This window comes from Camellia sinensis, chromosome 4 (assembly GCF_055761805.1).
Source record: "Camellia sinensis isolate YWXY chromosome 4, ASM5576180v1, whole genome shotgun sequence".
Lineage (NCBI taxonomy): Eukaryota > Viridiplantae > Streptophyta > Magnoliopsida > Ericales > Theaceae > Camellia > Camellia sinensis.
In genome coordinates, this window is record NC_138964.1 from 68,948,914 (window position 1) to 69,021,002 (window position 72,089).

Here is a 72,089-nt window from a genome sequence, read left to right on the forward strand (position 1 = left end):
TGGTTAACCTCCACTCGCACCTTGGCATATTGGCTGAGATGTCACTATCTAGGCCGAGGTGTTTATCACCAAGGCCAAGATGTGTATTATCTAGACCGAGATGTTACCCTTGCACCTAGTGATCCTGTTCCTGGATTGGTATGACCTAGATCGAGGTGTGACACATCTAGGCCGATGTGTGGCACAACTAAGTCAAGTGTTGTCCTTCCTAGCTGAGATCATTGAGACCTTACTTGCCGAAGCCTTGTTCTTAGCCGAGATCACTACCTGCCGGAGTGCCTATGCCATCTTGCTTGTTGAACACACTTTGTCATAGTCTTGTCTTTTCACTCAGTCACCTTTTTGAGTAGAGCCAACCAGCAGATGCCACATGTCCCAGCAGAGGGTTAAGTCAATAAGCTGTTGAGAAACACATCATTTTGTATCATATCCTTTTCTTTAGAGAGAGAGACTCTAGGAAGAAGAGGGAGGAGTTCTTAGAGAGGGAATAGATTTTCCAAGCTTGATCTTCACACCTTGAGCCGTTAGATTCGTGTCTTGAGGTTAGAATCTTGATCTACTCTTGTTGTTCTTATTGTTCATATAGCTGCATTGCATGATCGAGCACGATTTGTAAGCCATGCATTGATTTAAAGTTTGGTTTTAGAAAGAGAAAGTGATATTCATGTGTTCTTGAATAAAAGCCTTGTTTGATCCGAAAGCTTGCATCAAGATTCATGTTTTTGTGTTTGTTTTCATAAAATCTTTGAGTATGGGTACCCAAGTCCATGTTTTTGAATTCATAGCATGAAATCTCAGTTTTTGTAATGATAAGTTATGATCTTTGCATCCATGTTCTTCATGTTCTTCAAGAAAGGGAAACCCAGATTTTCGCGGCTTCATTTCCTTGAATGTGGCCATCGGGGCCACACCTCGGCAAGGAGGTGTGGGACCTCGGCCAAGACCTGGTTGGTGCCCAGCAAGTTTTCCCCGAGATGAGAAACAGTGTTTTGTTTCGGTTCGACTTAGTTTTGAAGGAATGCCAAGATCATTTGCATTCATGTAAAGTTTGTTTGAAAGAGCATTCAATAGACTTTGCCATGTGTTTGTAGGACTTGGACTCTCGCTTGACCCCGACGTTTGAAGAACTATGTGAGTGGTATCTTTAATAAAGCTATGTTATAATGTTTTGATAAGCCTTGCTTTGCTTTGTTTTGAAAAGTATTTAATCAAGCATGAATGATTATCCCCGCTTTGTGTGCCAAGTACAAGTCCTGTATGCCTAGTATAAGTTTTGTTTTGGATGACATTCTCGGAAGTCCGCACGTGCCAGGGGACTTTAAGCATTTATGGCACTAGTTCGTACGTGCTAGGGGACTATAAGCATTTGTAGCACAACCTTTGAAAGTCCGTACATGCTAGGGGACTATAAGCATTTGTAGCACGACCTTTGAAAGTTCGTACGTGCCAGGGGACTTTAAGCATTTGTGGCACTAGTCCGTACGTGCTAGGGGACTATAAGCATTTGTAGCACAACCTTTGAAAGTTCTTACGTGCTAGAGGACTCTAAGCTTTTGTAGCACCTTTGTTAATGTCACCCCTTGAAACTTGAAAGCCTTGAAAGACTTTGATTGATGAAGCTTGAAAGACTTGTTAGATGAACTTGTTTTGTCTATGATTTTGTGCAAGATATAATGTGTATCGCTTTGATAAAGATCTCGGATATTATTCATGCAAACCCTTTATTACTTGTACCATTCACTGAGTATCCAAGCTCACCCTCTCTATATATATATGTAGGTGATGAGCAGGACGGCGGTGACGCCTAGATGTGCTTTGCAACTTGTTTTGGACTCGCATTTTGTAGCATCTTGAAGATCATGCTTCTTAGCTTGTAATTCATTGTGTTTTGTATATGATGGCTTGAGAATCCTTTTGGTCAAGATGTATTTTGTATTTCATTTTATTGTATCCAAGTTGTAAGACCTTGATAAGATGTATGACATTCCATTCGATCTATGCACAGCTCTTATGGACTAATTAGATTTAAATTTATTGCTTCCGCACATGTTAGCCCCATATGTATACTCTGATTGTGTGTGAATCCTTGCAAGTTGGCCTTTGGTAATCTCAGATTACTGGCCATCATGGCACCATTCTACTAGGGGCGGAATGGGGTCGTGACAGATTGGTATCAAAGCACAAGTTTCCTTATAGTACATTTATTCACACACTTTGAGTCCTAAAGAGCATAGGATGTCCCTTAGAATGATGTTAGGATTGCATCATATTGCTTGCTACTTGACAAGGTGTGCATCATCTTGGCATAACTGTTTGTTACTTGCATATATGTTTATTTGCTTATTTTGTTTTAAAGCCATATTTTGCATACTCCTAGCATCATGAGAAGGGGTAGACCTCCAGTTGGCCGAGATCATTCTGAAGACAGATTAGACAGACTAGAAAGGTTGGTCGAAGGTTTGGTCCGCGAGTTGAGACAGCCTAGACCACAGGATGCTAGTACTACCTCTACCCAGGCCGAGCAGACAAACGGCTGACATGCAGTCCCACCTCCACCTCCTCCAGCGCCGCAAGTGCCTCCACAGCAAGCTTTATATGGGGACGACACCATAGCCTTGATCAGAGAGTTCAAAAAGATGAAACCGCCGAGGTTCTAAGGGCGTATAGAGCCGATGAAGGCCGAGGCATGGGTTTTGGAAATGGAGAAGTTATTCGAGATTTTTCCCAGCACCGACGCCCAGAAGGTGTCATTGGCAGCATTTACGTTAGATGACGATGCACGAAGATGGTGGATGATGACTCGAGAAAGCAATCCAGGTTTGACTTGGGTTAGATTTTTGGAGTTGTTCTACAACAAGCATTTTCCCCTTAGTGTTCGAGATCGCAAGACCATAGAGTTCCAGACTTTAACACAAGGCAACAATACAGTGGCAGAATATGACCGTGCTTTTACCGAGTTGGCGAGATATGCGCCTCACATGGTCGATGACGAATATAGAAAAGCTAGGAAGTTTGAAAGTGGACTGCGTGGACCGATACAGGATCGAGTTAACATGCTCAACATGCCGACTTACGCCGGAGTGTTAGACAAGGCCATCCTGGCAGAAGCTAACTTAAACCGATACCAGAGTTCAGGAGAGAGCCAGAGGAAGAGGCCGAATTATGATAATCGCCGAGTCCCGTTCAATGGCAAGAAGAAGCCGAATATGGGCGGTTCCAGCAACTCAAATCAGGGAGGAGATACTAAGCCAATGTGTACAAGTTGTGGGAAACCGCATTCTGGAGTTTGTCGTTGGGCGTCAGGGGCTTGTTTCCAGTGTGGCGAGATGGGTCATCGTGTGAAAGACTGTCCGAAGACAAAGGCTGACGATGGTAAGAAGGATGGGAGCACTTCAGGCTCTGTACAGAGAAATAATGTCGGAAGGGCACATGCGAGACAGGGCAGAGTTTTTGCATTAGTGCCAGGAGACACCCTGAGTGCCGAGACAGTAGTGTCAGGTACCCTTCCAATTTGCTCTCAAGATGCATATATATTGATTGATTCGGGTTCTACGCATTCATTTGTATCTGCTAAATTTGCTGAGAAGTTAAATAGAGAGCTAGAACCCCTTGATTATGTGTTATCTGTATCTACTCCATCTGGGAGAACCATGACTGTTTCATCCGTTTATGAGGCATGTGTTGTTGTGATTGAAGATGTAGAATTATTTATTGATTTAATGCCATTGAACATAACCCACTTTGATGTCATATTGGGAATGGATTGGTTAGTAGGGAATCATGCATCCATTAACTGCGTCTCCAAAAGTGTCACATTGAGACCCCCAAACCAAGCCGGGGTTACGTTTCAGGGTAAGAGAGTAGTATCCCCACCTTACTTGATTTCATCCATGAAGGCCTATAAATTGATTCAAAAAGGGTGTCAAGGTTATTTGTGTAATATACTAAACAATCTGAGTGGAAATGTTGAATTGGCCGGCATCCCAGTTGTTAAGGAATTCCCCGACGTCTTTCCAAATGACTTGCCTGGCTGCTTTGTCGATAAAGAAATAGAGTTTACTGTTGACGTCATGTTAGGAACCCAGCCTATCTCCAAAACACCTTATAGAATGGCCCCAGCTAAGCTTAAGGAGTTGAAGCTACAGTTACAAAAGTTGTTAGATAAGGGCTTCATTAGGCCGAGCACTTTACCTTGGGGAGCAGCAGTCCTATATGTTAAGAAAAAGGATGGTACACTTCGTCTTTGCATCGATTACCAAGAACTGAACAAGGTGACCATTAAGAACAGGTATCTATTGCTGAGGATTGATGATCTGCTCGATTAATTACAAGGAGCGCGAGTCTTTTCAAAAATTGATCTCAGGTCGGGCTACCATCAGCTGAAGGTTAAGACCGAGGACGTTGAGAAAACTGCTTTTCGGACAAGATATGGCCACTACGAATTTTTGGTTATGCCTTTTGGAGTAACTAATGCTCCTGCCGCATTCATGGATCTGATGAATAGGGTCTTCAAGCCGTACCTAGATGAGTTCATGGTTGTTTTCATCGATGATATATTGATCTATTCCAGGAGTGAAGTTGAACATGAGAAGCATCTGAGACTTGCCTTACAGATTTTGAGAGATAGGAAGTTGTATACCAAGCTTAGCAAGTGTGAGTTTTGGCTTTCCAGCATTTCATTTTTGGGGCATGTGATTAATGAAGAGGGCATCTCAGTTGATCCCAGTAAGATTGAAGCTATTGTGAATTGGCCGACACCGACCAATGTGTCTGAGGTTCGTAGCTTTCTAGGTTTGGCAGGATATTACAGAAAGTTTGTGAAGGAATTCTCAAGGATTGTAGTGCCATTGACACAATTGACTCAGAAAGGGGTGGCGTATGAATGGATCGAGGATAGGGAATCAGCCTTCCAAGAGCTAAAGACGAGGTTAGTCACAGCACCAGTTCTTGTATTGCCGACTGGTAATGAGGAGTTTAAGATTTAAAGTGATGCTTCTTATAAGGGTTTGGGATGTGTGTTAATGCAAGGGGGTAAAGTCATGGCATATGCGTCGCGTCAATTGAAACCTCATGAAAAGAATTATCCTACCCATGATTTAGAACTAGCAGCCGTAGTGCTTGCTTTGAAGATTTGGCGTCATTACTTGTATGGAGCTTCTTGCCAAGTTTTTATAGACCACAAGAGTTTGAAGTACTTGTTTATCCAGAAGGAATTAAATATGAGGCAGAGAAGGTGGCTTGAATTATTGAAAGATTACGACATGCAAATTCAGTATCATCCGGGTAAAGCAAACTCAGTGGCCGACGCGTTGAGCAGGAAGTTAGTAGGGAATTCAGCTTATTTGTCAATGATTTCAGTAGAGTTGACCATCATTGAGGAAGTGAAGACCAGACAGATGGAAGACAGATTCCTCAGAAAGGTGATTGATGAGATTGTCACTAAGCCGAGGTCAGGGTATACCATTGAGAATCAGGTACTCAAGTTTGAAGGAAGGTTGTGCGTAGCCGACGTACCAGAGTTGAAAAAGAAGATTTTATAGGAGGCCCATGGTTTCAAGTTTTCCGTTCATCCAGGAAATAGCAAGATGTACCAAGACGTGAAACAAACCTTCTGGTGGCCAAGAATGAAAAGAGAAATAGCCGAGTTCGTATCTTAGTGCCTATATTGTCAACAAGTGAAAGCAGAACATCAGAGACCAGCAGGACTTCTTCAACCTTTGTCAATTCCTGAGTGGAAATGGGAGCACATTTCCATGGATTTTGTAATCGGGTTGCCGAGGATGCAAAAGGGTATGGATTCGATTTGGATTATAGTTGATAGATTAACCAAGTCAGCACACTTTTTGCCTGTTAAGACCGATCGACTTGCCTCATTGTATATGAACGAGATTGTTAGACTTCACGGAGTGCCAATGTCCATTGTTTCAGACCGTGATCTGAAGTTTGTTTCCAGATTTTGGCAGAGTCTACAAGTAGCTTTGGGAACCGAATTGAGGTTTAGCACTGCTTTTCACCCCCAGACCGATGGGCAAACAGAGAGGACAATTCAGACGCCTGAAGATATGCTCAGACTATGTGTGTTGGACTTCAAGGGAAGTTGGGAAGTGCATCTCCCATTTGTAGAATTTGCTTACAACAACAGTTATCAAGCTAGCACTGGCATGGCGCCGTATGAAGCTCTGTATGGAAGGAAGTGCAGATCGCCGATATATTGGACCGAAGTAGGAGACAAAGCTTTAATCGGTCCTGAACTGATTCAAGAGACAACTGAGAATATTAAACTTATCCGACAAAGAATTAGGACTGCTCAGAGTCGACAAAAGAGTTACGCCGACCAGAGGAGAAAATAGTTAGAATTTGAAGTTGGGGATCATTTATTCCTGAAAATTTCGTCAACGAAAGGAGTTTCAAGGTTTGGGAAGAAAGGTAAGTTAGCACCTCGTTATATTGGACCGTTTGAAATCCTTGAAAGAGTTAACTCAGTTGCTTACAGACTTGCCCTGCCGCCTGAACTAAGTCAAGTCCACAATGTGTTTCACATTTCGATGTTGAGGAGATATATACGGGATCCATTGCATGTGATTGATCATTCCGGGATTAGGGTTAATGAAGATTTAGGCTACGAGGAGATACCAATGAGAATTATTGATAGACAAGTGAAGCAGTTGAGGAACAAGTCGACACCGATGGTGAAAATCGAATGGAAGGAGCATTACGGCAAGGATGCTACATGGGAGATGGAAGAAGAGATGAAAGTCCGATATCCAGAATTGTTTTCGGATCAAGGTAACTCAAGTTTGGGGACCAAACTTCTTTAAGGGGGGTAGGATGTAACAACCCTCATTTCATCTTAGTCATGCTCTCATGCATTTATATGATTTTGTGTTGTTAAGCTTGCATTTCAAATCTTGTCTTTGACTTGCTTAAGTGTTACTGCATGCTTTGTTTCTTGCTTGGTGTGAGTTTAGCCGAGGTCATCCTAAGCCTGGGTTACACCCTTGAATCTCTTCTACCTAGGATTATCTTGGAATCTTTTGGTTAACCTCCACTCGCACCTTGGCATATTGGCTGAGATGTTACTATCTAGGCCGAGGTGTTCATCACCAAGGCCGAGATGTGTATTATCTAGACCGAGATGTTACCCTTGCACCTAGTGATCCTGTTCCTGGATTGGTATGACCTAGATCGAGGTGTGGCACATCTAGGCCGAGGTGTGGCACAACTAAGTCAAGTGTTATCCTTCCTAGCTGAGATCATTGAGACCTTACTTGCCGAAGCCTTGTCCTTAGCCGAGATCATTACCTGCCGGAGTGCCTATGCCATCTTGCTTGTTGAACACACTTTGTCATAGTCTTGTCTTTTCACTCAGTCACCTTTTTGAGCAGAGCCAACCAGCAGATGCCACGTGTCCCAGCAGAGGGTTAAGTCACTAAGCTGTTGACAAACACATCATTTTGTATCATATCCTTGTCTTTAGAGAGAGAGACTCTAGGAAGAAGAGGGAGGAGTTCTTAGAGAGGGAATATATTTTCCAAGCTTGATCTTCACACCTTGAACCGTTAGATTCGTGTCTTGAGGTTAGAATCTTGATCTACTCTTGTTCTTCTTATTGTTCATATAGCTGCATTCCATGATCGAGCACGATTTGTAAGTCATGCATTGATTTAAAGTTTGGTTTTAGAAAGAGAAAGTGATATTCATGTGTTCTTGAATAAAAGCCTTGTTTGATCCGAAAGCTTGCATCAAGATTCATGTTTTTGTGTTTGTTTTCATAAAATCTTCGAGTATGGGTACCCAGCTCCATGTTTTTGAATTCATAGCATGAAATCTCAGATTTTGTAATGATAAGTTATGATCTTTGCATCCATGTTCTTCATGTTCTTGAAGAAAGGGAAACCCAGATTTTCCCGACGTCATTTCCTTGAATGTGGCCATCGGGGCCACACCTCGGCAAGGAGGTGTGGGACCTCGGCTAAGACCTGGTTGGTGCCCAGCAAGTTTTCCCCGAGATGAGAAACAGTGTTTTGTTTCGGTTCGACTTAGTTTTGAAGGAATGCCGAGATCATTTGCATTCATGTAAAGCTTGTTTGAAAGAGCATTCAATAGATTTTGCCACGTGTTTGTAGGACTTGGACTCTCGCTTGACCCCGACGTTTGAAGAACTACGTGAGTGGTATCTTTAATAAAGCTATGTTATAATGTTTTGATAAGTCTTGCTTTGTTTTGTTTTGAAAAGTATTTAATCAAGCATGAATGATTATCCCTGCTTCGTGTGCCCAGTATAAGTCTTGTATGCCTAGTATAAGTTTTGTTTTGGATGACATTCTTGGAAGTCCACACGTGCCAGGGGACTTTAAGCATTTGTGGCACTAGTCCGTACGTGCTAGGGGACTATAAGCATTTGTAGTTGTGGACACCCCATTTTTGACTGTCCTCAAGACTTGGACGTCACCGCTTGAACACTCGGTGATCATCCATGTCTGTGTTTGTTTTGAGTTCCCGGAGGTCTTGGCTACACGCCTTGCCTCAGGATCTCTCGACTTGCTTGTTCTGTGCTTGGTTTTACACCAAGGACTTGTTTATTTTTGCACCTGAGGGTAGAGAGTAGCTTGTTAGCTACCCTTGGCACTCACCGGCCCTGGCTTGAGGCCACCAGCCTTGTCTTCTCGCTACCAGCCGTTGGTGAAATATACCATTGGCCGGTCGGCATTTGGTGTGGTCGGCCGACCATCTGTTTGGCCGATGGGCTCCTTTTCTGGCCGATACCACATTTTTACCTTTTTTAGGCATTATGCATGCCAGCTGTGCCAGCTAGAATGCACGGACCCTGCCCCCCATGCACGGGTGTAGCTGTTTTGAACCTTTGCACGCTTTTTGGTCCAAGCTTCCTAGAGAAGATTGCACCCTTTGCTCAAGCTTCTTGAGGAAGCTTGACCCTTTGTCATAGCTTACTCAAGAAGCTTGCCCCCTTAGCTTAGCTTCCCTTGGAAGCCTTGACCCTTTTTGAATAGCTTCCCTTGGAAGCTTAGTCTTTGCATTGTCTATATAAGAGACCCCTCTTCTCCTTTGATGGGGTTCAGCAAAATCAGACCTAGAACATATATATTCTGATACATACATCTTCTCTCTCTATATCTCCCTATCACTCTTCATTTGTGTGTGTTCGAGGGCCTAAAAGGGTGATTTGTTCTTACTTTTGCACTAAAACACACACCATTACACCATACTTCGACTTTGGGAGGTGTTGAGGGTTTATTCTTGAGGTTTTGAGCTGGTTTTGATCAGAAGAAGGTGGCTGAACTTGCTGTTCTTAAGATGTTCTTCAAGGGTAACTCTTTTGCTTTAGATTCCCCAATCTTGCACTAGCTTTTGACCTGCTTTGCATACTGATTTGAGCTTTGTGTATAACTGAAAAAAGTCTTGTATTTGCATGTTTAAGATACTTCATTAAGGTCATTTTGTTGTTTGGGTTCGATCTCCCCCTCTTAGGCCTTGTTTGGCCCTTTTTGTGCTCTCTTCGATAAGCTTTGGGGACTTTTGTGTATTGGCATTCTCGCCACTGAAATCTAGTGGATTTTCAGTGGTGAAGAAGGGGTTTTGAAGTATTGCATAGGGGAGGGACACCCCTCTCCCTTGGTCTCTCTTTTGTTTGCATTTTTGGCCCATAAGGGTAGCATGTATGATTAGTTGTTCTTGGCTTCATTCCGGAGGTTTTTGGGTGTTATTAGGTCATATTATGCCTCTGTTTTTGGTCGGATTGAAGGTCCCTTGCATGCATAATATACTTGCTTTGTATTCCCCCGTTATGTCTAGAAGTGCATCATGCATTTAACCTACTATGCTCTCATGTTTTGGCCTAACTTTGTGAAGTTCTTAGCCATGTCTTACCATGCTTAAGGTCTGTTGGGAGCTTATTTGATCATATTTACCATGTTTGGTATAGCCCCTTTGTATTTTGGCTTGTGAGCCTTGAGGGTGTGAGTCATGAGCATGTTTTAGTTGGGTTGTTTCAATGATTTGGAGTCATTTCATGTGACATGTCAGTCCCTAATCCATGTTCCTATGCTTGCATCCATCACCCTTTTCATGCCTTGAAGAGGTGTCCTTTTGTGCCTTGAAATGAGTATTGTGCATGCTTATGTATTTAAGTCTTTGGGGATGCCATATTAGTGGGTTTTGGGGCATATTTTGATGCATAAAAACTCTGTTTTGGGTTGCTTCGTTTATGCCATGTTTGCTTGGGGTAGGTGTTGAGCAATGCTCTGTTTTGTGGCCTTGAATACCTTCTATTTTGCATCCATTCCCTAGCATATCTTGGTGTCATCTTTCGCATGCTTTTCAGAGTTTAATATGAGTGTTTAATGTCCAAGCATATTGCCTTTAAGTATGCTTAAAGTTGTCCCCTTTCATGCTTAGATGATTGCCTTGGTGTGTGCATGCTTGCATGCATAAGCTGTGCCATTTTTGACCCTTTTGGCCACTGTTTTAGGGTGTGGCTGAGGTCTCCCATGTCAGTCTAAGTCCATTCTCGTACATCGTTGTATGATTGACTTGTTGCCTCTCGTTTCATGCTTGCATTGTACCATGTTTGCATCACATGTTAAATTGCATTGTATTGCCTCTTGCATGATTAGCACATTGCATCCTTGCATAATAGATTGCATTGCATTTGGCATGTTTTGCATCTTAGCTCCATGTTGCATTCTTGAGCCATGTTTGTATACATGCATTGCATTGCTTGGTTTGGGGTGTCAAACCAAGCATGAGGATTGAGAGTGTTCGTACTCCAAGTGACGTAACACGTCTCAACCTTCGGTCGCCGACGCCCTTGATCTCAATATGATAGGGTGTTGGCATTCATCTCTTTTGTTGCATGCATTTTACATTGAATGGCAAACTTGGCCTCTTAGGCCATCATGCATCAAAATGCATAATTGATGGCCCGAGGGTCAAGGGTCATGCTCCCTTGAGTCCATTGCATGATGGGGAGTGTGGTCATGCTCACATTTGCTTGAAAATTTCATGCCATACACTGCTTGCCCTCAGCTGCTGTCAACTGCAGGATTCTGCAGGAAGAAATAGCCGGCCGGCTACTTGGAGTGCCGACCGACCAAATACAATTAGCCGGTGGCTCAACCAATGGTCGGTGACCATTCCCTTCGGCCGGTGGTGTTCCCACTTGGTCGGTGATGCTCCCCAGTGTTCAGAGAAGCCTCCTTGGGACTTGTGCAAATTTTCAGAGGAGCAGGGCAGTGTAAATAGAAGCAACAGTGCTATGGAAGCGAGTTTCTGAGCGGGGCGAGTCAAGCATGCATCATTCACGCATTTCGAGGCAGAGCTGCAGCAGTCTCTTTAGCTTCACATTTAAATTATTTTTGTGATTAATTTGTTAATTAATTAAGAGGTTCTGTAATAATTGATTGGCTAGGATAGTTGATTCATTATTCGGACTGTATTATTCTTTCGGACCCTCCGAACGAGGGCAACTGTGTAATAAGTGTGTGTGAGTGTGTGTATGTTTTCCAACCCCCACTTCTTTCTTCCCTTTTATTTACTAGCTTTCGATGGTTAGTATTAGGACATATTTAAAATTAGCATACCTTATGTTATGCATGCGTGCATTCATACATTTGTCTTGCATGCACCGGGCTCGGCGCATCATACTAACTGCATTCGTGTTTCAATTCCAAATTGAATACGTGTTAGTTGTAGCATTTCGCATGTCATTTTAGAATATTCGAGCCTATTGTATTCGCATTCCTACATGTGTTACATTAGGCATTTCTGTATAGTTAGGATCATGCATGGATTTCTAACAGAGCTTTTGTTTTGGCTTGGAGTACTCGGTAAGCTTTTACACTTTAGCATCCTTGCACGCGTGTGAACGTTGCCATGACAGCATGATTACCATGAGGCTATTTGCTTATGCATTAAAACCGTGAGTTTTAAGCCCACAGGCTATCTGCTTGAATGCCTGTGGACAGAGGTTGAATTACCTGAATTGGAATAATGCATTAAAACCGTGAGTTTTAAGCCCACTTGATAGTGGCAAAAACCATCTTTTCTAAAGCCCACTTGAGGGTGGCAAAACCTGCATTTTAGCCAACTTACGAGTAGCAAACTGCTTTCAAAAAGCAAACACGAAATGTTTTGTTCTAACTCAGGCGATTCAGTCTATACTTGTATGCTGTGCGCATCACATAGTAAATCTAGGCTAATAACCGGAATAAGAACGCATAATGTTTTGAAAACAAGATATCATGATTAGTAGAGACCAATCTTTGGATCGGCGAGAGGGGGTGGTCATAGCTGACCTTCCCCAATTGTACCCAAGTTCCTGAGCCGAGGCAACTCTGGTGATAACGGACACGTGGCCTTAGACAAACGAGTCAGGGTTTCGTAAATTCTCCCAAAATAAAATATTTAGGTGGCGACTCTGTATCTGGCAAAGCAGTCCATGTTTGGCACTTCTTTACAAAAATTTATTTTTCAAAACGATTTGCCGGATTTGGACTCTTTGGTTCAGATTAAGAACCGTGACAATTAGAGTCCAAACTGTAGTGAGCCTAAAGACGAACGGAACGGGACTCATCCTCTCGGGGCGTTTGAGGACGTCTACAGTTTCTGGTGACTCTGCTGGGGAGATTAGAGAACTTGACTCGAACTCATGATATCTTGTTTTGACAACACTTATGTGTTTCTTTGCATTGCATGTGCATTGGTGCGCCTAGGACACCGTGTTGGCCATCTGCTATTTCTGAGCGGTTTGTTGAAGGCTTGACTTTGTCAAAGCATGCCATAAGGCTGACCGGTTGCGGGCTCTGCCAGTATGGGAACACAAATCCCAGTTTTACCAGGGCACCCTTTTCGACCATTCGACCTAGTGCATATTCGGAATCAATAGTGACCATTCCAAACTAGAACAGGTTGCTTACCCGATATAGGTTGTTTGAAACCGCTGCGTGCGTAGTGAAACCCTAGCTCCTGACAAAATAGGACAGGGAAACCCTACCCCAACATAGGGGTGTTTTGGCTCTCACTTATCTGTTATGTGCTTTAGAGTGCATCTCTACAGGAAGGCATATATCAGTTTGCAAGTTTGGGCATCAGGCCTACAGGCACAATGTTTTTCGGGAATCAGTTATCTGCGGGTATCAGATTCAGACTTGGGGGCAATGATTTGGAAACAGTGATCAGTGATTGAGGAACAGTGTATTCAGCTTATCGACAGTGTGTTGTGATACCCAACTGTGTGTTGTGTGTTTATTTTACGCTGTTATGCTGTCTGTTTATCTGGTTGTTTTATTTTCTTATTATCGCTTTATTTATCTTTTTACTAGGTAGTTTAGCGCGATTGCTTCTAACCCAGTAGATATTTCCCAACCATTCTGGACTAGAGGTCGTCGACTCCATCGATCTGAGGATCTGATAGGCGGACAACCAGTGTACTACTCACTACCCCCGGTTACTGGACGAAGGGCAGTTAGGCAGAAGATAGCAGTCTAGCGATCAGTACAGAGGGCTTTGTCTACCCCACCTGAGCACAGTAGGGATCAGGGCTTTCTTTCTCCCGCGGAGAGGGAATATATACCAAAAATTCAATCAGATCAGAACAGTATGGAAAGCTTAGAGGAGATGGTGCGCCAGCTCCAAGAAAGCATGAAAACTATACAGCAAGACGCTGTCCGACAGGCGGAGTTCACCAAGCAACAGGCCATGGTTATGACTGAACAAGAAGAATTAATCGTGAGGCTACAACAGCAAGCCGAAGCATCTACTTCGCATCAAGCTCCTCCCCCGCCAGGAGTTCCAACACTCGGGGAGACAACTAATGTTCAGAATGATACAGACATTCCCACAGGGCCACCTCCGCCCCCGATCCTACCCCAGATCCTACCCCAGTTATCCAAAACGCCCACCAACCTACCGGACTCCCCCTTTGAGTTCGAGACAGATCCCACAGCATTGAAGTTGAGCAAGCTTGAAAAGTTGTTCAAGAGATCCCAGGGGGTCAAGACCATCCCTGACATTGAAGATGGATATACCGACGCAGCTGTGATGCTGCCGGATAGATTCAAGATGCCGTATATCGACCGATTTGATGGATCCGGGGATCCCATGGTGCACCTGAGATTGTTTTCAGATATCTTAAGGCCAATGGGCCTCACCAGACTGCAGAAGCTGTCTCTATTCGGCCGGACCCTGTCGGGTGTGGCAGCCATATGGTATGCCAAATTAGAAGATGACGTCAAGAGAAACTGGGACGAGATGGCTGAGGCCTTCATTGCACAATACTCGTATAACACGCAAATCGAGATTACGCCCCGCGACCTCGAGACGACAAGGCAGGAGCCTAAGGAGAGCTTTTAAGAGTTCGTGACCAGATGGAGGGCCAAGGCCTCGATGATGACCCTAAGGCCCACAGATAAAGATCAGATCAGGATGATTGTGCGCAATCTCCAGCCTAAGCTGATGCAGAAAATGATTGTGCTGCCCTTCCTTACCTTTTCAGATCTGCATGAGATGGGAGTACAGATCGAGGATGCCTTGAAGCAGGGTTTAATTGATAATGACTAGGAGTAACCCAGAAGAACTTTCAATCGCAACAACAATGCAGGCCCGAGCGGCGTTACAACTGCAAGAGCCTCAGAAGTGAGCATGGTCACCACCATTCCCCCTCCCCCTTCAAGACCCATGGCAGCTACGCCATTCTCCGGTGCGTTCGGAAGCCATACACAAATAGCCAAATACCCACCCAAAAACCAAAGAACCTTCGCTCCACTATATATGCCCCTGTCCAAAGTTCTGGGGGTTTTAATCAGAAAAGGGCACTTGAAGCCCCTAGAGCCGCGGCCATTATCGGAAAGACTTCCCCCTACCCACAACCCAGCCAAATATTGCGCATTTCACCAACAGCACGGTCATGACACCGACCAATACTTCTGATTACGTCATGAGGTTCAAGATCTCATCGATAACGGGGTGATTTTGCCTCCTGAGAAACCTAATGTTACAACAAACCCTCTCCCACCACACAACCAAGCTCCACCTCCCAAAAGAATCAATTTTATCCAAACTGGGGTCGTGTCTTACGATCCTAGCATATATATCACTCTTTCCCACCTACCTAAGCTGGAGGTGTTCTTTCCTGAGTGCACTGACTTGTGCATGTTGGACATCTCCAGAACCCAACCTGAACCAACGGTGGTGACTGTCGAAGACAGAACAGGGGAAGTTTCATAGGAGAATGGGATTATTGAGCCAGAATCTGAGGAATCTGGGAGTTCTGCTGAGGAAGCCTACAATCTGAGTGATTATATTCTGTCAGTAGGTCAGGTTCGGCCCGTTGTAGGATTGCTAGAGAGGGCAGAGCTATGTATGATCCGAGGGGATGGATTTGAGCAGGGGACAGATAATTTGACGGCTATGGAAGAGGACCTTGCCAACCTCCAGTTTTTCAATGACCAAGATCCAGGGGACGCAGCAGTCAACTGGTTTGATTATGAGGAATCAGCGGAGGCTACCGGGTGGTTGGATGATCAACCGGATGTTGTGGAAGAGTTCCAACCAGAACGAGGCCTGGCAAGGACGAGAATGTCAGTGACGGCCGGAAGGGCCGAAGAGCAGAGTACATCACCGGAGAGCGCCGGTGTCAAGAATTTTGCTCAGGATCAGAGCATTTTGAATACAAGAGTTATTGAACAGTCAGCGGTACTGACACAGTTGGAACAAGAAAGGTTTGAGGATTCTGAGAGAATCAGGAAAGCTAAAGCCCATGAGGGGACTGAAACTGCTATGTACACAGAAACAGAGAATGCTGTGAGCATATGGATGGAGGGTACTGCGAGTACGAGAGCAGTCATACCAGAGCCGGATAGCTGTCTGTCGGCTGCCGATGGAATGTGGTGGGAAGACGACGATCTATGTCTTGCCCACACAGATGAGGACTGGGGAAGTAACCTGCCAGACGATACCTGGTACATCGGCGAGGTCGATCATATGACAAGGAGTGGACGGTATTTCAAGCCTCCGCATCTAGATCAGCCAGAGGCATCTGGGAATGATAAGGAAGCTGAAAAATAGAAAGAGAAGCAACTCGAAGAAGAAGCTGTACTGAAGCAGCTGAAAAAGATACAAGCAGACATCTCCATCTGGGGACTGCTTATGGCATCGCGGGTGCATCGACAAGTTGTCTTATCGGCCATGGACAAGGCCAAGCTCTTAATAGAAACCACGCCAGAGCAGCTGGTGGGTTTAGTTTTTCTGGGGGGAGCTACCTCGATGCTGACTTTTTCCGACAGGGAATTGCCACCTGAGGGGGCGAACCACAACAAGCCACTCTACGTTTCGGTGGAATGTAGAAACAAATGGATCCCGGTGGTTCTTGTTGATACCGGATCCGCCATCAACGTCTGCCAGGCAAGGACAGTGTATGCAATCGGTTTAAAAACCGCAGACTTTGTACCGACAGCCCAGGTGATTCGGGCATATGACAACACGAGCAAAGAAGTCATGGGGACAGTGAAAATTCAGACCAAGGTTGGGCCGGGACAGCATGAGATAGATTTCCATGTCTTAGAGGTTCCTGCAACTTTCAACCTGCTTTTGGGGCGGCCGTGGCTGCATCAGGTGAAGGCAGTATCATCCACCTTGTATCAGATGGTGAAATACCCCCATGGGAAGGGAGTAGCCATTGTTTTTGGGAATTCGTCGATCTATCCACCACTAGAAGTATCCACGCCAGTTTTGGAAATTGAGCACGGTATGGAGGATGTGTTCATGTCAGGTTTTACCTTAGCTGAGGTTCGGGTTGTGCGGAACATCATGGCGGCTAATGAGGGGGTGTATGTCAGTGCTCAAGCAGTATACCTCATGAACAAGCTCCAACACATCCCCGGGATGGGATTGGGAAAGAGCGGCCGGAAGGGCGTTGCAAAGTTGGCCGAAGTACCACACAACCCACACACCTTTGGCTTGGGTTATCTGCCCACCAAAGAGGATTGGGTAAGGAAAGGTAAGGAGATGGCTGGGAGAGCCAGAGCGAAACAGATGGGGAAACCTTTCGAGTTGATGCACCGGCCCATCCAGGGTACCCTAAACGGACGCTTCATCCGGGAGGGGGAGGACTTTCCATTTTGTGGCTTCCTAGAGCCATGGTTGAACGCGGAGAGGAAGCGCGTGCCGGGGTTTGAGATCTTCTTCGACCTGCAGTTATCCGGGGATGACGTTGCCGAAGAGCAGACGGACCCATTAGTTGAGGCTGAGCAGAGCAGGAAAGTGGAGTCTGAGGACTTTGAAATTGAAATGGGGGTAGCACTGGCTTGTCTACTTTCAGATCCTCCGATCGAACATAAGTGCTTGGGGAATAACTTCTCGGTGTCTATGATCGGGAATGAAACGGCTACGGGCCTACCAGCAAACATTTTGGATGCATCCATCACACCCTCTCTCATTTGGCAGTATGAAGTGGGATTTTTGTCAAGCAGCGCCGAGTCAGGTAGTGAGCCAGAATCTGATTCCACTGAGTCTTGTGAGTCGGAATCAGGTTCCAGCTCAACTGAGTCTGAATCTAGTATTCCTGGGGGTGATAACCCGGATGCCACAGTCCTATCTAGGTCGTCTTTTTCTTTCTCTTTTGAGTCTGTTATAACAGAAGAATCGGACGGTTTGGATGTGCTTAATGAGAATGAAGTGGATGTGGTTTCTAAGTACTTTTCTGTTCCTTTGATTTATTGCTTAAATCAGGACCTTCAAAATTTTGTTAAAAACGATGAGGAAGAAATTCCCCCGGTTTTGCAACGCTTAATTGAACAAGAGCAGGAAAGATTTGTTAAACCTTTAGTTGATGAAATCACTACAGTGAATGTTGGTACTGAGAAGGACCCGCGGCTGGTCCAAATCGGGTCCACGTTGCCTTCGGAGGAACACGAGCGCTTAGTTGCTTTATTAAAAGATTTCAAAGACGTTTTTGCGTGATCCTACAAAGACATGCCTGGAATCGATCCTGAGATTGTAAAGCACCGGATCCCTCTTGACCCCGAGACCCGACCCATCAAACAGAAACTCAGAAGGATCCGCCCCGACTGGGCCATCAAGATTAAGGAAGAGGTCACCAAGCAAATTGACGCAGGTTTCCTACTGGTATCCGAATACCCAACTTGGTTGGCCAACATTGTTCCAGTGCCGAAGAAGGATGGTAGGATCCGGGTATGCGTGGATTTTAGGGACTTGAACAGAGCCAGTCCGAAGGACGACTTTCCCTTGCCCCATATCGATGAGTTGGTGGACTTCACAGCGGGGCATGCTTTGCTTTCGTTCATGGATGGCTTCTTAGGCTACAATCAGATAGTGATGGCACCTGAAGATCGGGAGAAGACTGCTTTCACCACCTCGTGGGGGACTTACTGCTACAGAGTGATGCCGTTTGGGTTGAAGAATGCTGGAGCTACATATCAATGGGCTGCGACCACAATATTGCATGACATGATCCACAAAGAGGTTGAGGTGTACGTGAACGACATGATTGTCAAATCCAAAGAAAGAGGGGCCACTACACCGCCTTGCGAAAGTTCTTTCAAACGATCAGAGAATTTCGGTTGCGGCTGAATCCTTAGAAGTGTACGTTTGGTGTTACAGCGGGAAAGATGCTGGGGTTTCTTATTACACAGAGAGGTATCGAAGTCGACCTTCCAAAATCAAGGCCATCTTAGAAATGCCACCACCAAGGACTGAAAAGGAGGTGCGAGGCTTTCTGGGTAAAGTGCAATTCATAAGACGGTTTATCTCAAAATTAACCTTGAGTTGTGAACCACTTTTTGGTCTCCTGAAGAAAGGAAAGAAGTTCCAGTGGGACGGCCGATGCCAAGCTGCTTTTCAACAGATCAAAGAATACTTACAGAACCCACCCGTGTTGTCACCGCCAGAGCCGGGGAGACCGTTGATATTGTACCTTTCAGTGACTGAGACTACAATGGGCTGCATGCTCGCGCAAGAATCAGAGGACAAGGTGGAGAGAGCCATCTATTACCTGAGCAAGAAGATGCTAGAGTATGAGACCCGTTACACACCGTTGGAAAAGGCTTACTTAGCCTTGGTATGGGCTACCGGGAAGCTGCGGTACTACCTGTTAGCTCACTCCGTAATGTTGGTTTCACGACTGGATCCCATCAAATATCTTTTCAAGAAAGCAGCACTTACGGGTAGGCTGGCTCGTTGGTTGTTGTTGCTTTCCGAATTCGATCTGAAATATGTGACGCGCAAGTCAGTTAAAGGGAGAGCAGTGACAGAATTCTTAACCGATCACCTGGTGGAAGGGGGTGAAGCAGTTGAGTACTTATTCCCAGATGAGGCCATTTTGCATATCGACGATGAAACTTGGACGATGTACTTCGACGGAGCGTCAAACCAGTACGGGTATGGGATAGGGGTGTTGTTGATAGCACCCGACAATTCTCGTATCCCTCTAGCCTTCAAACTCCGATTCAAAGTCTCAAACAACAAAGCAGAAAATGAGGCGTGCATTGCCAATTTAGAAGTAGCCCTGGAACTAGGGGCAAGACGGTTGGATGTCATCGGGGACTCGAACCTTGTTGTGTCTCAAGCAAAATGAGATTGGAAAGTCAAAGAAGAAAAGATGATAATGTACCACCAGACCTTGGACTTGTTAATTCCTCGGTTTGAGAAGTTAAACTTTGCTCATCTAGTAAGAGAGAACAACAGGTTCACAGATTCACTAGCAACTCTATCTTCCATGATAGACATCCCGTTTGGAGTCCGGATGCGTCCAGTCATTATTGACCAGAAATTTGCGCCAGCCTACGAGTCGATTGCTGCTATAGATGAGGTTCAGGACGAGAACCCCTGGTATTACGACATTTGGAACTTCTTGGAGAAGGAGGCGTATCCACCAGGGGCAAATGCCAAAGATAAAAGGGCAATCAGAAGAATGGCCGTTCAATTCATCATCTATGGGGGTAAGCTGTATAAGAGAGGTCATCTGGGAATGCATAAGCTGTGCGTTGAAGCTGAAGAATCGAAGCGCCTGATGGGGGCCATCCATGGAGGGGAATGCGGTGCACATGTGAACGGGGTAATGCTAGCCAGGAAGATCCTCAGACAGGGTTACTACTGGTCCACCATGGAGGAAGATTGTATCGGCTTTGTTCGGCGATGCCACAAATGTCAGATCCATGCAAACCGCATGAACATCCCGCCATCAAAGCTGTACAACATGACTTCGCCATGGCCATTTTCAGTTTGGGGAATCGATGTGATTGGGGCTGTCACTCCGAAGGGGTCAAACGGACATGAGTTCATCCTGGTCGCGATAGATTACTTTACAAAGTGGGTTGAGGCCCAATCCTATGCGGTGTTGAAGGCTTCACATGTTGCGAAGTTCATCAGAAACAACATCATCTGTCGCTATGCGGTCCCAAATGAGATAATTTCAGATAACGGTTCTCACTTCAAGAAGGAAGTGATTGACTTGTTGGAGAAATACAATGCGGCTTTTCACAAGTCATCCACATACTAGCCTCAGACCAATGGAGCGGTCGAGGCCGCCAACAAGAATGTCAAGCGCATTTTATAGAAGATGGTGGAAACCTACCGGGACTGGCCAGATAAGCTGCCGTTCGCTCTGTGGGGCTACCTGACTTCAATTAGAACTTCTACTGGGGTGACTCCATACTCATTGGTTCATGGGATGGAGGCTGTTCTACCTATTGAAATTGAGGTTCCGTCTTTGAGAGTGCTAGCTGAGTGTCAGATAGCCGAGGCAGATTGGCAGCAGAGCAGATTTGAAGAACTCATGCTCTTTGATGAGAGAAAACTGAAAGCACTGTACCATGTTCAAGGTTACTAGCGCAGAATTGCCCGGGCTTTCAACAAGAAAGTTAAGTCCAGGAATCTAAAAGAAGGAGATTTGGTGCTCAAGGACAACCGAGCTCCCATCCATGACCCAAGGGGCAAGTTCAGGCCCAATTGGATTGGTCCTTACATCATTAAGTCGATCTGGTCAGGTGGGCTGTGGTTCTGATGGATCTAGATGGCCTAGAGTTCTCACAACCGATCAACATGGACAAGTTGAAGAAATATTACCCCTGAGAGGCTTGCTAGGCCGAAAACCCTAAAGGGCGACCTAGGCAAAAGTTAGAGCACAAAAAATTGGAAATTGTAAAAACTGAGCTCGCAAGGTTGAAAACCCGCAAAGGGCGGCCTTGGCAAAAGTTAGAGCGCAAAAGGAGAGTGAAAATACCCGAGTGAACCCGAGCCTGAACTACGTAAGGCTTGATTCCCATCTTTGGGATACGTAGGCAACTTCATCCTGAAATTCAGCCATAAACTTTTTCCCGATCAACTTTGTCCATTTGATCACCTCGGCCATCTTTGTCTATTCAGCATTCAAAAGTTCGGTTATGATCTCCGGTGCAGTGCTTTTCAGACTAGGGGCAACTTTACGTTGCCAAGAAGTGCTGCGGTACAATTCAGACTAGGGGCAACTTTCCAGTTGCTAGGATCCGAGGTTGTGCATCTCAGTGATAGATTTCAGGCATGTCCAGTTCTGATCCATATCAAAAATGACTTTGAAAAGTTTTGATAAAAGTTGACTTTGTTCAAATTAATCTTTTTACAACTTAGACCATTTTTGGACCAAAGCGGAAAATTTTCAGTACCCACAACCTTCAATTTCATTGATTTCAATACAGAGTTCTCCTGCTCTTGCATACAAATTGAAGTTGCTTTTTTTTATTACATTCATAAAGAAAACTTGAAAGTTTTAATAAAGCAATAAATTTGGGGCATAGATGAGTCAGGTGCTCCTGCGCCCCCTCCCAGAGCTGGTCGAAGCCTCTGATGCCAAGCTGGGCCTAATCAGTGCCTCTTCATTGAACCAATCTATGCACTCATCAGACAAAGTGCAACTGAAAGTGGGAGCGGGGGCTAGGAGCTCTCTAGTCCTCCATGCTGTAGCATACCGGGCAAGCTGTGCGCCTCGGACCGGGAATGTAGCCGGGTACTCTATCCCCTCTGGTGGACAAGTTTGATCATGACCGAACTGGCGCCGGATTCAGAATGGAAAATAAAAGACACAGTGTGTCATGCCAATCAATTGAATCCCAGGTTGACGGGTCATGCTGTAGCTCATCACCGGTAGGTTGAGCCAAGGGCACCGCCAAGCAATGCTGTCTGTGGACAAGCTGCACATCCAATCAAACCACCATCCCTCCTCAAGGGCATCAACTAGGCGTTACCAAAAGAAGTAGCCGCGAGCTGAGTATGCTGGGCAAGAGTCCACAACCTGCAACTTGTCCATCAACCACACCTGGGAAGGGATGAAAAATGAGAGAATAAAGAATAGAGAGATGTACGATGTGAGAAAAGTGAGAAAAGGGTTTTGTGAGAAAAATCGAGCTTGAGGGCCGAGTGATGTAAGCCATACAAATGTGAGATTCGGTGGGAAACATTACTTGCAGCAGTAGTGGACTCCCCGCAAATCTGGTTGTCTCTCGGCGATAAAAGGCATCCAAGCCCATCAACGTCTCAGCCAGAGTCATGGCAATGCAGCCCTTGCCCTCCTTCAAGCCTTGGACAACCTTAATCAACCGAACGTTAGATCCTCCGAAGCCTGAGGCAAATAAGAAATGGGATAGCATGCACAAACAAAGAGCATGTCGTCAGAAGCCTTGCCAATGATGGTCATCGCGGTCACTGGCGTCAGAAAATCGGCAAATTAAACTCGGAATATCCAACGTCCCGTCACAAATCAAAGAGTGAGCATCGGGTATTGAAAGCCCACACATTTGTCCTAAGGCTTGGGCATGGCCGAAGCGAAGTTGGGGCAAGATTTCCTCATCACGCTCAGACTCCATTAAAGCTTGGAAATCTTCGAAGGTAGGACATACCTCTTGCCCGCTAAAGCTAAAGACATGTGTTACCGGATTGCAAAACCTTGCCGCAGCGCGAAGAAACGGAAAATGCAGCGGAGTGCGACTCAGAGTGAATAGTGCATTTATGTCGAAGCCCTGGAAATTCAGCTTTTCCGAGCCATCCAAGCTGGCAATCCAAGCTGTGAGATTTTGAGCAAGAAACTCTTCCATTTGGAGCAAATCAGTGTGGAATTGAGAAAAACTACGAAGCTGAAGCCCTTTGTAGGGGATAAGGTTGAGTGGAGGACAGATGTCAGCATTCTGCTGGTCTCTGCCATTTATGGCCGGCCGGCCACATATAGTGCCGACCGACCACCATTTTTGGCCGATTTATCAAAGATGCTGGCCAATGGCCATTTCCTGAGGCCGATGGCTTTTCCCTGTGGCCGGTGGTATTCCTTGTTGCTCCCTGAGCTGTTTACATGTTGAACATGCTGAGAATTTGGGGAATGCCACCACTTCCAATGCCCTCCGATGATGATTTTTGCGGCGTCACGCCCATTTGCTTATCGAGTTGTTGTAAATTTGCTTATCGAGTTGTATTTCACATTCCTTAAGTCTTTGTGTTGCTTATCGAGTTGTACTTGCACTTGGCTAGCTTATCGAGTTTCTTTGTTTTGCTTATCGAGTTGTAAGTCGGTTCACTACCTGATTATTACAATGCAAGTGCTCAATTTTCAAACCAATGCCAATTTCATTCACATTGTTATGTGATGCCACGCGATGCAATGCATAGAATGTACAAATGTAACACCCTTTCGAACAAAATGGCTGCTTCATTCCCATCATGTATTTTGCAAAGAGTACATAGTTTTGAAAAAAAGAGAGTAAAAACCTGCCTGAGGCAGTGCAATGTGCTTAAACTACCAGTAAAAAGAAAAGTAAAGCAAAAGGAGAGTAGGGCAGCAAAGTATCGGAATTGATACCGGTAACCTCCCCTTGCGGTCAATGCACCTCCCGCGCCCTTGTTCGGGTCAACCATGTGGTTTGGCACCTTCATTACTCGAGACAGTGCAAGGAAGTGCACTTTTGGAACATTAGTAGACCTTCGAGTTGACCTCAGGCCATGACTTCTATGACCGATGCCCAGTGCGTGCGAGGAGCACCCCTCCCCCTATCCTTTTTGTCTCTTGCGAATTCCGCAAATCGCTTCAATTATACTGTGTTGCAGTGCTTTGCATTTCAACATCATGAATAACATGTCTTTACCATGCTTCAAGTTGAATTTGCCCCTCTTTTCTTTCTATACACATTGCATGCATACGTGCATTGCTTTACTTACATGTGTTCAAGTTCTCTCTATACACATTGCATGCGTTGTCGCGTTATGCTTTCCTTACATGTGTTCAAGTTCCTTTCTATACACATTGCATGCGTTGTCGCGTTATGCTTTACTTACATGTGTTCAAGTTCCTTTCTATACACATTGCATGCGTTGTTGCGTTATGCTTTACTTACATGTGTTCAAGTTCCTTTCTATACACATTGCATGCGTTGTCGCGTTATGCTTTACTTACATGTGTTCAAGTTCTCTCTATACACATTGCATGCGTTGTCGCGTTATGCTTTACTTACATGTGTTCAAGTTCCTTTCTATACACATTGCATGCGTTGCCGCGTTATGCTTTACTTACATGTGTTCAAGTTCCTTTCTATACACATTGCATCCGTTGTCGCGTTATGCTTTACTTACATGTGTTCAAGTTCCTTTCTATACACATTGCATGCGTTGTCGCGTTATGCTTTACTTACATGTGTTCAAGTTCCTTTTTATACAAATTGCATGCGTTGTCGCGTTATGCTTTACTTACATGTGTTCAAGTTCCTTTTTATACATATTGCATGCGTTGTCGCGTTATGCTTTACTTACATGTGTTCAAGTTCCTTTTTATACATATTGCATGCGTTGTCGCGTTATACTTTACTTACATGTGTTCAAGTTCCTTTCCATACACATTGTATACGTTTTGCGTGTACTTTACTTACATGTGTTTAAGTTCCTTTCTATACACATTGCATGCGTTGTCGCGTACGCTTTACTTACATATGTCTATATCTTCACACATTGTGCACGTTGTCACCTGTTCTTTACTTACATGTGTTTAGGCCTTTATAGCATTGTTATGCTTGCATTTAGTCGCATTGTTATGCTTCCCACTCGATTTGCGTTGTCACGCACTTTCAATTGCATTGTCATGCATACTGCTAACGATATTGCACCTGTTAAGTTTCTCTTTTACAGGCACGATACTGTACGTACGGTTCATTTGAGGCTGGTGCAACCAGACGAACCGCACAGGTATTGTATTCTCCGCGTGAAGCGTAGCGAGGATCACATAATTCTCTAACATCGTTTCTGCATTGTAATGTAGTTGGATTTGTGTTTGATTGCTTAAAACGGTTGCATGATACGCTTCGTTACAGCTTTCTTTGCATGATCATAAGTTATGTTCGGCATCTTGCATTTTCAGTTGCATTTTGCCCCTGCCCTCGGGCACATATCTTATCTGTAGCTTGTATGTTTGTCTAAGTCTTTGGCCTTGTCAAAAATGGGTCGTCTCTGGGCTTTGACACTCACTCCCGTCATTGTTATGACTTTCGAGTTATGTCAAAGAGGGGCAACTGTAGACACCCCATTTTTGACCGTCCTCAAGACTTGGACGTCACCGCTTGAACACTCGGTGATCATCCATGTTTGTGTTTGTTTTGAGTTCCCAGAGGTCTTGGCTACGCATCTTGCCTCAGGATCTCTGGACTTGCTTGTTCTGTGCTTGGTTTTACAACAAGGACTTGTTTGTTTTTGCACCTGAGGGTAGAGAGTAGCTTGTTAGCTACCCCTGGCACTCACCGGCCCTGGCTAGAGGCCACCGGCCGTGTCTTCTTGCTACCGGCCATTGGTGAAATATACCATTGGCCGGTCGGCATTTGGTGTGGTCGGCCGACCATCTGTTTGGCCAATGGCCTCCTTTTCTGGCCGATACCACCTTTTTGCCTTTTTTAGGCATAATGCATGCTAGCTGTGCCAGCTGGAATGCACGGACCCTGCCCCCCATGCACGGGTGCGGCTGTTTTGAACCTTTGCACCCTTTTTGGTCCAAGCTTCCTAGAGAAGATTGCACCCTTTGCTCAAGCTTCTTGAGGAAGCTTGACCCTTTGTCATAGCTTCCTCAAGAAGCTTGCCCCCTTAGCTTAGCTTCCCTTGGAAGCCTTGACCCTTTTTGAATAGTTTCCCTTGGAAGCTTAGTCTTTGCATTGTCTATATAAGAGACCCCTCTTTTCCTTTGATGGGGTTCAGCAAAATCAGACCTAGAACATATATATTCTGATACATACATCTTCTTTCTCTATATCTCCCTCTCTCTCTTCATTTGTGTGTGTTCGAGGGCCTAAAAGGGTGATTTGTTCTTACTTTTGCACTAAAACACACACCATTACACCATACTTCAACTTTGGGAGGTGTTGAGGGTTTATTCTTGAGGTTTTGAGCTGGTTTTGATCAGAAGAAGGTGGCTGGACTTGCTGTTCTTGAGATGTTCTTCAAGGGTAACACTTTTGCTTTAGATTCCCCAATCTTGCACTAGCTTTTGACCTGCTTTGCATACTGATTTGAGGTTCGTGTATAACTGAAAAAAGTCTTGTATTTGCATGCTTAAGATACTTCATTAAGGTCATTTTGTTGTTTGGGGTCGATCTCCCTCTCTTAGGCCTTGTTTGGCCCCTTTTGTGCTCTCTTCGATAAGCTTTGGGGACTTTTGTGTATTGGCCTTCTCACCACTGAAATCTAGTGGAGTTTCAGTGGCGAAGAAGGGGTTTTGAAGTATTGCATAGGGGAGGGACACCCCTCTCCCTTGGTCTCTCTTTTGTTTGTATTTTTGGCCCATAAGGGTAGCGTGTATGATTAGTTGTTCTTGGCTTCATTCCGGAGGTTTTTGGGTGTTATTGGGTCATATTATGTCTCTGTTTTTGGTCGGATTGAAGGTCCCTTGCATGCATAATATACTTTCTTTGTATTCCCCCATTATGCCTAGAAGTGCATCATGCATTTAATCTACTATGATCTCATGTTTTGGCCTAACTTTGTGAAGTTCTTAGCCATGTCTTACCATGCTTAAGGTCTGTTGGGTGCTTATTTGATCATATTTACCATGTTTGGTATAGCCCCTTTGTATTTTGGCTTGTGAGCCTTGAGGGTGTGAGTTATGAGCATGTTTTAGTTGGGTTGTTTCAATGATTTGGAGTCATTTCATGTGCCATGTCAGTCCCTAATCCATATTCCTATGCTTGCATCCATCACCCTTTTCATGCCTTGAAGAGGTGTCCTTTTGTGCCTTGAAATGAGTATTGTGCATGCTTATGTATTTAAGTCTTTGGGGCTGCCATATTAGTGGTTTTTGGGGCATATTTTGATGCATAAAAACTCTATTTTGGGTTGCTTAGTTCATGCTATGTTTGCTTGGGGTAGGTGTTGAGCAATGCTCTGTTTTGTGGCCTTGAATACCTTCTATTTTGCATCCATTCCCTAGCATATCTTGTTGTCATCTTTCGCATGCTTTTCAGAGTTTAATATGAGTGTTTAATGTCCAAGCATATTGCCTTTAAGTATGCTTAAAGTTGTCCCCTTTCATGCTTAGATGGTAGGCCTTGGTGTGTGCATGCTTGCATGCATAAGTTGTGCCATTTTTGACCCTTTTGGCCAATGTTTTAGGGTGTGGCTGAGGCCTCCCATGTCAGTCTAAGTCCATTCTCGTACATCGTTGTATGATTGACTTGTTGCCTCTCGTTGCATGCTTGCATTGTACCATGTTTGCATCACATGTTAAATTGTATTGTATTGCCTCTTGCATGATTAGCACATTGCATCCTTGCATAATAGATTGCATTGCATTTGGCATGTTTTGCATCTTAGCATCATGTTGCATTCTTGAGCCATGTTTGTATACATGCATTGCATTGCTTGGTTTGGGGTGTCAAACCAAGCATGAGGATTGAGAGTGTTCGTACTCCAAGTGACGTAACACGTCTCAATCCTCGGTCGTCGACGCCCTTGATCTCAATATGATAGGGTGTTGGCATTTATCTCTTTTGTTGCATGCATTTTACATTGAATGGCAAACTTGGCCTCTTAGGCCATCATGCATCAAAATGCATAATTGATGGCCCGAGGGTCAAGGGTCATGCTCCCTTGAGTCCATTGCATGATGGGGAGTGTGGTCATGCTCACATTTGCTTGAAAATTTCATGCCATACACTGCTTGCCCTCTGCTGCTGTCAACTGCAGGATTTTGCAGGAAGAAATAGCCGGCCGGCTAGTTGGAGTGCCGACCGACCAAATACAATTAGCCGGTGGCTCAACCAATGGTCGGTGACCATTCCCTTCGGCCGGTGGTGTTCCCACTTGGTCGGTGATGCTCCCCAGTGTTCAGAGAAGCCTCTTTGGGACTTGTGCAAATATTCAGATGAGCAGGGCAGTGTAAACAGAAGCAACAATGCTATGGCAGCGAGTTTTCGAGCGGGGTGAGTCAAGCATGCATCATTCGCATATTCTGAGGCAGAGTTGCGGCAGTCTCTTTAGCTTCACATTTAAATTATTTTTGTGATTAATTTGTTAATTAATTAAGAGGGTCTGTAATAATTGATTAGCTAGGATAGTTGATTCATTATTCGGACTGTATTATTCTTTCGGATCCTCCGAGCGAGGGCAACTGTGTAATAAGTGTGTGTGAGTGTGTGTATGTTTTCTAACCCCCACTTCTTTCTTCCTTTTTATTTACTAGCCTTCGATGGTTAGTATTATGACATATTTAAAATTAGCATACCTTATGTTATGCATGCGTGCATTCATACATTTGTCTTGCATGCACCGGGCTTGGCGCATCATACTAACTGCATTCGTGTTTCAATTCCAAATTGAATACGTGTTAGTTGTAGCATTTTGCATGTCATTTTAGAATAGTCGAGCCTATTGTATTCGCATTCCTGCATGTGTTGCATTAGGCATTTCTGTATAGTTAGGATCATGCATGGATTTCTAACATAGCTTTTGTTTTAGCTTGGAGTACTCGGTAAGCTTTTACGCTTTAGCATCCTTGCACGCGTGTGAACGTTGCTATGACAGCATGATTACCATGAGGCTATTTGCTTATGTGATATAACTGCTTGAATGCCTGTGGATGGAGGTTGAATTACCTGAATTGGAATAATGCATTAAAACCGTGAGTTTTAAGCCCACTTGATAGTGGCAAAAACCATCTTTTCTAAAGCCCACTTGAGGGTGGCAAAACCTGCATTTTAGCCAACTTACGAGTAGCAAACTGCTTTCAAAAAGCAAACACGAAATGTTTTGTTCTAACTCAGGCGATTCAGTCTATACTTGTATACTGTGCGCATCACATAGTAAATCTAGGCTAATAACCGGAATAAGAACGCATAATGTTTTGAAAACAAGATATCATGATTAGTAGAGGCCGATCTTCGGATCGGGCGAGAGGGGATGCTCATAGCTGACCTTCCCCATTCGTACCCAAGTTCCCGAGCCGAGGCAACTCTGGTGATGATGGACACGTGGCCTTAGGCAAATGAGTCAGGGTTTCGTAAATTCTCCCAAAATAAAATATTTAGGTGGCGACTCTGTATCTGGCAAAGCAGTCCATGTTTGGCACTTCTTTACAAAAATCTGTTTTTCAAAACGATTTACCGGATTTGGACTCTTTCGTTCAGATTAAGAACCTTGACAATTAGAGTCTGAACTGTAGTGAGCCTAAAGACGAACAGAACGGGACTCATCCTTTCGGGGCGTTCGAGGATGTCTACAGTAGCACAACCTTTGAAAGTCCGTACGTGCTAGGGGACTATAAGCATTTGTAGCACAACCTTTGAAAGTCTGTACGTGCCAGGGGACTTTAAGCATTTGTGGCACTAGTCCATACGTGCTAGGGGACTATAAGCATTTGTAGCACAACCTTTGAAAGTCCTTACGTGCTAGAGGACTCTAAGCTTTTGTAGCACCTTTGTTAATGTTACCCCTTGAAACTTGAAAGCCTTGAAAGACTTTGATTGATGAAGCTTGAAAGACTTGTTAGATGAACTTGTTTTGTCTATGATTTTGTGCAAGATATAATGTGTATCGCTTTGATAAAGATCTCGGATATTATTCATGCATACCCTTTATTACTTGTACCATTCACTGAGTATCCAAACTCACCCTCTTTATACATATGTAGGTGATGAGCAGGACGGCGGTGACGCCGAGATGTTCTTTTCAACTTGTTTTGGACTCGCATTTTGTAGCATCTTGAAGATCATGCTTCTTAGCTTGTAATTCATTGTGTTTTGTATATGATGGCATGAGAAGCCTTTTGGTCAAGATGTATTTTGTATTTCATTTTATTGTATCCAAGTTGTAAGACCTTGATAAGATGTATGACATTCCATTCGATCTATGCACAACTCTTATGGACTAATTAGATTTAAATTTATTGCTTCCGCACATGTTAGCCCCATATGTATACTCTGATTGTGTGTGAATCCTTGCAAGTTGGCCTTCGGTAATCTTAGATTACTGGCCATCATGGCACCATTCTACTAGGGGCGGAATGGGGTCGTGACACTGTGAGTATCTTTCCTAGCTGGATTGCAACCCTTCAAAATTTCACCTACAAAATTATTAAGTTTTAAGAGAAGAATGCTCAACGGAGAATGGGTTGCAATCCAGCTAGAACATCACAACCTTCCACCTTTGCCGGCTCCATAAACGGTGGGGATGTGCACACCCAAAACCATCCGTTTTTCCACATTTGCCGACTCCAGAAACAGTGGGCTCGTGGACATCCCAAAATCTTTTCCCATATTCATTAGGTGATACGCGCAGACAGGGCAATTGGGCACCTTGACTCCCTGCGCGAGTACCGATTACAATACGCAACTCAAATCCAACCCGACTCAGTACCCGGACTTATAAGCTAATTACTACCATTTTTAACTTTCAACCATTGGCACCAAGGTAATACCAAAAGAAATCCACAATGCATGTGTTGCATGAATTTGTAAAGAATGCACAATTTTCCTAAATGATATCAATTCAAAATAGTGCAACTCTTCCCATTTCATAAATCAAGGCATTCCCATCATCATTCATCACCTCATCTCAAGTTCAACATCAAAAGGGAACCTCCAAACTTGCATTTCAAACCCAAAACCAAGTAATTACACTCAATTTCATATTCTAGAAATTAATTGAGTAAAACCCCTTTTGTAAATGAAGTTTGAAAATTGGGGTTTGAGGAAAATGAGAAAAATTGGGGGTTTTCTCTCCATTATGAAATTGAGGCAATCATCAATCATAAACAATGATATTCCATCACAATAAGTGTAATTCCTTCAACAATCACATGATTTCACCCTCATTATTCCAAATCTTTAGTTTATAAGCTCAAATCAATACATATATATATACATATATACACATTTATATGAATAACTAAGGAAATCACCACATAGGCTATTCAAGTTGAAGCTATAAAGAGTTAAAAACACCCCTACCTCAAATTTGTATGCTAGGGTTGCGATACACACTCATACTTCGAACATCAAGCGGAACAATTAGTGAAAGTGACGATCTAGCTCTTCTTCCCACTAATCTTGCGTGAATCTCGAAGCAAGATCGAAGAAATCTATGGTTTTGTGAGCTAGGGTTTTCGAGAAAAAGTGAGTTGGGAAGTGAGAGAAAGGAAGAATGTAAAGAAAAATGCTTGGAGTCACTATTTAAAATCTTTTGTCACTAGCAGGTCGCTCAAGCGCAGGTTTTGTCTCTTGAGCGTAAGACACGAATAGGTGATCTCGCTTGAGCGCAGCTTCCTTCGCTTGAGCGGAAAAGAATATGTCCTAGAAGTTCTGTAGAGCTATAGTGAAACTACGAGCTACAGTGAAACTACGCTCGAGCGACAACTTCTTCGCTCGAGCGGCCTGTCTGCAAAATTGACATTTTCAGGGAGCTAAGGATCTACGCTCGAGTGAGAAAAGCTTCGCTCGAGCGGAGCGAAAAGCTTAGGTGTCATAACCTACCCTCCTTAAAAAATTTTGTCCCCGAAATTTCGGTAATGTCTACCGAAAACAATTGAAATAACTCCCCAGAAGACCAATACCGATACTATAATGCTCCCAATCACCACAACATCTATATAATATACAAAAATGTGATTTTTTGATGATCTAAACTCATATGTCTTACACAATCTCATTATAACACATTCACCAACAACTCATTCGCATGCAATTAGCCACAATGTAAACATTAACATCACATAAACCACGAATATTACATGTCTCTAAACAATTCAAGATATTTTTCTCGAACTTCCACTTCCTTTTCCCAAGTAGCTTCTTCCACTCCATGGTGATGCCAAAGTACCTTAACGAGGGGAATGGTTTTGCCTCTTAGTTCTTGCTCTCGAGTGTCTAAAATCGTTATAGATCTTTCTTCATAAGTAGCATTTTTATCTAGTTCGATGTCGGCCCAATCTAATACATGCGAGGGATCGGGTTCATATTTGCGAAGCATAGAGACATGAAACACATCATGAATTTCGGACATTTGTAGAGGAAGGGCAATACCGTAACCGACTTCTCCCACCCGTTCAACCACGTCAAAAGGGCCAATGTATCAAGGTGCTAGCTTTCCTTTTTGGCCAAATCTCATTAAACCCTTCTTTGGTGATACTTTCAAAAATACATGGTCCCTAACTCCAAAGATTAATGGTCTTCTTCTTCGATCCGCGTAACTCTTTTGCCGACTTTGTGTCGTGATTAGTTTCCTCCGAATAACAGCTACCTTTTTCGTAGTCTCAGGAACTAAGCCCGGACCAAGCATAGGTGAATCTCCTACCTCAATCCAACACACAGGAGACCTACATGGGCGTCCGTATAATGCTTCAAAAGGTGCCATCCCAATGCTAGCTTGAAAACTGTTGTTATAAGCAAATTCGGCTAATGACAGATATTTCTTCCATGTCCTCTTGAAATCTAGTACACAGGCCCTTAATATGTCTTCTAAAATTTGGATGGTATGCTCCAACTGGCCATCGGTTTGAGGGTGATAAGCGGTACTAAAATTCAATTGAGTTCCTATAGCCGTTTGCAAACTTTGCCACAAATCGAGCGATAAAGCAAGGATCTCAATCCTAAACTATACTTATGGGAACTGTAACAACCCGACCCTCGTGCATGTTTTCTGATATATTTTCAGACCCTATTTTGTGTTTCTGAATGCTTAGTGTGAAACCCTATGAGAATTTAAGGCTAAGTGAACTTCATAATTATGGGTGCCTATCTGTCCAACAAGAAACGTATCTGTTGCATTAGAATGTTTGAACAGAAATTGGAACCCTTAGGGGCATAATTATCTAAAATTGAGTTCATATATGTGATCAGCATAATTTTTAGGTAATATTAAGTGTTTCTGTGAAATTTCAATTTCAGATGTTTAAACGATTGATTTTCGTCTTTATTCAATATATATATATATATATATATGTATGCCTGTGAGAAGCCTTAAGACTTAGACACTTCATACAACATATGTCCTGGGAGAAAAGGAAGAAAGGCTAAGATCAAGGGAGAGTAGAGAGAAATTGAAGCCAAGGTAAGTTGGATTTCCCTAACCCAATCCTCTCCCACAATTTTGAAATAGGAAGCTTTTGATGTTGTATAAAATCCAGGATGTGTGTGTGTGTGTGTATGTGTGTGTTGAAGACTTGGCATGATAATTCTACTATATGTGTATTTTGGACCCAATTCAAGTTATCTACCCATGCTTATGCCATGTTTTTGTATATCTATACATGTGTGTGTGAAGTTAAGAGCCTCAAGAATGAAATTATGTTAATGAGCTTCAATTATGCCGTTTTCTTGTCCAAGTCAATTAAGTTGTGTTCATGAGTTTAATATGTTGTGTGTTGTACCTTGATTTACATACTTTTTGAACCACGAATGAACCATGAATCAGCCATAAAAAGCCCAAAGTTAAACCCCTTAAATATGCACCAAGGGTTGAAATATTACAGAATTTCGGATTGGGAAAATGTAGAATTGCCGCACGTGCGGGAGTTTTTGCTATAAAGATATGGCGACACTATTTGTATGGCACTACTTGTGAAGTGTACACCGACCACAAAAGTCTTAAATACCTTTTTACTCAGAAAGAGTTGAATATACGGCAATGAAGGTGGTTAAAACTTATTAAAGATTATGATTTGCAGATCCATTACCATCTTGGCAAAGCCAACACAGTTGCGGATGCGTTGAGTCGGAAAAGTGTGAGGATTTTAGCAAATTTGATTGCAGGGCAAAAGGAATTAGCAAATGAATTGGCCAAAATGGACGTGGATCTCGTATTATATGGACAAGAAGCTTTCGTGATAGCCATAAGAGCCTAACCAGCCTTAATTGTGGAGATTAAATTGCAACAGATGGAAGATGATACTTTAAGGAAGATAAGTGATGAGTTAGGAACCAAGTCAAGGCCGGGGTTTAGTTTGGTGGACACGGTGCTCAAGATTCAAAACCGAATATGTGTTCCCAATGTGTTGAACCTTAAACAAAACCTGATGGAAGAAGCACACACTTTAAGATTTGCAATACAGCTAGGGAGTACCAAAATGTACCGAGATTTGAAACAAAATTTTTGGTGGCCAAGTATGAAGAAAGAGATTGTGGAGTTCGTCTCTAAATGTTTGCAATGTCAGCAAGTGAAAGCGGAGCATCAGAGGCCAGCAGGGTTACTGCAGCCCCTTCCAATCCCAGAATGGAAGTGGGAACATTTGACCATGGATTTCGTCGTAGGGTTACCACGGACTCCTCGAGGCATGAATTCAATATGGGTCATTGTGGACCGATTAACTAAGTCCGCCCATTTCTTACCTGTGAAGACTCAGTATAATGCAGACAAATTGGCAGTAATTTATGTGAACGAAATTGTAAGGCTGCATGGTGTACCGGTCTCAATTGTGTCAGATAGAGATCCGAAGTTTGTTTCCAGATTCTGGCAGAGTTTACAAGAACCATGGGTACCGAGTTAAAGTTTAGCACAACTTTTCATCCTCAGACTGACGGGCAATCTGAGAGAATGATACAGACTCTAGAGGATATGTTCCGAATGTGGGTGTTAGATTTTCAAGAAAGTTGGGAAACCCACCTGCCGTTGGTAGAGTTCGCATACAACAATAGTTACCACTCAAGTATTGAAATGGCACCCTATGATGCTCTTTATGAAAAACCATGTCGTTCTCCCGTATGTTGGGCTGAAGTTGGAGATAAATCCTTACTCGGACCTGAAATTGTTCAGTTGACCATTGAAAAGGTTAAAATTATTCGGGAGAGATTGAAAACTGCTCAAAGTAGACAGAAAAGTTATGCAGACAACCGACAGAGGGACTTAAAATTTAAAGCAGATGATCATGTCTTTATTAAGGCCACTCCGATGAAAGGCCACCCAAGGTTTGGAAAAAGAGGTAAGTTGACACCCCGTTATGTTGGTCCCTTCCAAATTTTGGAAAGAGTAGGTCCAGTAGCTTATCGAGTTGCTCTCCCATCAAATATGAGTCAAGTGCATAACATGTTTCATGTCTCTATGCTTCACGGATATCTTCCAGATCCGTCACATGTTATTGACTACCATCAAATTGAGTTGGATGACAAGCTCATGTATGAGGAAAAACTGATCCGCATTTTGGACCGACAAGTGAAACAACTACGACATCGAGAAATTCCAATGGTAGAAGTGGAGTGGCAAGAACATTACGGAACTGACGCAACTTGGGAAAGAGAGGAGGAAATGCAACATCAGTATCCGCATTTGTTTCTATCCTAAGGTAAAACAAGTTTGAGGGACCAAACTTATTTAAGGGGGGAAGAGTGTAATAACCCGACCCTCGTGCATGTTTTCTGATATATTTTCAGACCCTATTTTGTGTTTCTGAATGCTTAGTATGAAACCCTATGAGAATTTAAGGCTAAGTGAACTTCATAATTATGGGTGCTTATCTGTCCAAAGAGAAACGTATCTGTTGCATTAGAATGTTTGAATAAAAATTTGAAGCCTTAGGGGCTTAATTATCTGAAATTGAGTTCATATATGTGATCAGCATAATTTTTAGGTAATATTAAGCGTTTCTGTGAAATTTCAATTTCAGATGTTTAAACGATTGATTTTTGTCTTTATTCAATATATATATAGATATATATATGTATGCCTGTGAGAAGCCTCAAGACTTAGACACTTCATACAACATATGTCCTGGGAGAAAAGGAAGAAAGGCTAAGATCAAGGGAGAGTAGAGAGAAATTGAAGCCAAGGTAAGTTGGATTTCCCTAACCCAATCCTCTCCCTCAATTTTGAAATAGGAAGCTTTTGATGTTGTATAAAATCCAGGATGTGTGTGTGTGTGTGTATGTGTGTGTTGAAGACTTGGCATGATAATTCTACTATATGTGTATTTTGGACCCAATTCAAGTTATCTACCCATGCTTATGCCATGTTTTTGTATATCTATACATGTGTGTGTGAAGTTAAGAGCCTCAAGAATGAAATTATGTTAATGAGCTTCAATTATGCCGTGTTCTTGTCCAAGTCAATTAAGTTGTGTTCATGAGTTTAATATGTTGTGTGTTGTACCTTGATTTACATACTTTTTGAACCACGAATGAACTATGAATCAGCCATAAAAAGCCCCAAGTTAAACCCCTTAAATATGCACCAAGGGTTGAATTATTGCAGAATTTCGGATTGGGAAAATGCAGAATCGCCGCACGTGCAGGGATCCTAGCCGCACGTGCGGCACATGTTGAAAAGTATGACTTGCTCCGTTTTGCATGTAGGACCCTCTAATATTGTGGAAATGTATATTTGATGCCTTTTCGATATCGATAAATTCCTTCGAAGCAAAGCGGAATAGAAAGTAATTTGATATGGGAAATGAGCTAATATGTAAGTTTTAATATGTGCAGGGCACACTTCGGGAGGAACACGCACGTCGTCACAACACTGTGAGTAGTAGTACCATTATATGCTTCAAATGTAGCTAAAGATTGTCATGAGTATTATGTTCATGCATAAAATGCAACTATGTTATGTTTCAAAATATGTAAAGAAAGAAATGGGAAAGATGAAAAACATTCATTCAGTAAGACTCTGAAACCAAGTTATTCGGTTATTGTAATATGAAACAAAGTGCTACGCGGAACTAAGTGCTACAATGCGAGCCACCTCTATAGTCCGTGTGAGGCACCTCTTGAGTTCATACAAGCATGTTCAAGGGCTAAATGCCAACTCACTCAAGGGCTTAACGCCAACTTATTCAAGGGCCTCGTGCCACTATGTTCAAGGGCTTAACACCACCATGTTTAAGGGCTTTGCGCCATTACGTTTAAGGTCTTATAGCCGTCATGTTTCAAGATATCATGTTGCAAGCTACCATGTTTCAAGACTGAGCCAAGACCGTCATGAAATTAATACAGATTTAGATCAACTATGTGTGCACCTTTTTATGCTCTGATGTATTCTATTTCAAGTCAAGCATTATTTTATTTATGTACTACTATTTACTGAGCTTGGCTCACTCTGTGTTATGTCTGTTTCTGTAGGTAACCAACCAGGTGGTCAGCCCTAGCCCTGACACCCGTTTTCTTTTGTCAACCTTTGTGGGTCCAGGCACTGCACGAAGCCATTTATTTTTGTAAAGTTTGTTAAGATATTGGCTTACCTTTGATTACCCATTTAAGGTTGAATGTATAGAACTTCAATGATTTTCGTATAAGCCCATGATGGGGCTGGGACTGTATGTATGTTTGTATATAACTGATGCTATGAGATATAGTTTGGAACTTTATCTATATTCTATGGTGCTTATGATGCATGTGAGATCCTGGCATGTAGATGTAGCTCAATGGAGATTATATGTATCGTAATTTTCTTATTATATGCTTCCGATAAGACCCCGTATGTTATATACAACAGGTTAAATGTTTGTTTTCGAACGGGTCATGTCCAAACTTGTAGGGGCGGGTTTGAGGATGTGACAAGTGGTATCAGAGCTAGAGTTGCTATCTCACACACGAATCCATTAAGCTTTAGGGTGTCTAGAAAAGATTTAGGCATCATGCATGACACCTTGTAAGTAAATGAAAGGTTGATGGCAACGTTATATAAACTCTGATGATGCTAACAATTTAAAATTATGTCTATTGTATATAATTGATTATCATGTAGGCTATGGTGAGGACAAGGACAGAAGATGCGGAGGATGCTACCTCTGCACGGTTGGATAGGATGGAGAGAATGATTATGGAAATGGCGTAAACCCTACGACAACAACAACAACAGCCTCGACAACAACCGCCACCACCACCGGTACCTCCACCTGTAGTGCAAGACTTTCATGCTGAAGACCGGACCATTACCCTCACTAAGGAGTTTAAAAAGATGAAGCCGTCATCCTTCATAGGAGGAATAGAGCCAATGAAGGTAGAGGCATGGGTGTTGGGAATAGAGAAGTTATTTGAAGTTTTTCCTTGCACCGAAGCTCAAAAGGTGCAACTGGCTGCCTTTACTCTTGAAGACAAGGCGCGGAGGTGGTGGATGCTTGCGAGAACTATGCATCAAGGGTTGACATGGGAGAGGTTCTTGGAATTGTTTTACGATAAGTATTTCCCTCAAAGTATAAGAGATAAGAAGGTAACTGAATTTGAGACTCTCCGATAAGGGAATAAGACCGTTGCTGAGTATGAAGCCCAATTTGCAGAACTAGCCCGGTTCGCGCCTCATATGGTAGACACAAACTATAAGAAGGCACGAAAGTTTGAAGGGGGACTACAGGGTGCTATTCTGGACAAGGTTAATATGCTGAAACTACCTACTTATGTCGATGTACTAGAGAGGGCGGTCATAGCAGAAGGAAACCTCGCTAATCAGAACCGAATCTCTGAATGGAAAGGAAAGAGACAGAATACCCAGTGGTCGAAGGGGTCAATTACTCCAGCAAACAAGAAACAAAATTCAGGGACTTCAACTACTTCTACCCCCAGTCAGGGTTCAATTCCTGTATGTTCAGAGTGTGGAAAGAGGCATTGTGGATTGTGCTATCGGGGGTCTGGAGCCTGCTTTCTCTGTGGAAAAACAGGTCATGTGATCAAGGATTGCCCTCAGAGGAAGCAGCAACAAAATGGCAATAGAACTGCTACCAGTTCAGCGGGGTCGACACCAACCACCAACACCAAGGCACCGATCAAATCTACTAACAACAAAGATATGGCAAGACAGGGCATGGTGTTTGCTTTGGTTCTGGGAGATGTGCAAAATGTGGCAACGGTGGTGTTAGGTACATTTATGGTTCATGGTCACTCTGCTTGTATATTATTTGATTCTAGCTCTACGCATTCTTTCGTGTCAAAACTATTTGCTCCTCATCTAGATAAACCTGAAGAAGTCATATCTTATATACTACCTGTGTCCTCACCTTTGGGGAATTCTATAATTTGTACTTCCATATATGTCGCTTGCGAGCTCCACTTTGGAGATATTCGGGCATACGCTAACCTGTTACCACTTGACATGACGTATTTCGACATTATTCTGGGAATGGATTGGTTGAGTGAAAATGGCGCAACTATAGACTGTGTGACGAAGCAAATTAGTTTTAACCTTCCGGGACAGACCGAGTCCGTTTTTCAAGGACAGGAAGTAACTTCTCCACCGTATTTGATCTCTGCAGCAAAAGTTTGTAAATTAATTCAGAAAGGGTGTCGGGGGTACTTATGCAGCGTTCTGGAGGAACAAGTGGTGAACGGGAATACCAACATGATCCCAGTCGTTTGTGAATTTCCGGATGTCTTTCCAGAGGAGTTACCTGGGCAGTTAATAGACCGTGAGATTGAGTTTACAATCGACGTAACCCCGGGAACTCAACCCATATCTAAGACTCCCTGTAGAATGTCACCAGCTGAGATGAAGGAATTAAAAATCCAATTGCAAGATTTATTGGACAAGGGATTCATCCGTCCAAGTGTGTCTCCGTGGGGTGCACTAGTTTTGTTTGTAAAAAAGAAGGATGGGACACTCCGGCTTTGTATCGATTACAGGGAACTTAATAAAGTAACAATCAAGAATAAATACCCGTTGCCAAGGATTGATGACTTATTTGATCAACTACAAGGGGCTCAAGTCTTTTCGAAGATTGATTTACGGTCTGGATACCATCAATTAAAGGTTAAAGCTGATAATGTTGAGAAGACAGCTTTTCAAACCCGGTACGGTCATTATGAGTTTCTGGTTATGCCCTTTGGAGTTACGAACACCCCAGCAGCCTTTATGGATTTGATGAACCGCGTCTTTAAGCCCTATTTGGATGAATTTGTAGTAGTCTTTATTGATGATATTCTCATTTATTCGAAGAATGCAGAAGCTCACGAGAATCATCTTCGGTTGATCCTTCAAACCCTCCGGGAAAAGAAATTGTATGCAAAGCTGAAGAAATGTGAATTTTGGCTATGAGAAGTGGCATTTCTGGGGCATGTTATCACAAAAGAAGGAGTTTCTGTTGATCCACATAAGATTGAGGCGATCGTGAATTGGCCAACTCCCACTAATGTGACAGAAGTGCGTAGCTTTATGGGGTTAGCCGGTTATTACAGACGGTTTGTTCAAGATTTTTCCAAAATTGTTGTGCCGCTTACACAACTGACTCGAAAGGGGGTTGCATTTGAATGGTCAGAAGAGCGGGAATCTGCTTTCCAAGAATTAAAGACGAAGTTAACCACAGCTCCAGTTCTGGCTTTACCGTCTGGTACCGAATGGTTTGTAATTTACAGTGATGCATCCCATAAAGGATTAGGGTGTGTGCTTATGCAAGGTGGAAGGGATATCGCCTATGCTTCGCGACAACTTAAACCACATGAAAAGAATTATCCCACGCATGATCTTGAGCTTGCGGCGGTAGTTTTTGCTTTAAAGATATGGCTGCACTATTTGTATGGCACTACTTGTGAAGTGTACACCGACCACAAAAGTCTCAAATACCTTTTTACTCAGAAAGAGTTGAATATGCGGCAACGAAGGTGGTTAGAACTTATTAAAGATTATGATTTGCAGATCCATTACCATCTTGGCAAAGCCAACACAGTTGCGGATGCGTTGAGTCGGAAAAGTGTGGGGATTTTAGCAAATTTGGTTGCAGGGCAACAGGAATTAGCAAATGAATTGGCCAAAACGGACATGGATCTCGTATTACATGGACAAGAAGCTTTAGTGATAGCCATAAGAGCCCAACCAGCCTTAATTGAGGAGATTAAATTGCAACAGAAGGAAGATGATACTTTAAGGAAGATAAATGATGAGTTAGGAACCAAGTCAAGGCCGGGGTTTAGTTTGGTGGACACGGTGCTCAAGTTTCAAAACCGAATATGTGTTCCCAATGTGTTGAACCTTAAACAAAAACTTATGGAAGAAGCACACACTTCAAGATTTGCAATACATCGAGGGAGTACCAAAATGTACCGAGATTTGAAACAAAAATTTTGGTGGCCAAGTATGAAGAAAGAGATCGCAGAGTTCGTCTCTAAATGTTTGCAATGTCAGCAAGTGAAAGCGGAGCATCAGAGGCCAGCAGGGTTACTACAGCCCCTTCCAATCCCAGAATGGAAGTGGGAACATTTGACCATGGATTTTGTCGTGGGGTTACCACGGACTCCTCGAGGAATGAATTCAATATGGGTCATTGTGGACCGATTAACTAAGTCCGCCCATTTCTTACCTGTGAAGACTCAGTATAATGCAGACAAATTGGCAGTAATTTATGTGAACGAAATTGTAAGGCTGCATGGTGTACCGGTCTCAATTGTGTCAGATAGAGATCCGAAGTTTGTTTCCAGATTTGGGCAGAGTTTACAAGAAGCCATGGGTACCGAGTTAAAGTTCAGCACAACTTTTCATCCTCAGACTGACGGGCAATCGGAGAGAATGATACAGACTCTAGAGGATATGCTCCGAATGTGTGTGTTAGATTTTCAAGAAAGTTGGGAAACCCACCTACCGTTGGTAGAGTTCGCATACAACAATAGTTACCACTCAAGTATTGAAATGGCACCCTATGATGCTCTGTATGGAAGACCATGTTGTTCTCCCGTATGTTGGGCTGAAGTTGGAGATAAATCCTTACTCGGACCTGAAATTGTTCAATTGACCATTGAAAAGGTTAAAATTATTCGGGAGAGATTGAAAACTGCTCAAAGTAGACAGAAAAGTTATGCAGACAACCGACGGAGGGACTTAAAATTTAAAGCAGATGATCAGGTCTTTATTAAGGCCACTCCGATGAAAGGCCACCCAAGGTTTGGAAAAAGAGGTAAGTTGACACCCCGTTATGTTGGCAGTAATTTATGTGAACGAAATTGTAAGGCTGCATGGTGTACCGGTCTCAATTGTGTCAGATAGAGATCCGAAGTTTGTTTCCAGATTTGGGCAGAGTTTACAAGAAGCCATGGGTACCGAGTTAAAGTTCAGCACAACTTTTCATCCTCAGACTGACGGGCAATCGGAGAGAATGATACAGACTCTAGAGGATATGCTCCGAATGTGTGTGTTAGATTTTCAAGAAAGTTGGGAAACCCACCTACCGTTGGTAGAGTTCGCATACAACAATAGTTACCACTCAAGTATTGAAATGGCACCCTATGATGCTCTGTATGGAAGACCATGTTGTTCTCCCGTATGTTGGGCTGAAGTTGGAGATAAATCCTTACTCGGACCTGAAATTGTTCAATTGACCATTGAAAAGGTTAAAATTATTCGGGAGAGATTGAAAACTGCTCAAAGTAGACAGAAAAGTTATGCAGACAACCGACGGAGGGACTTAAAATTTAAAGCAGATGATCATGTCTTTATTAAGGCCACTCCGATGAAAGGCCACCCAAGGTTTGGAAAAAGAGGTAAGTTGACACCCCGTTATGTTGGTCCCTTCCAAATTCTGGGAAGAGTAGGTCCAGTAGCTTTCCGAGTTGCTCTCCCATCAAATATGAGTCAAGTGCATAACATGTTTCATGTCTCTATGCTTCGCGGATATCTTCCAGATCCGTCACATGTTATTGACTACCATCAAATTGAGTTGGATGACAAGCTCATGTATGAGGAAAAACTGATCCGCATTTTGGATCGACAAGTGAAACAACTACGACATCGAGAAATTCCAATGGTAGAAGTGGAGTGGCAAGAACATTACGGAACTGACGCAACTTGGGAAAGAGAGGAGGAAATGCAACATCAGTATCCGCATTTGTTTCTATCCTAAGGTAAAACAAGTTTGAGGGACCAAACTTATTTAAGGGGGGAAGAGTGTAATAACCCGACCCTCGTGCATGTTTTCTGATATATTTTCAGACCCTATTTTGTGTTTCTGGATGCTTAGTGTGAAACCCTATGAGAATTTAAGGCTAAGTGAACTTCATAATTATGGGTGCTTATCTGTCCAAAGAGAAACGTATCTGTTGCATTAGAATGTTTGAATAAAAATTTGAAGCCTTAGGGGCTTAATTATCTGAAATTAAGTTCATATATGTGATCAGCATAATTTTTAGGTAATATTAAGCGTTTCTGTGAAATTTCAATTTCAGATGTTTAAACGATTGATTTTTGTCTTTATTCAATATATATATATATATATATGTATGCCTGTGAGAAGCCTCAAGACTTAGACACTTCATACAACATATGTCCTGGGAGAAAAAAGGAAGAAAGGCTAAGATCAAGGGAGAGTAGAGAGAAATTGAAGCCAAGGTAAGTTGGATTTCCCTAACCCAATCCTCTCCCTCAATTTTGAAATAGAAGCTTTTGATGTTGTATAAAATCCAGGATGTGTGTGTGTGTGTGTGTGTGTATGTGTGTGTTGAAGACTTGGAATGATAATTCTACTATATGTGTATTTTGGACCCAATTCAAGTTATCTACCCATGCTTATGCCATGTTTTTGTATATCTATACATGTGTGTGTGAAGTTAAGAGCCTCAAGAATGAAATTATGTTAATGAGCTTCAATTATGCCGTGTTCTTGTCCAAGTCAATTAAGTTGTGTTCATGAGTTTAATATGTTGTGTGTTGTACCTTGATTTACATACTTTTTGAACCACGAATGAACCATGAATCAGCCATAAAAAACCCCAAGTTAAACCCCTTAAATATGCACCAAGGGTTGAAATATTGCAGAATTTCGGATTGGGAAAATGCAGAATCGCCGCACGTGCGGGAGTCACTGCCGCACGTGCGGGAGCCAATCGCCGCACGTGCGGGGATTGTGGCCACACGTGCGGGACCAGCCGCCGCACGTGCAGGGATCCTAGCCGCACGTGCGGCACATGTTGAAAAGTATGACTTGCACCGTTTTGCATGTAGGACCCTCTAATATTGTGGAAATGTATATTTGATGCCTTTTCGATATCGATAAATTCCTTCGAAGCAAAGCGAAATAGAAAGTAATTTGATATGGGAAATGAGCTAATATGTAAGTTTTAATATGTGCAGGGCACACTTCGGGAGGAACAGGCACGTCGTCACAACACTGTGAGTAGTAGTACCATTATATGCTTCAAATGTAGCTAAAGATTGTCATGAGTATTATGTTCATGCATAAAATGCAACTATGTTATGTTTCAAAATATGTAAAGAAAGAAATGGGAAAGATGAAAAACATTCATTCAGTAAGACTCTGAAACCAAGTTATTCGGTTATTGTAATATGAAACAAAGTGCTACACAGAACTAAGTGCTACGATGCGAGCCACCTCTATAGTCCGTGTGAGGCACCTCTTGAGTTCATACAAGCATGTTCAAGGGCTTAATGCCAACTCACTCAAGGGCTTAACGCCAACTTATTCAAGGGCCTCGTGCCACTATGTTCAAGGGCTTAACACCACCATGTTTAAGGGCTTTGCGCCATTACGTTTAAGGTCTTATAGCCGTCATGTTTCAAGATATCATGTTGCAAGCTACCATGTTTCAAGACTGAGCCAAGACCGTCATGAAATTAATACAGATTTAGATCAACTATGTGTGCACCTTTTTATGCTCTGATGTATTCTATTTCAAGTCAAGAATTATTTTATTTATGTACTACTATTTACTGAGCTTGGCTCACTCTGTGTTATGTCTGTTTCTGTAGGTAACCAACCAGGTGGTCAGCCCTAGCCCTGACACCCGTTTTCTTTTGTCAACCTTTGTGGGTCCAGGCACTGCACGAAGCCATTTATTTTTGTAAAGTTTGTTAAGATATTGGCTTACCTTTGATTACCCATTTAAGGTTGAATGTATAGAACTTCAATGATTTTCGTATAAGCCCATGATGGGGCTGGGACTGTATGTATGTTTGTATATAACTGATGCTATGAGATATAGTTTGGAACTTTATCTATATTCTATGGTGCTTATGATGCATGTGAGATCCTGGCATGTAGATGTAGCTCAATGGAGATTATATGTATCGTAATTTTCTTATTATATGCTTCCGATAAGACCCCGTATGTTATATACAACAGGTTAAATGTTTGTTTTCGAACGGGTCATGTCCAAACTTGTAGGGGCGGGTTTGAGGATGTGACAGGAACCCCATGAAGTCGAACAATCTCTTTAACATACAACCCTACTAAGTAGTCAACAGAGTCACTCATACACATCTCAAGAAAATGTGCCGATTTAGTTAGTCGGTCCACTATAACCCAAATAGCATCACTACCCCTTTGAGTTCTAGGAAGACCGGATACAAAATCCATAGTGATGTGCTCCCACTTCCATTCAGCTACCAACAAGGGTTGTAACAACCCGGCTGGTTTTTGATGTTCCCCTTTGACTTGTTGACATGTCAAGCACTTAGACACAAATAGAGTTGCATCCCTCTTCATACCCTTCCATCAAAATTGATGACACAAGTCATGATAAATTTTTGTGCCTCTAAGATGAACGGCCACGTGAGAGTGGTGGAAATTGAACTATTCCCAAAATGTATCACGCCCAGAAAAGTTCGTCTCATGCAATCACATTACCAAATATTATCAATACATAAGATCCAGGCAAATAGAACAGTAAAACACGCTACACATAACTTTCTTTTCTTTTGAACTATTCCCAAAACGAAGTTTACATAAGTGTTCCATAACACTACCTAAAACATAGATAAAAAGAAAACAGTTCAAAAGAAAAGAGGTAGAAGTTAACACTAGAGATTCATAAGGACATCTTCCTTATCACCATGCTCCACCATACGTTAAGTTTATAAACATCAATTTCCAAAAAAAAAAAAAAAAATACAATGTTCAACACCACGTCCCCAAGAAAACTTCAACAAAAACATGCTAGCTCTACAAGCATCATCGCTTGAGAGGTATCTCGTCCTCATTTCCTGAAAAATTGTTAACTTTTGGGGTGAGCATAAGCTCAGTAGGTGATGCATTTAACCAATTGTATAATCATTTGAAAAGGTTATGCTCATACAATGCATTTCATGGAAACATACAATAGGACTATAAAACAATGCTAGAGTATGCCATTGTTAGGATGCAAATGCATTGAACCTATCGCATGTTTTCCACATTCTCATCGGACATCCACAGATAAGAGTCCAAAATCAAACATACGCAGATAATTACAGTCACATATAGAAAATAGTCCCACATTTGCCGACTCCAGAAAAGGCGGGGCGATAGGCACTTAGAATATCACAACCTTCCACATTTGCTAGCTCCATAAACGGCGGGGACTTGGACACCCAAAACCATCTATTTTTCCACATTTGCCGACTCCAGAAACAGCAGGCTCGTGGACACCCCAAAATCTTTTCCCACATTCGTCCGGCGATATGCGTAGACAGGGCAATTAGGCACCTTGACTCCCTGTGCGGGTACTGATTACAATATGCAACTCAAATCCAACCCGACTCACTACCCGGACTCATAAGCTAATTACTACCATTTTTAACTTTCAAACGTTGGCACCAAGGTAATACCAAAAGAAATGCACAATGCATGTGATGCATGAATTTGTAAAGAATGTACAATTTTCCTAAGATGATATCAATTCAAAATAGTGCAACTCTTCCCATTTCATAAATCAAGGCATTCCCATCATCATTCATCACCACTTCTCAAGTTCAACATCAAAAGGGAACCTCCAAACTTGGATTTCAAACCCAAAACCAAGTAATTACACTCAATTTCATATTCTAGAAATTAATTGAGTAAAACCCCTTTTTATAAATTTAATTTGAAAATTAGGGTTTGAGAAAAATGAGAAAAATTGTGGTTTTTCTCTCCATTATGAAATTGAGGCAATCATCAATCATAAACAATGATATTCCGGCACAATAAGTGTAATTCCTTCAACAATCACATGATTTCACCCTCATTATTCCAAATCTTTAGTTCATAAGCTCAAATCAATACATATATACACACACACACACACACATATATACACATTTATATGAAAAATTAAGGAAATCACCACATAGGCTATTCAAGTTAAAGATATAAGGAGTTAAAAACACCCCTACCTCAAATTTGTATGCTAGGGTTACGATACACACTCGTACTTCAAAGATCAAGTGGAATAATCGGTGAAAGTGACGATCTAGCTCTTCTTTCCACTAATCTTGGAGAATCTGGGGTGAATCTTGAAGCAAGATCGAAGAAATATATGGTTTTGTGAGCTAGGGTTTTTGAGAAAAAGTGAGTGGGAAAGTGAGAGAAAGGAAGAATGTAAAGAAAAATGCTTGGAGTCGCTATTTAAAATCTGCTATCTTCGATAGGTTGCTCGAGCACAGGTTTTGTTGCTTGAGTGTAAGACACGAATAAGTGATCTCGCTCGAGCGTAGCTTCCTTCGCTCGAGCGGAAAAGAATATGTCCCAGAAGTTCTGCTGAGCTATAGTGAAACTACTGGGAGCATGCAATCTACGCTCGAGCGACAACTCCTTCGCTCGAGTGGCCCGCCTGCAAAATTGACATTTGCTGGGAGCTAAGGATCTACGCTTGAGCGAGAAAAGCTTCGCTTGAGCGGAGTGAAAAACTCAAGTGTCACTGTGGACATGTCTCATTTTTGATCTATTGAAGCAAGATGGTACAGAACCAGACAAGTTGTTATCAAAAAGGTCTAAGAACTCAAGGCTATCAAGTTCACATAACTCTATTGGAATAGGTCCTTCCAAATTTTTTGAGAACATGTTAATTCCAAGCAACTGGGACATGTTCCCCATCCATCTCGGAAGCTCTCTAGACATGTGGTTGTTGCTAATACCAATTGCCTATAAAAAAGGGAGAAAACATATGCTATTTGGAAATTTACCCACAAAATGATTATTGTCCAAATATAAATAACTCAACAAGGTTAAATTCACAAATGAAAGAGGCATTAGGCCATACAAATTATTGTTTGATAGTTTCAAGAACATTAAGGAGGAGCAACCACTTACCAAATACTTTGTTATCTGTCCTGACAAATTATTGCTAGACAAGTCTAAAACTTCTAAGAAGTGCATGTCTCGTAAAGAAGTAGGAATGTATCCCTCAAATAGATTTGTAGACATGTTTAAATTCCTTAAATTGGGAAAGATCATGCCTATGTTTCTTGGAATTTGGTCCTCAAGAAGATTGTTAGAAATATCAATTAAAGAAACAAAGGGACTGGGAGAAGATGGCAATAGAAAAGGCCTTATGAGGTGTCTTTTTCTCAGAGTAATAACTTCTAATCGTGTATTGTTTTTTAACAACCAAACTGGGAACATTCTAACCAAGATACTGTTTGATAGATTAATTTTTTTTCAAGTCATATTGGTAAAAGATAAATTGTGGAAGTTTCTTACCATGCTTGTTTGATCCACAATTTGATAAACTAAAAGCCCTAGGAGTCCATGTCTAACACTCAGTTTGGTCACTCAATCTGTTGTTGTCACCTAAAAGTACCTTAAGCTTTGAATGGTTAAAAAATGAAACAAATAAGAGCGGGATCTCGAAATTATTATAAGAAAGGAAAAGGAATTCAAGTGTTGTGAGATTAGTAAGTGGAGACAGGGCAATATTTCCAGTGAACAGGTTTGAGGAGAGGTCTAATAATCGGATTGATGTTAAGTCTTCAAAACATGAAGGAAGTGTTTCATTAAAACCATTCTCACTGAGATCTAACTTTTGGAGGTTAGAAAGTTCACACCAAACTATGAAATAAAAGAAGTGATGCTTAGCTTAGACGTTTTATCTGCGTGGAAGCACATTCAAATCATAACACAATTAATCTAAGGAATATGATCAAATTGTGAATACCTTGGTTAGGTAGGCTTCCATTAAAGTTAATATTCAGCAATGTTAGCACCCTAGAAAGGACATTATTCCAACATTATGAAGAAAGATCTTGTTAATGGATGAATAATCCAAATACAACTCCTGTAAGTGTTTCAATCCATCCAACCCTGAAAGATGTAGATAAAGAATTATTCACTAAAAATTATGTTCCATGAAAATGTTATATTTTGTGGTGTACAAAAACGTTATATTTTGTGATGAGAAAAATTATATCATTTTATAATTTATATTATAAAATTTGGAGGTATTATTACAAAAAATTATATTTTTGGGGAATCAAATTTTTTTTGGGAAGCCAAACCCACGTGGGGTTGTTCCCCTGCACGCCTCTCTCCCTTCCCTTCTTCTTTTGCTTTTGTTTTTGGTTGAGCAGACAGCCCAACTTTCTCTCCCTCACAACATCTCTTTTCCTTACAGCATCTCTCTCTCTCTCTCTCTCTCTCTCTCTCTCTCTCTCTCTATATTGTTGCTCAATCTTTGAGCTTCAAATGGGAGTCTTTAGAGTGAGAATTTGCAAAAGTTCTGTAAATAAAAGTTGGAGAGCTCATTGTGATCTTCGCAATGGTGGTCTTGGATCCATGATCGGGCGATGCTTGCATTTTCGGATTTGCTTTTTTTCATATTTGAGGTAGGGACTTTCTTCACATTATTACATTAAAGCTATGTTAGGGTTCTTTTGAGAAAATATGTCATTATAAGAAGTATTGCATATATATATATATATATATATATATATCTTTTAGATTTTTCTTTTGTAATTTTTTGCAAGAAAAATTATGTTGAAGTGTTAAGGACATTGATATTTTGAACTTGATTTGGGAAAATCATCTTGTGTTGATAATTTTGTTTAAAATTTGAAAATAAAATTTATAGTTGTATGGGTTGCATCTACCTCATATTATGGTTAGATAATTTATTTTGAGAAAATAATGTTGAAATATTTATCTCATCCTTGAGTTTCGGAATTTATTTTTGAGAAAAATAAATTGATATTGAGGAATATTGTGTAAATTTTGTTTTGGGATTAAAAATTGTAAAAGTGTTATATTCATGATATTTTATGAAAGATGTTATGTTGATGATTTAGTTGTGTTCATTTTTGTGAAAATAAAAATATGAAATGTGGACTTTCGAACTCATAACCTTGAAAATGTTACTCTTGGGCATATTTCATATTTTCTATGTAAATATCATGTTGGTTAGGTAATTTTAGAAAAAGTTGTGAAATTGTTATTAGTAGAGAATTTGGGAAAAAAATTAACTTTTTAAGTATCTTGGCATGAAATATGGTTATGTGTGAGAGATGAGGCATGTGAAGTTATGTTTGGTATTACTAATTTGAATTTTGTTTTGAATATAATGAACTTACTAATTTAATGGATCAAATTAGTTTGGTTAAAAGTTTATATCCTTTATGGTTAAAAGTGTGTAATTGAGATTATACCATAACTTTTGATATAGTAGGATGGAAATAGTAATATTCAATAAGTATGGGATTTGGAGAAAATCATATTGGTTATCTTGGTTGAGGTGGAACAAAATTGATTGAAAGTTTTGTGTGAATCAAGATAATTGAGAAATTGATTTTTAGTTTTAATAGTTGGAGTATGCTAATATGTTGTTTTTGAATTGTAAATTGAGAGTTTGGTTAAATTGGGAGTTGATTACTTATAATCTTGCTATTTAATGCATTTTTGTGTATAAAATTACATGTGGATATTTGAAAGTGAGAAAGTCCCAATTTGTGGAAAATCCAAAATGGTAATGTTTTGGGAGTTGTTGGATTATTGGCATAGGATTTTGTTTGGTTTCAAAATTGAGGATTTGATTTAGAAAACACTTATGAAACTTTTGGATTATCGAGTATTAGTTACTCCTTTAAAATGTTGAGTTTAATGGAAAGTTATATAGGTCTTGAAAATTTGTCTTTAAAATGTGGAACATAGATTGTTTCTAAATGTTAGGAATCATGGGAGATTCCAAGTTATGGTTATATGTTGGATTGTACGTCCATATTGTTATCTTTTAATTAATACATTGGAGGTAACTTATTTTGGCTACCGGTGGAAATTTATCATGTTGCATTTAATGAGGGATTTCTTGGAAGGATGAGAAATGTTGGAACTTTGGAAGTTTGATATATAGTATGTTATAGAATTGTCTTGAAATGACTAAATTGGAAATGTTGATTAACTTGTGGAGACTATATGAATGTGGATATCGTTGGATTATCTCTTGGAATTGTATTATGATATTACATTGATATAGATATGGAATTTGATCACAATGGAGCATTTTGCGGTGGAATTGAAATTGGAACTATTCTAATGCATTGTTACATGTTTCATTTCCATTCCATTTCATTGTTATTATGGGTTTCGTATTACACTTGAAAACTATTGTTTTGAGAAAGGAATTGCTTTTGGTGAAACAAAATCATTTTGATTTGTTTTGGGTCAATGCATTGGTAAATCCGAATAGGGGGTGTAGTTTGATGTTGGTTAAGTTGGCCTGAGTGTCTAGGGTGAAAGACCGAAAACACGCGCGGAGGAGGTACCACTGCCCTTCCGGTGAGAGATCGGTAAAGTGGGGATTTGGTAGTGCTCGATATGCCTACTTGCAGACACTATCCTAGGGATTACCTGAGTCATATTTACCACCTTGAAATTTCATTGAAATTGAAATTGTTGGATTAATGTGTTTTCAAATTGACATTGTACATAAGATTTTCAAAAGATGAGAAAAATATTTTGAGCATGGCATGACATATGCACTCATCTCATAAGACTGTATAAAATGTATTTGATGCTTTGTTATATGTCATTATGAATTGTTTAATTATTTGATTCAATTGATAATGAGATAATTGAATGAATTGAAAATGATGTCACATTGTTATTGAAGCATTTTTATTTACTTAAGTTAACTGGTTGTGGTTAATTAAATAAATTGGATTTAAGAGATTATGTAATAGAATATATGGTTTGACATGATATGATTTCACGTATATGTATGAGTACCTTTGTACCCGCATATCTTCTAATGTTTTAATATGAGATTATTTGGTGAGCTAGTGGTTGCTCACCCTTGCGTGTACATGTGTACAGGGAATGCTTTTCGGATTTGAAGATCAAACAGTGGGTTTTACCATTTCATAAGTGTAATGTAATGATGGATTGTACTACTTCATTTGTTTGTTTGGCTGAGTGCTATTTTTTTTTTTTTTTTGGTAAAGAGTAGCTCTTTCAAATTATTTATCAATTAATAGTGAGTCAAGTACTAGAAGCAAAAGATTGATTAAGGAAGCTCAGGCATCAGTCCAGATGAGGTAGTCACTTGGCATAAATTTCAAAGGGAAAGAAGTTGAAGCCATAGAAAGAATTGTTCAGATAGAAAGCAAGGATTTGGAAAGGATTGAAGGTAGGGGAATGGCTGTTGATGACTAAATTGATGATGCAGGGGTGCAGGTGTAACATATGATTCCTTATGAGGATAATGACATGGAATGTTAGAGGTCTCAGGAGACAAGAAAAAAGGAGGAAGATAAAGGTAATGATAAAAGAGGGTGGAGTGAACATAATCTTATTACAAGAAACCAATAGTGGTAGCATGGAGGAAGAGTTCATTAAGTTGACGTGGCCGTTTGAGAAGATAGAGTTCATGTGAGTAGATGCTGATGGTACTGCAGGTGGTTTGCTATGCATTTGGAATCCGGATATATTCAGGCTTAAGGAGTGTTGCAGCTCAAGAAGTTTTGTCCTACTTTCTGGAACTGTTGGTGTGGGTTTTGAATGCACTATAGTAAATATTTATGCCCCAAATGATGGAGTTAAAATGAGGCTTTTATGGGATTCACTGGGTAGATTAAAAACCCATTATTCTAATCCTTGGTGTTTGGGTGGAGACTTTAATGAAATTGGGTATATTAGTGAAAGAAAGGGATGCTCAAGAAGGGAGAGAGGTATGCATGATTTCAATGGGTTAATTGATCAGTTAAACCTAGTGGACCTACCTATGTTGGGTAGAAGTTTTACTTGGTGCAATGCTCAAGATGGGGATAGATGGAGTAGGATAGATAGGTTCCTCTTGGATAATAGGTGGTTAAAGGAATATTCATTTAAGCAATGGGGTCTTCCCAGAAGTATTTCTGATCATTGCCCAATACTGTTAAAGGAAGATGATAGAAATTGGGGTCCAAAACCTTTTAGATTTATTAATGCTTGGTTCCTTCATCCTAAGTTCAAAGTTGAGGTGAAGAAGTCTTAGGATGAAGCTGCTGATAGAGAATGGGCTGGCTTCAGATTAATGAGGAAGCAAGCTAATTTAAGGGCCAATCTCAAAAGATGGAATTCTGAGGTTTATGGAAATGTGGATGTTCAGTTAAAGAAGGCAGAGGAGGAGCATCATGAACTTGATTTGGTAGTTGAGTCAAGGAACCTATCAGAATCAGAAATGATAAGGAGGAGGGAAGTTAGAAGTATAGTGTGGAATTTGAGTAGGAGAAAAGAGAGCTTATGGCACCAAAAATCTAGAATGGTGTGGGCTAAATGTGGGGATAAGAATACAAGGTTTTTTCATCTGATGGAAAGTTCTAGACAAAGGAAAAATATGCTGGATTCGGTTATGGAGGATGGGGTAAGGTTGGTGGAACCAGTTAGAATTAAACATGCAGTCCTTAAACATTTTAAAAGAGGTTTTACGGAGGAGTGGTGTTCAAGGCCTAAACTTTCTGGCTTATTCTCATCTATAGACCCTATGTAGAATGATAATCTAGTAGCAGCATTCATAGAGCAAGAGATTTGGGCTGCTGTTAAAGATTGTGATGGTAATAAAGCTCCTGGGCCAGATGGGTTTAATATGGCCTGCATTCAAAAGTGCTAGAAGATAATGAAGAACGAGTTTCTCCAATTCATGAATGAATTTCATGAGAATAGGAAGTTGGTCTCAGGTTTGAATAGTTCCTTTATCACTTTGATAACAGAGAAAGAGAACCCAAGTGGTCTAGGTGATTATAGACCAATTAGCTTAGTTAACTCAGCTTATAAAATTTTAGCTAAAGTTTTGTCTTCAAGATTAAAGAAAGTTCTTCCATCTGTTATTAGTGAAGCCCAGTCAGCATTTTTGGGGGGAAGGTTTATTCAAGATGGAGTATTAATCGCTAATGAAGTGGTGGATTTGTGGAAATCATCTAAAAAGAAAGGAATTATTTTGAAATTAGATTTTGAAAAGGCCTTTGATTCAGTAAATTGGGAGTTTCTTCTTTCAATGATGAAGAATTTTGGTTTTGGGGAACAATGGGTGAGGTGGATCAAAACATGCATTTCTTTAACTAGGATTTATGTACTGGTTAGTGGTTCTCCGTCTGCAGAATTTGCTCCTCAAAAAGGGCTTAGGCAGGGCAACCCGTTATCATCTTTCTTGTTCAACATTGTTGCTGAAGGTTTGAATTTGCTGATTGAAAGGGCTAGGGAGTTGGGTTATTTAAAAGGGGCAACTATAAGGCCTAATGAGTTGAAGGCCTCCCGTTTGCAATTTGCAGATGATACTGTCATTTTTTCTGAGGCTGATAGGGTGGAATTGGTCAATATAAAGAGAATCCTAAGGTGTTTTGAGTTAATGTCTGGGTTAAAAATCAATTTCCACAAGAGTGTGGTGTGTGGGGTTGGTGTTAATGATGAGGCCATTAATGATTTTATCTCAATCATGCACTGCCACAGTCAAAAGCTTCCTATTACTTATTTGGGCATATCTCTTGGAGCAAATCCAAGCAGAAAGAGTACTTGGAAACCAGTGATTGAGAAAGTAAAGAAGAAATTGGCTTCATGGAAAAGGAAAATGCTATCCTTTGTTGGCAGACTAACACTGATTAAAGCAGTTATATCCAGTTTACCATCCTATTTCCTATCAATTTTCAAACTACCTGTGGGTATGGCTAAGCAGCTAGTGAGGATTCAGGCAGCTTTTCTGTGGGGTGATTCTGCTACAAAGAAGAAACTTCACATGGTCAATTGGAGGGTGATATCAGCAAGCATTGACCAAGGGGGTCTAGGGGTTAGAAATCTTGGAGAAGTCAATGACTGTCTTTTGCTCAAATGGTGTGGAGGTTTGGGGTAGAGGACAAAGCTTTGTGGAAATAGATCGTGTGTGGTCAGTATGGTGTGGTTGGGGGCAATTGGGTTCTACTTAATATTACTAATGTTTCAATGTCCAGGGTGTGGAGTGATATCCTTCAATTGTTGAAAAAAAACCTGCTTTTGTTGAATTTTATCTTTCAAACCTCCAACTATCAGTAGGAAATGGGGGTAGAATTCATTTTTGGGAGGATAAGTGGTTCAAGAATGTATGCCTGAAGGAGGAGTTTCCTCGATTGTATAGCTTATCAAAGGAGAAAGATAGCACTGTTCAGCAGATTTACCAGAGGAGGGGACAATCTTTTGAGTGGAATTTAATTTTTAGAAGACCATTGCTAGCATGGGAAGAAGAGGAGGTATTAAGATTGTATGGCTTACTCAGGGAAGCACCCACTCTGTCTTTGGAGGCTGAGGACTCATGTAAGTGGGTGGCCAATCCAGAAGGATCATTCAAAGTAGCAGTAGTGTGGAATTGGTTAATGCACTCAAAAGGTCCAACACTTAGTGTTACTAAGGTACAGTGGAAAAATCATGCTCCACCCAAGGTAAAATTTTTTGGATGGTTGGCTTGGAGAGGTAGACTTAAAGCTGCAGCTATTTTAAAAAATCTGGGAGTGTTAAATGAGGAATCAGATGCATTATGCCTGTTTTGTAAATCTAAGGAGGAGTCAGTCTATTATCTCTTGTTGTTTTGCACTTTTGCTTGGAAAGTTTGGACTGATATGATGCAATGGTGGGGTCTAGTGTGGGTTTTACCTGGCATAGTTGAGGACTTATTGCTTTGGTGGTCAGGAATCAAATTCAACCAGATTGTCCTTAAAATGTGGAGAGTGGTACCTTTAACAGTTATGTGGTCTTTATGGAAAGCTAGGAATGAATGTCTTTTTAGTGGCAAACCAGTTGAGTGGAATGAACTAACAGAATTGGTGAAGGTAAGGGTAGCACTTTGGAGTAAAATGAATACAGAGGGGATACTATACTTAGTGTAGCAGATGGTCACTAATTTGCATCAGATCAAGGATTGTGTTGGAGGAGAAGGTTGCTCCTGGGTTGATGTAAGTTGGTTGTGATAGTTAATAGATGGGAGCCTTGCTAAACTCTGCAATGCAAATGAAGCAGCCCCAGATTGGGTTGGGCCCTGGTTCTTGGTTTTGCTTAGAATCTGTTGGGTGAAGTAGTGTGTCAGAATTGGAGGTTGAATGCTATGGTTTAAGTCTGGTGCCTTGCAACAGATTTGTTGTTTTGTTTGGACACCTCCTTGCTGCAGAGGGATTGATTCCCTGGGGGGTTTTCTGATTTGTTCTGATCTGGTTGAGCTGATCTGACCTGTTCTGATCTGATTTGTTTTATTCAAACTGGTTTATTTCTATCTGTTGTCCAAGTGCTCTGCTGCCTGACTTCTTGTTTGTCCAATTGGCTATTGGCTACTGCTGCTGGGGTTGATGTTTTGTTCAATTTGGTTTACTTCTGTGACTAATTGGAGTTGTTCTTCTGGCGGGTTTACTTTTGCTCTTGAATGGTGGCATATGGATTGATCTGAATCGTTTGTCATCATCAGTGGGCCTGCATCAGACGCTTGTGTAGGTGCATTGTTTATAACCATCAGCTACATCTCTTGTTTGTGATTTGGTCTCAGGTCTGGTGGTTGTGTTTCTGGTTTTGCACTAATGTTTGGGGGGGAAGAATCTGCACTATGCTCTGTTGGTGTGTATGATTTGTTATGGTTGTTCTATCTGTTATATCTGTCCTGGCTCTGGGTTTGTCTCTGTGAGCTGAACCAGTTGTTGCTTGATCTGGTGTGCTGGTCTCAGGTCTGGTGGTTGTGTGTATAAGCGGGGTGAATTGATGTTCTGGTTTTGCAGCTTTTGTGAATGATCTGGTTATGCAGCAACATTTGAATTGTTGCAATGGGTATAGTTTTGGACTGGGCATTTGGACTGAGGTCTTGTTTGTGGCTGTTTGGTGGCTGTTTTTCAATGTGGAATGATATTGTTTAAGTTTGCACTGCTGCACTAATGTTTGGGAGGGGGGGTGAATCTACTCTATTTTGTGTTGGTGATCTGGTGTAGTTGGTGGCTATTTTTGTTTTTTTCTATTTTCTTGGTTGGTTGCTCACCAACTCTGGGGGTGCTAGAAAATGAGAGGATAGGCTTTTTTGTGCCAACCTAGTTGGGATGATTCAGCCCATTGTGATGCTTCTGCACTTGCCTTTCTTTATTAATGTATTTTATCTTGTACTTTGTACTATATTTTACATCAATGAAGCTCTTTGTTTTGCTGATCAAAAAAAAAAAAAAAAAAAAAAAAGAGTAGTGTCCTCTCTTTTATTGTAAGCCTTAGGGCATTTCGTTTATTTGTATGAAAATGTCACTGTTGTATAACGAGAGGGAACATGTATATTTAATTATTCATCATTTCATCAAAGGATGAATTGTCATTTGTAAAGTGGACTTAATTAATAAATTTTGGTAATGTTATCCGAGTAATAAAATACGGGGCGTGATAGATTTGATCTATAAGTAACATATATAAATATTAGACAACTAGAATATTTCCCCGAAAAATGATTTTTTGGGTCTCTTTTTCTTGGCATTTTGTTGACGTGTATTTACGATTTTCATGTTTTGCCCTTCGGTCAAATAAAAAAAGACAGAATTAGGTTAGCTAACTAAATTAAATCACTTTTTATACTTTGGAAATTAAATATATATAATTTAAATATTAGGTCACAAAATGACACAAATTTCTTACTTTAGGGACTAAAAGATCCAATTTTAATTAAATTTCTACATTTACCCTTAACTTTAATGGTATCTAGTCTACAAATGAAATTTAGTTGGGGGACCAAACCAAAATAATTTTTATACATTGAGAACTAAATACATACAATTTAAATAGATAAACAAAATGACTTTAGGGTTTTCTTGATTGTAGGGTTGAGCAGGGAAATCAAAAAACTCACAAACTGAATCGGTCTAGACCAATCCGGTAGATTTGGTTTAGTTTTTTTAATTTGTGCTTCAGTCCAAGTTTGGAAAATTAGGGAATTGGTCTCCGCGGATTGATTCTGGATTTAGGTTCATGATTCTAGATTTGAACCGAATCGAACTGCATAACTTAAACCATATATAATTATTTGCTAGATATTATGTTTGTTTAAGTTAATGGTGGAATAATGTACATGTTATGTTTTGAAAAATAATGACAGATTAATGTTGAACAATGTTTGCTTAATGTTATGTTTTTGTTTGTTGGTGAATTTTATGAGAGTAGTTTGTTTGATGGATATGTTATTATTATTTTTAAGCTTTATGATAGGTTGATTTTTTTTGAAAATGTTATATGATTTTTCTTGTAAATAGATTATGTGAAACCGTGGTTCCAAACCGAACCAAATCATGTTTAAGTAGTTTTGTTCGAATTGGTTCCATGATTTTAATGGTTTGGTTTGATTCCAATTTTTATGGAACTATATACAATGGATTGGTCTTGGTTTCATCCCAAACTAATCTAAACTGGACCATGCTCACTTCTACTTGATTGGGCAAATTATAGCATAAGATTGAGATTATTAGTCCGTCGGACTCAAATTCCATTATTTGGATTATATTTCAATGGTCATTAAATATAACAAAGTTGATGAATTTTTTTAAGCCTACAACTAATAACGCGAAACATACATATAATTAAGATTATATATATATTTCCATATTAATTACAAAATAAACATAGATAAGAGAGAATTCTGTATCTCACTAATCCAACTAGATAACTAATACTAATCTCATAAATTATTAATTCTCTCACTATTAATCCTATTAATCAAACACGCCCTCAGAGACTAAAAAGTAACTAACCATTATTTATAATTTTGGCAAACTATATTATGTAATAGTAACCATCTCAACCTGGTTGTTGTCGAGTCCGACTATCATAAAACTGGATAATTAATAATTAATTAATAGTTTCAAAATATTATTGTGACATTGTTTATGTGATAATTTATGGGATTATCTACCACTCCTAACATGCAGAACATACAGGCTTTGTTTGATTAGAAGAATTAATAGTTAAGAGATTAACAATTTACGGGATTAAAAAGCATCAAAGCAAACTAATCAATCCCCTTTATTGATATATGTCACTTGCCTTGTAATCTGATTATCATCAACAAAGTTTTCTTTTGCTGATAAAAAAATAAAATAAAAAATCACGGGATCAGTGAATGGTTGGTTATCTAACTAGATTAGTGAATTGTATGTGGTGTTTCTAACTAATAATGCAATAAAAAATTTCACAAATGAGAAAATGTTTTTTTTTTTTTTGGATCAACAAAGAAAATTTATTGATGATTAAAATGTTGCACAAAATGATGGCATGGTGAATTGCATCATAGCTTGCAAAGGACTCCCAACTATGCTTGTATCTCCAATTAAACCTAATCATGCTGTAACAAGCCCGCGGGGGGACCTCGCTACAGCTCGGACTCGATTTTGTAGTCACGGTTCTAAATCTGAACCAAAGAGTCCAAATCCGGCAAATCGTTTTAGGAAAACTGATTTTTGAAAGAAGTGCCAAACATGGACTGCTTTGCCAGATACAGAGTGCCACCTAAATATTTTATTTTGGGAAATTTAGGAAACCCTGACTCGGTGCCAAAAGGCCACGTGTCCGTCATCACCAAAGTTGCCTCGGCTCGGGAACTTGGGTACGATTGGGGAAGGTCACTTCGTGAGCACCCCCGCTCGCCCGGTCATAGACCGGCCTCTACTAACCATGATATCAAATTTTGAAAACATTGTGAGTTCTTATTCCGGTTATTAGCCTAGGTTACTATGTGATGCTCACAGCATATAAGTATAGACCGGGTCGCCCGAATTGGAACAAAACGTTTCATGTTTGTTTTTGAAAATGGTTTGCTACCCGTAGGTAGGCTTGAAACATTTTGATGATTCATTCCAATTTAGATAACCCAACCTTCACCCACAGGCATTCAGGCAGATATATCAGATAAGCACATAGCCTCATGGTAAGCATGCTATCATGGCATTCACTCACACGCATGCAAGGATGCTAAAGCATAAAGCTTACCGAGTACTCCAAGCCAAAAACAGAAACTACATTAGAAATCATGCATGATCCTAAGTATACAAAAATGCTTAATGCAACACATGCAAAATGCAACTATAGTAGGCTCGGCTATTCTAAGATGGTATATGAAATGCTACAACTAACATGTATTCAACTTGGAATTGAAAATACAATGCAGTTAGTATGATGCGCCGAGCCCGGTGCATGCAAAACAGATGAATGATGCAAACATGCTGTCATACTGTATGCTAATTTAAACATGCCCTAATCTAACCATCAAAAGCAGATAAATAAAAGGGAGAAAGACGTGGGGTTGGAAGACATACAACACACTCACGCACACTTATTACAGTTGTGCCCTCACTCGGAGGGTCCGAATAAATATACAGTCCAAATATTACAGTCCCCAAATAAAAGAATATTACAGTCCAAAATATTACAGAATTCTAATTAATTAAAGAATTAACTAAGAAAGCAAATAAAACTGGCGTGCAAGCCAGGGACCGCCTTGCTTCTGATGGATGATGCATGTCCGGATTGTCTTGCGCGGAAATCCACCGGAATGCCCCAATTAGCCTCTGTTTACACCTGTTATTCTTGAAAAGCGTGCCAAGTCCCGGAAAGTTGTTGATTCCTGGTTTTGCTGCAACAGAGAGCAGGAAAGGGGCATAGCAATGTATTTGCACAAATATATGCATGTCTCGATCCTCGTACCACCAATCACGCATACCGAGGCATGATGGCCGAGGAGTCGAAATGCACAACTCAATATAGGATGAATGCACATGAAACTACAGCTAAAACCTAACTCCATCATGGATAATCCGGAGTGTCGGTGACTGGGGAATTGAGACACATTCCGTCACTCGGAGTACGAAATGTACCTCGTTTCCCGTGCCCGGGCTAACTCCTATTCTGGACACGATGCAATATGCATGATATGCATGAAATTCAACTAAGATACAATCCTAACGTACACAATGCTATGAAATGAGATGCCTTGAAATGCGTGCACGCAGGCACGCAAACCGAGAAAATGCAGAATGCTATGAAAATGAAATGCCTCGGAGTGCGTGAACACGGGCACGCAAACCGAGAAAATGATATGTGTCTCGAAATGTGTGCACGCGGGCACGCAAACTGAGGCGATGATGTGTGTCTCGAAATTTGTGCACGCGGGCACGCAAACCGAGGCAATGATATGTGTCTCGAAGTACGTGCACGCGGGCACGCAAACCGAGGCAATGCTAGAATATGATGAAATGATATGGGAATGACAAATGGGCTTATACCAACATGAGTGAGCCTCAGCCACACTCACATTGGATGCCGTCGGATAAAAATGAAGTGCCTCGAAATGCGTGCACACTGGCACGCAAACCGAGGCGATGCGAAAGCGATGCGAATGTCATGAAAAATGCAACAAGGACTTATACTAACATGAGAGAGCCTCAGCCACACTCACATAAGATGTCGATGGCAGAAAATGAAGTGCCTCGAAATGCGTGCACACGGGCACGCAAACCGAGGCGATGATAGAATGATATGAAAATGACAAATGGGCTTATACCAACATGAGAGAGCCTCAGCCACACTCACATCGGATGCCGATGACAGAAAATGAAGTGCCTCGAAATGTGTGCACACGGGCACGCAAACTGAGGCGATGATAGAATGATATGAAAATGACATGAAAATGACAAATGGGCTTATACCAACATGAGAGAGCCTCAGCCACACTCACATCGGATGCCGATGGCAGAAAATGTAGTGCCTCGAAATGCGTGCACACGGGCACGCAAACCGAGACAATGCTAAAATGTGATGAAATATGGCAAAAGTGATATGCAAGCATACTAATGGAATTTCAGCACTAAAATATGGGGGAAAATAGTCCCGAAATGAAGCGAAATGACATGAAATGCAAGGAAATGTCCCGAAATGCGACATTAGGCACCCGAAATGGCCTATAGCTATGCCAAACATGTACAATATGGACATGCAATGCAAATACAGAAGCTAGACAGTCCCAAAAGATGTACTTTCAAAGTTATAAACATGGCCAAACAGCAAGTATAAGTAAGGGAAAAATAGCATGCAAGAATAGGGGCCAAAAGAGGGGTAATGAAGCAAGTGGTATAAGCAAAACTCAAAATGAAAAATTTCCTTCTACAACACTGAAGATGGACCAAAAATATGAACATTTACAGTATATGGCAGGCCTCAAATCAGTATACAAACATGCTAAAAATGTGATGCAAAACAAGGCTCAAAAGGTGCTATAACATGAAGTATATAAAATAATCACCAAACAGAAAAAAAGTGTGAATGAAACATGAATTATAGGCCAAAATAAGGCCACTTTTAGTTCGGACCAAGAGCCAAAAACAGAAGCAAAGAGGGCTATCAATTTATGCAAAAATGGGGCCAAATAGGGGATATAACTACAAGTGACACATGGAAACACCAAACAATGTTGAGCCCTTCTCCAATGTTGAAGAGGGGCTCAAAATAAGCCTTATATAAGTTTATAACATGCTCAAAAACAGATTGCTCATGGGCCAAAGATAGCATGCAAAATCATGACATACAAGATGATCAATGAAGCAAGTATATTATGGAGGGCTCAAACAAGGTTGAGCCCTTAATGAGAAGTGAAGATGAGCTCAAAATATGGCCCTTTTCAGTTAGGGCCGGAGCTTGAAACCAAAAATAAGTGGGGCTTAGAAATAGATCAAGGAAAAGGGTCAAAAGGTTAAAAGTGTAACTTACCCTTGAAGATTCAAGCTTTTGTTGCTTCTTGGATGGATTTGCAGCTTCTTTTGCCTTCTAGAAACCTTCCTTGCTGCTGGAGGTGAGGTGGTGGTGGTAGAGCTTGGTGGTGTAGAAGGAATGAAGGTTAGGGACTTAGGGTTTTTTGAAGAATTGAGAGGGAAGAAGATGGAGTTGGCTATGGAGCTTTGAAGAATAATTTTTCTAACCCTTACAAAGAAGGCCACCAGCTGGTTATAAAGGTTCAAAATGGGGTGTAAAGGTGGGGGAGAAGGAGGGCAAAACTCCCCCACAAAATATCCCCCGGATACAGAAAATATCTGGGGGATATTGCCCCACAACTGGAAAGGGCACAGTGCAAGGAAGCAGGCCGGCCTCACACTTTTGCTGGAGGTGGCCGGCCGGCCACACCCCCTAGCCGGCCGGCTAGGGGTCAAAAGGGTCAAGGTGATTTTCTGGCCGGCCAGCTATTGGGGAGGTAGTCCTATGTGTGTACAACACAACCATGTAGTTGAAATTCCAAGAAAGTGGGCCCAAGGGGTTCAACAATGGCTCGGAAAGAGGGGGTCAAAAGGGTCAAGTTGACTTACTGGCCGGCCATGAACTTTTAGGGGCCTCTCATGTGTGTACATCACAGATATGCGGTTCAAAGTTCAAGAAAAAAGGTCCAAGGGGTTCACCATTAGCCCGGAAGAAAGGGGTCAAAAGGGTCAGGTGACCTTAATGGCCGGCCATGAACTTTTAGGGGCCTCTCAGATGTGTAGATCATAGATATGTGGTTGAAAGTTGGCAACACTAGCTCCAAGGTATTCAACATTAGCCCGGAAGTGCGAAAAACGGGCGCCGGGAGGCTCCGGAAGAGAGATAACTGGTTGCTGCAACAATTGCTGGCCTCCCACCCTTCAGTGACCTTCCCTGTGATAAAACAGAGGTACCTGCCAAAAATGAACGAAAACCGTTGTAAAACGAACGTTCCGGGGCCAAAACACGCAGTTCGGGGTCCCGAAAATGGGCTGTTAAGCACCGAAAATGGTATTCGACCTCGAAGTGGGTTTCTTAGCCCCCAGTGTCCCTCAAAAGGGATGAAATAAGATGTATGCCAAAAATTAGAGCAAACGGAGATGGTTAGGCGGTCCCGAACCGAGGCGCACGGCCTGACGGCTCCGAAAACCGGGAACCGGACTCCGAAATGGGCAAAATGGCCTACGGCCACCAAATGTAGCCTATGGACATTGAGAGATGGTCTACGGGACCTCTCCCTTCCCTCGGAAAAAAGAAACAGAGAAAACCGAGTCTGGTTCGCAAACCGAGACAAGGCACAGAAAAGGGTTCGGAAGTCCGGAGGCAGGGCTCACGGCCGCGACTCTGAAACTTCTGAACGAGCAAATTATGCAACATCACCTAGCGCTCAATCGGTGACGTCTGAGTCTTAAGGTCGGTCAAAAATGGGGTGTCTACAGTTGCCCCTCTTTGACAGAACTCGGAAGTCACAAGTGACGGGAGTGAATGTCAAAGCCCAGAGACGACCCATTTTTAACAAGGCCGAAGACTTAGACAAACATACTGGATAAACAGAGATGCGCCCGCAGGCATGCCCGCAGGCAGGGGGGGCAAAATGCAAACGATATGCAAGAAACCGAAGGTAACCCAATGATCGTGCAAATGCAGCAAGCTGTAATGAAGCAAGTATTCGCAAATAGATGCAACAGTTTTAAGCAAGAATGCAAAGCAACAACTACATTTCATGCAGTTAAGAATGCGGAGGATTATTCAATCCCCGCCACGTCTCACACGGAGAAGATACAATACCTGCGCGATTCGTCTGGTCGCACCAGCTTCAATTGAACCGTACATACAATATCGTGCCTGCAAAAGAGAGAAATTGCAACAAGCACAATATGCTAACAACATGTATTTAATGTGATTTCGAAAGTTCGACACACGCAGTGCCGGTGAGTGAATGCATCGCAATGCAAAAGTGGAACGTGCGTGACAACGTATTTTTAAACACAGAAGTATGATTAACATCAAGAAACGTGCATGTTAATGCAGGTATGTTCATGAAAATGCAAGATAATGTAACACGAGCAGGAATCAGGGCGCTCGTTTGTAATGAAACAACGAGTACGGAAACGCATATTTCGGCGAAAGCAACTCAATCGCGGCCTCCGATCCGCTTCTTTGAAAGGTTACAACTCATTCAAAAAGGATACACTTTGATTTCGATGAATGAAGATAAGACACATGTCAGAACTTGAAACCGAAGTCCCGACGGAGCAATTTCGCGACCGGAAGTGTACTTTTCTTGAACTTTTTCAGGTCCCGGGAACTCCGATCTTCCTCAAAATTTGCAGAGAGCTAGGTGAGCATGTGAGGATGATGGCCGGCCATTTATCTTCCCAAGGGGAGGTGGCCAACCGGTTTCCACAAAAGTAGATGGCTGGCCGGCCATTTCTGCAAAAAGCAGATGGCTGGCCAGCTAGAAATAGGGGCCGGCCGGCCATGCCCTTTTTCCGGGGGCATTTTGGTCTTTTTTCCTCCTTTTTGATGCTCTTGCAATCCAAGGCTTGAGGCCTATAAATGGCAGCCGAACCTCACTTCATTTCTTGCCTCTTTCAACACTTTTCTCTCCAGTTTTGAGTTTTACGCGCGTTTTCCAACGCCTCGCGCAAATTGTTTTCGCAAAAACACTCAATTTTAAAAACTTTGGAGCGATTAAATTCCGGCTTCGGAGCTTCCTTTTGCATTTTCACCACTTGAGGTAAGTTTATCTTAATATTTGGAATATTTTCTCGGGAGTTGACTTTTGTTGACTTTTTATTTCCCGAGAGTTGACTTTTGTTGACTTTTTCCAATTTTGGCCCAATTTGCTCATTTTTGCTCCCCTTTTGCAGATTCCTGAAAATGGCGGGTACTTCTTCCCATGGTGGAGGTTTTCCAGGTGCCGGAGACGATTTCGATCCCATGACTCTACCTCCGAGGACCCGACCTTTCATTCCCGGGAGGTACCGTCCGCCAGCTCACGTCCTCCCGCGTGCCGTCTTCCGTCATTTTACCAGCTTTGACGAGCGAGCACCGGTGGATCTGCTTCTCAGAGAGCCGGAGCAGCATCTCTCTCACGAAGCCCGAGAGGTATTTACCTTATCTTCTGTATTTTACATTTCGCACCTTTGCCATGCTTGAATATGTAGTTTAGCTTATGACATAGTACTTTGCTTACATTTTGAACATGTAGTTTCAACACTTGAATTTCTGAACACTCGGCTCATTAATTAATTGCGAACACACAGCCCACATTAGAACACACGGCTCAAACACTGATTTGTCGAACACACAGCCCGAATTCGAAAGTGAACACACAGCCCACACTTTAAATGGAAGTTGAACACGCAGCCCAGACTTCAAATTTTCTGAACACGCAGCCCAGATAGATGGTGAACACGCAGCCCACAATTTAACTGAAAGTTGAACACGCAGCCCAAAATTCAAATTTTCTGAACACGCAGCCCAGGTAGATAGTGAACACGCAGCCCACAAATTAACTGAAAGTTGAACACGCAGCCCAAAATTCAAATTTTCTGAACACGCAGCCCAGGTAGATAGTGAACACGCAGCCCACAAATTAACTGAAAGTTGAACACGCAGCCCAAAATTCAAATTTTCTGAACACGCAGCCCAGGTAGATAGTGAACACGCAGCCCACAAATTAACTGAAAGTTGAACACGCAGCCCAAATTTCAAATTTTCTGAACACGCAGCCCAGGTAGATAGTGAACACGCAGCCCACAAATTAACTGAAAGTTGAACACGCAGCCCAAAATTCAAATTTTCTGAACACGCAGCCCAGGTAGACATTGAACACGCAGCCCACAAATTAACTGAAAGTTGAACACGCAGCCCAAATCTCAAATTTTCTGAACACGCAGCCCAGGTAGATAGTGAACACGCAGCCCACAAATTAACTGAAAGTTGAACACGCAGCCCAAAATTCAAATTTTCTGAACACGCAGCCCAGGTAGATAGTGAACACGCAGCCCACAAATTAATTGAAAGTTGAACACGCAGCCCAAAATTCAAATTTTCTGAACACGCAGCCCAGGTAGATAGTGAACACGCAGCCCACAAATTAACTGAAAGTTGAACACGCAGCTCAAAATTCAAATTTTCTGAACACGCAGCCCAGGTAGATAGTGAACACGCAGCCCACAAATTAACTGAAAGTTGAACACGCAGCCCAAAATTCAAATTTTCTGAACACGCAGCCCATGTAGATAGTGAACACGCAGCCCACAAATTAACTGAAAGTTGAACACGCAGCTCAAATCTCAAATTTTTTGAACACGCAGCCCAGGTAGATAGTGAACACGCAGCCCACAAATTAACTGAAAGTTGAACACGCAGCCCAAAATTCAAATTTTCTGAACACGCAGCCCAGGTAGATAGTGAACACGCAGCCCACAAATTAACTGAAAGTTGAACACACAGCCCAAAATTCAAATTTTCTGAACACGTAGCCCAGGTAGATAGTGAACACGCAGCCCACAAATTAACTGAAAGTTGAACACGCAGCTCAAATCTCAAATTTGCTGAACACGCAGCCCAGGTAGATAGTGAACACGCAGCCCACAATAAACTGAAAGTTGAACACGCAGCCCAAAATTCAAATTTTCTGAACACGCAGCCCAGGTAGATTTTGCAGGTAGCTTATTTCACTTCATCGGCACACAGCCCAAACTTCAAATTTTCTGAACACGCAGCCCAGGTAGATTTTGCAGGTAGCTTATTTCACTTCATCGGCACACAGCCCAAACTTCATTTCATTGGCACACAGCCCTTTTTCATTTCATTGGCACACAGCCCATTTCATTTCATTGGCACACAGCCCATTTCATTTCATTATTGACACATGTATTCATTCTGAATGCAGGGTAGTTCTCGCAGTGTGCGGGGGTATGGTTCCACTGCGGCGAGGGATTGGTACGCTGAGCTCCCGGAGGGCGTCAGAGACTTGGTAGATTTGGCGGGGTTTGGCCCCTTCTGCGTCGGGTTGTCACGTTGTCCTGCCAGGAGGACGCTGATGGCAGCCTTGGTAGAGAGATGGTGGGACACCACCAATTCCTTCCATTTCTCTGCTACCGGGGACATGACCATGACCCCTTTTGACTTCGCTGTATTGACTGGCCTTGACGTCGGAGGTTGGTCCATCCCCTACGACGAGGACATGGGCGAGTGGGAGGCCGCCTGGATGTATTTATTGGGGGCTCACCCACCTGTTGACAGGGTCTCTGGGAGAGTCCGATACACTTGGTTCTCTTCCCATTTTCGGCGGGCGGAGATGGTGCCCGAGACTCCCGAGGAGACAGAGCAGTATGCTCGTGGCTTCCTGATGTTCCTCTTCGGGACTACCCTGTTCGCCGACAGAGGGAACACCATTGGGCTATACCTGCTGAGCGCTCTGGTTGACCTATCACAGGTCAGTAGATATGATTGGGGTGGCGCTGGCCTGGCCACCCTCTACTTTTATATGAGCGCGACCTCCCGCGGGCGGGGCGACTTACTTGGCAGCTACTGGAGAGCTTGGGAGGTACTTTTCTGTCCCCCTTGATTTACATTTCTGTTCTCATCACTTGTACATCGCATACACAGCGCACTTTTACAGTCTGTATTTTGCTCTCAGCATTTCGTACTTACATTCTGCATTGCTTCTCTCAGCTATGGGTTTATGTATCCTTCCCATCATTAGCCCCAGAGCTGGAGGTGGTAGGGATTCCCGTGACCCCATATTCATTGATATTTGAGGGCCCGCACCGGGCGAGGCCTCGAGAGACCCTCCTTCGCCTGCGACAGTATTTCGACACGGTGCGACACTCAGAGGTACTCCAGAACTTTCAGTTCTTTTCGTTTTCATCTTTGATTTGCTCTGTATATTCTTGATTTCTGATCGGTTTATGCATTTGTCATCCGCAGATTACATGGCAGCCTTGGGCGCCCCTGGGTGATGATCTCCGACTTCAGTATACCGGAGCATCAGGCATCTCCCAGTATAGGGTCCTGCTTGAAGGGCCGGTTGGCAGGGCATGGTTCCTGGGGGAGCGCTTTCTGCGCCAGGTATGGGGGTATCTTTCTCAGGATATTCCCGCAGCACCCCCAGCTAGTATGCGGACCGCTGACAGGCTCTCTTACTCAGAGGTAGTTGGCGCCATGCTGGGCACTGAAGCCTTACTATATGTTGAGGAGGGGGACTACGCCACTTACCGTCACCTATACTTGATGCCCCCATTGACGGAAGCTCGTATCCCGATGATGAGGCCTGCCGGTACGTCATCCTCGGGTCAAGCTCGGGCTCGAGCTACAGACATCCCTTCTTCTAGCAGGGCTGGCGCATCTAGAGGTGGGAGTAGACCGTTTCCTCCGACTCCGTCGATTCATCCTCATGTCGGATGGCCAGATATGCCGACTGAGTTGATGGCATGGCAGTATGGGGCTAGCTCTCCGACTCTGATTCCGTTAGAGCCTCCGATGCCCAGTGATCGATACGCCATTGATCCGGACTCACCGCCGGTATGCTCCACTTTTCATTCATCATTCAGATGTTTAGACACTCTTCTGTTCACTGATGATTATGAACTCGTTTTTGCAGCCATCGCGAGGATACATGGAGGAGGTGGTTGGACTGGTGGCCACACTCGAAGGCATGGTCCTGCGTAGGGAGGCACAGTTGTCTATCGCGGGCATCCAGGTACCCTTCAGTTTTCTGGCATTTATCATACTTCTGATGACATGCTGATTTCTACTACATTGATAGACTATTTGTGTAGAGCACATCTGACACACATCCCACTTATACACTGTATTTACATGCACTCACTTCATGTAACCTCTGCTTGTATCTGCATCTGATGTATATATTTGGACTGATGTATTTGAATTGAACTTTTTGTTTTCAGATGCCTTCATGGTCCGGCCAGCCGCAGACTAGGCCATCCGGGCCTCATTGGGGAGCTGGGCCATCTCGGCCTTCCAGAGGATCTGGGCCATCTAGGCCTTTCCGAGGAGCTCGAGGAGGGCCTGTCCGCAGACGCAGGGCTCATGTTGTGGAGGTGGAGTCTGATGAGGAGGAGGAGGAGGCTACCGACCGTCAGTTCGAGACATCTGTTGAGGAGGGAGGCTCCGGTTTTGGCTCGGGGAACAGAGGCGAGGCTGAGGAGGACCCTGAGGATGACGGCTCCGACTCAGATGATGGTGTGGAGGTCGTCCCGCAAAAGAGGACGAGGCGTGCTTCTCGTTCCCGCTCCCGAGGACTTTGATGTTGTTATTTCCTGCTTTATTTTTCTTTTTGCTAGTAGTTTGTAACACTTTGCACATTGTTAGGTAGTTTTATTTTTTGTAAAACTTGTACCTTTGTATGTTGTAAAGCATGATGAAATGAAATAGCTTTTGAAAAGATGTTTGTATTTTTAGCATCATATCGCATCAATTTATTTTGCACAAAAATAAAATTGAATGGAAATGCGCATTGTGTAATCACCAAGTCAGGTAGTGAACCGACGCAACAAACTAAACAACTCAACTTACTAAGATATAACAGGACCTTAGAAAGTTTACAACTCGATAAGCAAAATGCAACAACACCAATAAACCAGACTTGAACAAAAATTGCTTAAACAGAGAGCAATGACTCAAAAACACAAAACACGTCCGCTCGACGAACAACTCGATAAGCAAAAACAACAACTCGATAATCAAAACACCTTAACAAAAACAAAGTGTACTTCTGACGATCGGAACGCATCCGAAACGGAGGGAGATGAAGGCCTTTGAGTCTCCCGTTGCCCGGAAATGCTTGGAATTCTCCCTCGAAGGATAAAACAGGGTCAAGGAGATACACTGCAGCATTGCCAGCCATCCTTGGGAGCCGGCCGGCCATTTTTGAAAAAGAGAATGACTGGCCAGCTAGTTTTGAAAAAGTAGATGGCTGGCTAGCCAGAAAAAGTGGCTGGCTGGCCATTCAGTCCTGCAGCCACCAGATTTTTGACCCGTGTCCCCGTGAATAGTGTTTTTCTTTCTATATAAGCCTCAACTTCGGGAACATTCATTTCATCTTAGTTTTAGGCAAAGATGGAGGCATTTCTCGTAGAAAATATCATATCTTGGATCTCTTCTCTAGATGGCTCGGAAAAGCTGAATTTCCGGGGTTTCGGCTTGAATGCACTATTCACGCTGAGCCGTACTCCGTTACATCTCCCTTTTCTACATGCCGCGGCAAGGTTCTGGAATCCAGTGACGCATGTTTTTAGCTTTGGCGGCCAAGAGATGTGCCCCACTTTCGAAGACTTTCAAGTTTTGATGGAGTCCGAGTGTTCTGAAGTGATCTTGCCCCAGTTCCGTTTTGGTCACGCCCAGGCTTTAGGGCGGATGTGTGGGCTCACAGCGCATGACGCTCGATCTCTGATCTGCAGTGGAGAGCTGGACATCCTCGGCTTGATCCACCGTTTTTCCGACGCTGGTGACCGCAGCAACCATTATTGGCAGGGTTTCCGGCAACACGCCCTCTGCTTATGTTTGTTGTCTCACTTTCTGCTTTCCTCGGGCTTTGGCGGGGCTAGCATTCGCCTGATTGAAGTCGCCCAAGGTTTGAGAGAAGGAAAGAGCTGTATTGCCATGACCTTGGCCGAGACATTGATGGGTTTAGATTCTGTCTATCGCCGGGAGGCGACTAGGTTCGCCGGGAGTCCACTGCTGCTGCAGGTAATGTTTCCCACCCGACCTCACATATATATATTTGCTCACATCA

At 42.2% G+C, this 72,089-nt stretch overlaps 3 protein-coding genes across 3 annotated transcripts; all 3 read left to right on the forward strand.

The window, feature by feature from the left end:
* The first annotated feature begins 3,206 nt into the window (after window positions 1-3,206).
* On the forward strand, window positions 3,207-34,999 carry LOC145823824 (uncharacterized). The gene is made up of 6 exons (XM_082923350.1): window positions 3,207-3,498; window positions 3,775-4,288; window positions 4,571-4,653; window positions 5,359-5,474; window positions 34,181-34,312; window positions 34,391-34,999. Exons 1-6 carry the CDS (start codon window positions 3,207-3,209, stop codon window positions 34,997-34,999), a joined length of 1,746 nt encoding a protein of 581 aa, XP_082779476.1.
* Window positions 35,000-35,166: 167 nt separating this feature from the next.
* Window positions 35,167-38,277, forward strand: LOC145823826 (uncharacterized). Its single transcript, XM_082923351.1, has 3 exons — window positions 35,167-35,431; window positions 35,573-35,694; window positions 38,188-38,277. The coding sequence occupies exons 1-3, from the start codon at window positions 35,167-35,169 to the stop codon at window positions 38,275-38,277; spliced, it is 477 nt and encodes a 158-aa protein (XP_082779477.1).
* A 15,911-nt stretch (window positions 38,278-54,188) lies between these two features.
* LOC145823827 (uncharacterized) lies at window positions 54,189-57,419 on the forward strand. The gene is made up of 5 exons (XM_082923352.1): window positions 54,189-55,404; window positions 55,592-56,364; window positions 56,506-56,573; window positions 57,069-57,228; window positions 57,321-57,419. The coding sequence occupies exons 1-5, from the start codon at window positions 54,189-54,191 to the stop codon at window positions 57,417-57,419; spliced, it is 2,316 nt and encodes a 771-aa protein (XP_082779478.1).
* The last annotated feature ends 14,670 nt before the right edge of the window (window positions 57,420-72,089 follow it).

Bases quoted from the DNA above. Each gene is read 5' to 3' on its own strand.
- LOC145823824 (XM_082923350.1), top strand. From the start codon at position 3,207: ATGGGCGGTTCCAGCAACTCAAATCAGGGAGGAGATACTAAGCCAATG. The intron at 4,654-5,358 runs GTGAGTTTTGGC...CAATGATTTCAG, and splicing joins GTATACCAAGCTTAGCAAGT to TAGAGTTGACCATCATTGAG. The intron at 34,313-34,390 runs GTATTATATGGA...AAATTGCAACAG, and splicing joins CCAAAATGGACGTGGATCTC to ATGGAAGATGATACTTTAAG.
- LOC145823826 (XM_082923351.1), top strand. From the start codon at position 35,167: ATGGCACCCTATGATGCTCTTTATGAAAAACCATGTCGTTCTCCCGTA. The intron at 35,432-35,572 runs GTAAGTTGACAC...GATATCTTCCAG, and splicing joins CCCAAGGTTTGGAAAAAGAG to ATCCGTCACATGTTATTGAC. The intron at 35,695-38,187 runs GTAGAAGTGGAG...ATTATCATGTAG, and splicing joins GACATCGAGAAATTCCAATG to GCTATGGTGAGGACAAGGAC.
- LOC145823827 (XM_082923352.1), top strand. From the start codon at position 54,189: ATGAAGAACGAGTTTCTCCAATTCATGAATGAATTTCATGAGAATAGG. The intron at 55,405-55,591 runs GTTTGGGGTAGA...TCCAACTATCAG, and splicing joins TTTGCTCAAATGGTGTGGAG to TAGGAAATGGGGGTAGAATT. The intron at 56,574-57,068 runs GTTCTTGGTTTT...ATTTGGTCTCAG, and splicing joins CCAGATTGGGTTGGGCCCTG to GTCTGGTGGTTGTGTTTCTG.